Below are 64,726 nucleotides of genomic sequence, written 5' to 3'. Positions count from 1 at the left end.
TGGAGTCCAGCAAGAGGGCCAAATTCCATACAGTGAAGTTCTGCGTGTGTCCATGTTTCACTGAATAGTTTTGATTTCTTCCTGAATAACAAGATCAAAGTAGCGGGGATCTGCTGAGGGGACCATGTGAGATGAAGTGGCGTCCAGAGTAAACAAGTCAAAATGGCTTCCACAGTGAACCTGTTGTTAAATTTAATAACGATCGGAACTGGATACTGAAATAATTTTCTCCCTCAATCAGAACATCTCGAGGTCTTCATGGCCAACGTTCGAAGGTAGTGTTGCATCCCACCCGAGATGTCAGGAACACACAGCACGCTGGGAAGTAAAGGCTCGGGCCTGGTGCTGAACACGCCAGCGCCGTGTAGATTTAAAGGGGCACAAAGTGGCCACGGGACGGAACAATAGATAAATTGTGCCACCACATCTGGTTTTGATCGATACGCCCAGGCCGGGATTAGAGAAAAGAAATCAGAAGGAGGTTCTGAGGAGCTGAAAGCCAATCTGCACGGTGGGGGTTAAAGCCGACAGGAGCGTAACTCAATCACTCCAAATCACAAGGTAAATCCTGCTCTGAGCCTCGCCTCGCTCAAACCCGACACTGCTTCTCAAAAGGAACCCAATTAATCAGCGGCACACAGTCCTAATACGCTTGAAGTGAAGAGGCCAAGGAATACGCAATTATTTTAGGAATTAACCATCATCTCGGGGGGGATTTACGCGTGCTTCTGTTCACATACGCAACACAAAGAAAGAGGAAAATAAAGAGTGGTAAGGGGAGAAAGAAAGAAAGAAAGAAAGAAAGAAAGACACTAAAGCCACAGGAGATTGCTGTGTGAAAGAGAGAGAGAGATTCTAAAGCTAAAGGAGAGTACTGTAAGAGAGAAGAAAAAAGAATGAAAGCCATTCTAAAAAGGTCATGAGAGCCCCGTTTTGGGTGAAAGTGATTCGGTTCGTGTTACAGATCAGATCTTGAGGTCGTTTGCTCCGTGTGTCTGATGGAAAACTTGAAATGAAATCCACTGAAGGGCTTCGACTCGGTCTCGTGCTGTGTGTGAACGCGGTTCCACTCGAGCTCACTCTCACAGCCAACAGCTCCAGGGTTCAAGTCGAGACATTCTTTACCAGTCCTGATGATTAACAAATAATGTCGGTGACCTTTGATTTGCGATTTCATGAACCTTGGTCTTGAGAGTCACTCGGGAACAAGAAAGCAGGACTGTTGTCTCATTGGTTGGTAAAGAAACCCCCTTTTTACCTCAATCTGGGAAAAAAAACACCCGTCTCGTCCTCAGAAATACGCTCGGGTTTTATTTGTGCACCAAATGTTACACGGTCGGAAATAGGGTACAGAAGTCGTCCATTTCTATCCCACAAGGTACAATCTACACTAATGTACCCCCTAGGGCTCATTTTTGGACTTCAAGAGGGCCAAAAAGATAAACATCAGTATATAAAATGGTACAAATAAGCACCTGAGAGGGTCCCGCTCCAGTGACAAGCCCCTGTACTCCTAAAGGTACTGTAGTATACTTTATTTTCTGAGAGTGCTGCCTCAGACTGTATCGCTCACGAAGTTGTCACCTCAGTGGTTCCTGGAATTACAGCCCTGAAGGGTGGCTCAGTTGTTCCCATTCTGTGTGCAGCAAAATATAAAAATGTCAGTAAAACATTACAGGAATGTTTATAACACGTGAACGTGTTCTCATAACGTTCTACACTGATTAGAGCACAAGATTTACAAACACCAAGCTCTTTGGTTTGCCATCCGGAGGAATCGTACAACACAGTGTTCGGAAATGGTTCCAAAATTCGGAAGCTAAGAGCAGCCCACAAAAGCCCCCCAACACAAAAAGTGTGTACGTGTTAAATGTGCATGTGTAAGAGTTTAGCTAAGAATTAAAACATCTGACGGGTTCTCGGTATTGGTCATTTTGCGAAACCTTTAATTATGCAGTTATTTAAAATAAATAAATAAATAAATAAATAAACTGTGTTGGAGTTTGTATTGCACACTTCACTTCTGCAATGAAATTCTTGCTCATCGTTTTCTTCTTAATACCTAGAACCGGAGAAGAATTTAATATTTAGCTCTTGCTACCACAGAAACGGTGGTTAGATACAGAGTTCCTGTCCCCCAACACAGCAGACCTGTTCTGGGAGCAAAGCCAAGCCACTCGTCCTCTTGGTTTTCATAACTCCTGATAAAGCAGAAGAGGTTTTAAGCCACGGCGAGATGCTGCTGATAAATTTTGCATTAAAATTCCTTGACGACAGAAAGGGAACCTCAGAATGCAGGAATAATCCTGTGTGTAAACGGGCCGGAGGCTCTCGGGGGAGACGGATCCGTTTGCTGATGGGATGAACCTCAGAGAGAGACACAGATTTTGCTTTCACACCGATGGGAACGTCGACAATCAGACCCTTGTTCAGGGGGAAGGGAAAGGAGAGGCGATGTTTCAGCTTACGGACAGCTGTCCCGTCGGCAGAGATCACAGAGCTGAGGAACAGCTGAAAAGGGAACATCTTTCAGACAGAGCGAAGGGGGAAGAACAGGAAAAACACTAATCCCAGGGTGAAGTGTTAAAAATGTAAGTGATCCAGAACGACAACAACTTTTCTCGCTCGCCCCGATTATCACACGGGACATGAGCGGATTATCTCGTAAATTTGTTTGCAGGAGCATTGCAAGGAGACCCATGAACATGAACCACGCTTGATCGGCGTCAAATCATGTATCCATCAAAGACTTACTGCGATTTTACACTCTGACTACACCGTGAGGTTTAACGTGCTATAAATTACACGCAGCAGTTTAATGAACACGAAGATTTGGTACACTTTCAACATTTCGTCGTTTTCAGCTCTCTGCAAACTTTGCCTTTTATGGAGTTTTGTGGGTGTGGCTAAGTGTCAATCGATGTGAATAGAATCCATGTTTGGTAGTTTATGGCTAATTGGTATTTATCAGTGTAATTACAAGTGTGAAAAAAATGCAGAAAATTTTAAATGCATGGGTGCAAGTATAAAATATTCAAAACCCTGAAAAGTCTGACAAAATCAGACGTGCATGGCGCAGCCATGCAGGGGGGGTTACAAAGGGGGGTGAGCCCCCCTTACGGCTCGACAAAAAAATTTAAATTACAAGTTAAAATGGTTGTCTCTCATGCAATCTCATGCAAACATTTATAATATTAATAGTTATATGACTTGCATACTTACATCAAATGTTTAATACAAGGGCGGCACGGTGGTGTAGTGGTTAGCGCTGTCGCCTCACAGCAAGAAGGTCCTGGGTTCGAGCCCCGGGGCCGGCGAGGGCCTTTCTGTGCGGAGTTTGCATGTTCTCCCCGTGTCTGCGTGGGTTTCCTCCGGGTGCTCCGGTTTCCCCCACAGTCCAAAGACATGCAGGTTAGGTTAACTGGTGACTCTAAATTGACTGTAGGTGTGAATGGTTGTCTGTGTCTATGTGTCAGCCCTGTGATGACCTGGCGACTTGTCCAGGGTGTACCCCACCTTTCGCCCGTAGTCAGCTGGGATAGGCTCCAGCTTGCCTGCGACCCTGTAGAAGGATAAAGCGGCTACAGATAATGAGATGAGATGTTTAATACATTTCATCAATTCATCTGAAATAATATTTCAAGTACAAGGCTTGATCTTTCCAAAACATTTAGCAACGACTAATTTAAATGTTGAAACAACCATTTTTAATATGCTTTTGCTGTTATACCTTTTTTTTTTTTTTTACAATATATACACAGCTTGAGTTAAAATAAGGGGCCACATGTCTTGATGTCCTCAGAAACTCCTGGATTTTAGCAAATAAGATTCAGCTTTTTCCATATACAAAAATATCTATATTTTATAATCCATTACTGGCTACAAATGAGTTTTCGACCTAACAACCACATTAGAAAAGACCTTACTTTTATTTCATAATTGAAAGGTAATCAAATGTCAAAAAAAAAAAAGCAAAAAAAACCAAGCCACGTTTATAAAAGCAGATACATGCGTGAAACACATCACACATGTATAACACCGTGAAACAACGGGCAAGTCAGGACCGCTCGTCCGTGAGCGGCGTATAAATTGAATGAGGTTTCTGGCGAAGACGAGATGAAAAGATTTATCTCGTGCAGAGACCGTACCGTGGTAACCTGGTAATACGCTGAGAGTGAGACAGTGAGAGGGCCACCCCCGAAAATCTCAACGGATTTACACAATTTGGAAAAATGACTTTTTCAGAACCGAAAAAAACGGAGCTTCCGGCACATGCCGGAAAACTTGCACCCATGTAAATGTTATTGGTGGAGACCTCAGTGCGAAGCCTGAACTCAAAGCAACAATACGACACCTTTCACAGAGTTACGACAATGATTCCACTCAGCTATAAAAACCACGTGATGACGAGCATGATTGTCATATATTGATGGTCATATCTACATGAAATTTGAAGCTTTGGAAGCTGATCTGTTTGAGCACAAATGGAGGAAGTAGTGATAGAGCTGGACAGACTAAAGCGTTGCTGCATCGCTCTCTTTCAAGACGATACAAGGGCTAATGCTGCATTTGACAAAAACTCAGGACTCAGAATTCCAAAACAAAAACACCCACGGATTCCTCGGAATGAAACTGCGGGAAAGTCTTCTGAAGTCCGTGTTCAGCAAGCGACATTCGCAGTAAACACAGCAGCACTTCTTCCCTTTAAACAAGTTACACTGTACAGCACACACACACACACAATCTAGAACACCGATTATACAGTTCACTGTTCCAAGGAGGAAAACGTACACCACTCACAGCCAGCTAGCTTATTGAACAAAAGATGTTCAACATTTTTTCCCTCTACTTTGTAGTTCGAACGCACAGAGAACCAAAACTACGGCACATTTCCCCCAAGATTTTGAGAAAGAACACCTCGATTTTATCATTAAATTAATCCCGGATCACGTATTAACGATAAAGATGAACACGCACCTCATTCAGGATGGACTTTTCCTTTAAATCTGTAAAATCTGATGCCCCTCAAAGCTGTGGAAACCGTTTCAACAGTAAAGCAGATCATCACCTCATTGGCCTTGAAAAGAGAAAAATTCTATTCCTAAATTCATTCGTCATTATGTTTAACCATGAACACGTGTTGAACACGTTGCGCAGAACCAGGACTTGTCCAAGTGTTGTGATTGGAAGAGATGATGAAGACGAAACACGGGTTGAAGATCAGACAAATAAAAGTAATTGATTGCACAAGTGGGGAAAAAATAGACACAGATTCTGCTATCGGATGGAAAACACATTTGCAGATGAGAGAAGGATGAGAATCTGGACCGTCTGCGTTGAAACGGACTCTTTGGGGAGGAAAATAGCAAACGAGGAATTGTTTTTGGGAGAGTTATTTTTATTTATTTAATGCACCTCCAGAGACGACACATTTATCATGGTGACGTGGATCACAATAGAGTCTCAATCAACATCTCAGCAAAGTTTACACCAAATGAACTGATTGGTGTGGAACAGTTTAGTGATTCAGCTGAAGGTCCTGGAAAACTGTAAACCAGCTACCTCGGGAAAAACTCTCACACAGGTTTTTTTTTTCTACGCATTGTTGTGGCACAAAGGCGTTCCTTCACAATTAAGTTAATACACTCCTCTTTGGTTGATTTGTGGCTGCAATTACCACAGCACAGCCTCGTTACTGCTCCTCTACGACTTTGCTCTCTAACCCCACTGCCTTTCTCACAAGCAACAATCCGGAAAAGGTCAGAGGTCATCACTCCTTGAAGCCGATCCAGGGTCCAAGGGTAAAGGAAAATGGGAGACTGATTGCTTCTCACTGACATCTTAAAGATCTAACCCTGAAAACAGTGTTTTGTGATGGATCTGTTCTCTTTCAGAGTCGTGCTGCAAATCATCGACATGCTGCAGCGAGCCGTGGCCACTGTTTGAAAAGCAAAAGAACAAAAAAAAAAAAACCCAACCCTAAACAAGCCTCCAGAGTAAAAGGATTAATGATTAACTTTGCTGAACCCAGCGCATGAATAGGCAGGACTGCGGTAGGAAGTGGTGGACTGAAGTAGGATTTATGCCAATGTTTTTTTAAACAGAAGAACAAATAAAGCATTCAGGATGTAAAAAAGGGGCGAATAAACACCAGGACACGAACAACTGAACAACTAGCAGCGCTCCATATATTACTTTTAAGCAAACAATTTCACTTAACCTCATGAGACCTCGTGTCCTCGTAGGAAAATGCCAGAATATGGTTTGACCCCACTGCACCATCTCAGTCCTGTAATACAGGATGATAGTTGGGATGTAAACCAGGTCCCTGAGCTGCTGCTGCAAAACACCATAACGTACTGCAGCGCGTGATTTGATTCGTCCACAGCTTCAGCTGTTTTTCAGAAATCCTGCGAGATAAAGCTACACAGCCTTTCGATTTCATAAAATCAGTATAATTTAGTTCCCTCTGAAATGTGGTCATTGTGATATTTTGTGAGATATTACAGAAATAAATATCACACCATTCTGTGGCTGGGAAGTTATTTAATTTGAAGGGATTAAACCAAACGTGCATGAAATCGCTCGCTTCGCACAGTCAAGCAGACAGAGGAAGTGCGCATGCGCAGGTTTACCTTCTTTTGGGTTTTACAGCAGCTGGCATCCACGTGATGCATGAATTAGTATCTTGAAGTGGGTCATGGTGAAGCAGGAAAAAACAGAGGAGGAGAATTTAGGGCCACCTGGCTCTAAATTCATAAAAAAATTTAAATAGAACAAAACTAATAAAATTGGAAGTCTGCGATTCGAATTCAGTAGTTTTTGGGCCACTAAACAAAAATAATTGGGGTGTCGGAGAAAATTCTTTTTATGACCTACACTTGAAAAATATGAAGGGCAGTACAGCTTTAATCCGGTGACGTCCACTCGGATTTACAAACTTTACAGACAAAAGGAGTTGATTAATTAATTTATCATTTCCGTGATCAATCTCAGTTTATAGCCCAGTCCGTTACTTTATTGGTCCTTAGGTTTGATATTTAAACACCACCACATGAGTGAGGATACCGTGACAGGAAAATAATCCATGCTGGGGTGGTGGGATGAGACCTGGCGCAAAGCAGAGTTACTATTCCCACCTCAAAGCTGATTATTTTCCAATGACATTTCCCAAAGTGTTTAATCTCATACTACAACAACTGATCATATTTTAACCATTTAAATGTTGGAACATCTGCGAAACAAGTTAGTTCCTGTTCTCACTTTCATTACAGCAGCTGTAAACAGTCGTTCTCTAAATCAACCTCTCTTTCCCCCTCTCCTTTAGTTACTCAAGGTTAAAAAAGGCAAATTTTTCAAGTTACCAATAAACCACAGTGAAGTGTAAAACTGTCATGTTTTCTCCGTGAAGACGTACAAATGAAGTCACAATTTACCTCCGACTGTTACAAAGCACCGACACTCAGGGATGAGAATGAGAAATTGTATTTTCAGCTGAAAATTTAATCGGGGGTCTGGGGGTCATCGGCCCCCAGCCAGGTCCAGGGCGGAGCCTGGTTGGGGGTCCAGGGGGCCGAAGGCCCCCGGAAGCTAATGAGTTTTATACATTTTAGACCACTAGAAATGGTCTCCGATTGCTCAGTTGAATAATATTTTCAGTCCAAAGAAGCTTGAGTTTTGGACACTAATAAACAAAAATAGTCTCAATAATGCTCAGCTAAAAAGAATTTTTAACTTCATGCTAGAATGAAAGGAATGATGAATATAAATTAAACACAAAGACAGAATATTTGACATAATCCTGTAAATGTTTCAGTTACTTTATTAAAGAATGCAGTTACCTCTTTTGCAGTGAACTTGTCTCAACAGAAACACAATTTCCCTGTTGAACAGTTCTCTCAGCTCCCTTTCTTCCCTTTTGAAGCATGTTCAATCAAAGCAATGCACCCACGAGAGCCATAATTAATAATGTCATTGCAGTAGATACATTGGGCTTTGCCGGGAGCGTCACATTTTCCAATGAAATCGGACAATTTCTCAACTACGTCTTCAGTGGTTTTGCCGATTTTTATCTTCAAAGTTACAGTTCTCTCTAACCAGTCCCAACGGAATTTATTCTTCACGTCTTTATCTATCACCTGAATAAGCGATTCGTTTTCTTTTGTGATAATTTTCACCATTTTGAAGCTCTTATTCGCTGTTACATCCTCAATCTCCGGCCTCGTGGAGCGCCATGTTGAATGAGTAAGAAAGCGAAATGCGAAGAACCAATCAGAACGAAGCTTACATGTGACATTTTGGCCTTTCCTATCTATGCTCGTTTACCATCGGTCAAATCGCGATATTTCTCTCTCAACGGCCAATCAAATACAGTGTACGTTCTGAACTGCCGATGTAAACAGAGCCTTGTTCCCGATGGTCGACCGGGTCAACACATACCTAACCCCCCCTAAATATTTTCTCCTCGGATTTAGACGATTCACAAAAATGACCCCTGGGTTGATAAAATCCGCGGAATTCCGCGGATCCGTAGAAAATTCCCCATCCCTGGACACTGGAGACTCCTTCCCTAACCAAACGTCTCTTTCACATCATACTTTAAATTTTTTTAATCCAATAAAATTGCCATTAAAAAAAAAAAAGTCACTATAAATGAGCTGTGACTAACATTAATACAAGAGTGCTCTGAGAGCACAATATCCCCCGCTGGCAACTCGGCCGTAACTCTGGTAAAATGCGACTGAATTGAACAAAATTGCAACATGCATATTACCGACATATAACAAAGAACCCTGCCAAGTTCGGTGAAATTCCTCCAAAAATTGTGAGAGGAGTTGATTTCAGAAGGTGAGCACCCTTCCTGGGACGGACATCACCATGACATAATCCCCCTTTGGGCCTTTCGGCCAGCGGGGGATAAAGACTGTGAGGGAAGTTGATTTCAGAAAGCAAGCACACCTTGATGAAATTGCCAAAAGTTTGTTAATAATCAACAGCATAACACTGGGAAAATTTGCCCAAATTAAACGAAATTCCAACATGCGTACAACTGTCATATAACAAGGCCTTTTGCCAAGTTTGGTGAAATTCCTCCACAAATTGTGAGAGGAGTTGATTGCAGAAGAACATACACCCTCATGAAATTGTCAAAGTACAAGTTATTTAATCAAGGGTTAAAACTCTGGGAAAATTTCAGAAACAAAATTAAAAATCGCAATATGCGTATTACCGTCATACAACAAGGCCTTTTGCCGAGCTTCGAGAAATTCATCCAAAAATTGTGAAAGGAGTTGATATCAGAAGGTGAGCACCCTTCCCGGGACGGACGAACGGAAGGAAACCACCACGCCATTACCCCCCCCTTCAGACCTTTCGGCCAGCGGGGGATAATAAACCTGTAATGTACGTTACGGCCAGAACTGCTGTCAGAGAAAAGAAACCAGCACCACATTGTCTGAAGAGCCAGTTATGTGGAAAATTTTAGGTGTTACACACGGACAAATCGGAATCCTTCACTCCAGTGGATCAAATCAGGGGCCTGAAGGCAGTAAGTTCACACTGAGCTCAAACACCTGAGCATAAAAGGCTCAGATGTTTATTCATAAACACATGAATGATCAAGAAAATTGGCGAATTATTTAAAAATAAACAAATGCAACTTTGTACTTCAGATTATAAAGTCTGCTAATAGCGTACTGTATTTTAGTCCTGTTCAATCTTAAAAGGTCTCCAAGGCATCGAAATAAGTTCAAACGCTTCCTTAACCTGTTTACGTCAGACTGCAGGGCGCGAGATGGTCGATTTTAACTTACGACCAAATAATTTTCATAATGTGTGACAAAAGCAGTACAGTGTAACTTCATTAAGATGGATTGGGTGCCAGTCGCTTCGATGTCTGCATTCACAGCTGAGGTTACAAAAGCCAGCTGACAAACAACTAAGCAAAACCTAAAGACGAGAACAGGACTCAAATTCCACCAGAATAGCCAGAAAAAGTCGCAGTTTGCTAACTTTATCCTCAAAATAAAACACAAACCAACTATTTTACGAGTTACTACGCGTATTCAAAGTAAACTAAGGCAAAAAGAAAGCTTTGCAAGAAGGTGGCTACCCGGCATTTCCTGCACAACACGAAGCCAAGACCGCCCTCTTGTGGACATTTTCCCCCAATCCTGCATCTCCCTTCTTTGAATCAGAATTAAGTGTAGAAAAAGATGCTTCGTTTAAATCATTTTTTTTTATTTATTTTAGTCAAATATATATATTTGAATCCTTTCTGTAAGAAGGATTTTTGGGAGAAAGTGTTTACAGAAACCAATGCATCCAAGTCAAACTGCAAACAAACTAAACTTGTTTTTGACACGTAATGGAACGTAGCATTTCAGCATTTGTGCCATGTGGATGAACGTGATGCGGTTCAGGTGATTTGAAACCCACAGGTTATTTGACTAAATGAGGAAATGGCTTGAACATGTCTGGATCGTTATTTCTTTTTATAGGATTTTACATGATTAAAAAAAAAAAATTGTAAAAGTTCCTGAAGATGCTGGGAAGCTTCCGTAAAGCTTGGCTCGGAAGCGTTCTTGCAGACAAACTTAGTCCTCATGTTCCAAGAGTCAGGGTAAGGTTTTGCATAAAGGCACAAAAGCATTAGAGCCCTGGCGAGGGCATGGTTTGTTTGTTTCCCCCCCTTCTTTTTTCCTTTTTTTTTGGCAAGACATTGGTCCCTGTAGGCAGTCCTCTTTCTTAGTCCACATCACACACACAAGATAAAAATAAGACAACAAAACAAAATAATAAAACAATTAGATACTTAAAGTGTACAGTTCTAATTAGATCTCTAATTAAAAAAAAATAACTACTGAAACCTATGCTCAGATTTCATCAGCTGTAACCAGGGATACAGTGAGTGACACACTGAGGACTTCAGCAGTATATGACACCCTAATTAATGGAAAACTAGTCTTAGGGGTAGTTGAGGATTGACCGGTTGCCCGTTACTGCTCTATAGAGGATACAGCTCCAGTAAAGATCTCTGTTGGTTGAACTCAACGAAACTCTTCTTTCCCTGTCTGATCAAGTCCTCTTTTCTGAAACAGGGCAAGACCATGAGGAGCCTGAGAAGTGTCTCGATGTTGGGGAAGGACTCCACATCTGTGGCATTGAGCGTGTCGAGAAGGCCGGCGGGAAGAGGATGGTGAGCAGCATCAGCGTCCAACCACTTTTCTCGCCACTTTAGAAGCTCCGCCTGCAGAGAGCTCGAGACTGGGAGATCGTCCTGGTACACCTTGAAAGGGTCAGAGTCCTTGGAGCATCCTTCTGTCTTGGATAGAACATAAGGCACAACCTGCAAGCAGCGCACAGCCAACAGAGCGTGGTCTGAGAAAAGCTCGGTGATCTCGCAAATGGAGTGATCTATCGCTCCTTTGCTGATGATGTCTCTACAATAAATGATCAAGCACTCTTGTGACGTGTGGTCGACACCGATCTGTAACTTGGAGGCGAATGCCACTGCTTCTTGGTACCAGCTTTGAAGGTGAGCGTCAATGTTGATTTTCATATCGCTCAGCGAAGAAAGTACATCAGACAGACTGGTCACTGCTTGATACACATCCAGAGGTTGGCCCTGGAGACTCTGGCTTAAACGTTTTGTCGGACCCAGGACATTTTTCATGATCACAAGTGTCAAGATGAACTCAAAGTTCTGCAAAATGATGAGGAAGTCACCAGCCTGTGTTTTTTCAGTCTGGATGTCATGGTTTTCCTTTATATCATTCAGACTGAGCATAATGGCTTCCAGGACTTCTACAGTAAGATCCAGTGTGTCATGGCTCCTCTCCCATTGGCTTCTGCTCAGCCGATCAGTCAAGTCACTGTGCTTTGCCGCATCGTGTTGGAACAGGGATGCGACCATTCTGTGTAACACAGCCCGCTTCACTTCATCTTCCGTCACCCACTGGAGCATCCTCTCTACCCAGGTGAAGCTGTCCGCTATCTCAGAGATGATACACGATTTGGCCAGCCATGTGTTCAGGGACATGGAGGAGCTGAAGGTGCGTACAGCATGCGGGTACCTCTGAGACAACAACGATGCCGCTGCCCTCACTTGCGTACCTGCAGCTCCTACCGTAAGCAGGCTCTGCCCCCGACAGAAGGCCAAGTTCAAACCCCACTTCTCAGATAGAGCTGCTATCATACAATCCACAAAGACTGCAATGTCTTGGTCAAGTGGGATGTAAGCCAATACATCCTCACACGGTGTCTTGCGTTTCTCCAGGTAACAGATCCCTACAGGAATATATGTATGTCCTTCTATCTCTATTTGCTGTTCACATATAATGGAAAAGAACTTTGCATTTTGAATTTCACTGAAAAATGCCTCTTGAGTAGGGGCGCTGTAGAATGACAAGACACCCTTGTGGGGTTCAATGCCATCTTCACCTGCTGCTTGTGCTACTGCTTTGGAAGGGTCCATGCCATCTTGAGCTATTGCATAGGATTGATCGAGATCATCTTGATGCTTGACTTCAGGTGCTGGAGAGTTGTTTGCATCACTTGTGGCATTCTTTGTCGCTGTGGGAGTCTGGACAGCATCGACTTCATTGGCATTTGCGGCCTTACCTACGCCATCTGAAGCAAGTATTTTTGGCTCGCAAGTCCCATTCTCAGCGGGCGCCATGACCTGATCGGAAACACCTTGAACGTCAGCCTTTTGGCCAGCATCTTGAGTTTCTGCTTCAAGCTCTTCAGGGGTATCCTCCTGGACACCCTGGATTTCTGTGACAGGTTCCATGGAGACATCCTGGACTACTACTTTGGATTCATCTTGGCTCTCCATCACAACATCCTGGGCTGTTTCTACAGATTCCGTGGTCATATTTCCTCCATCAAGATCCATAGGGACATGTTCGACTGGTGACTCTGTAGGAACGGTATCTGTGGCTGTTCCTGTGTGTTGTAAGGCAACACCCTGACCTGCTTCGGTGGTGTCCATGCTGACATCGTCCCCTGCTGGCTCGCTCTTTGTGGTGACCTCTTGCTCAGCTGTAACAGGCTCCCCACACTGCACAGTAGCTGTGAGACTTGGGGCATCAGAGGATGTTGTTATTGGTTCTTTGGAAACAGTCTGGTCATCCAAGGTGACATCACGTCCCGTTGTTACAGATTGCATGGGGACATCCTGTATTTCTGCTTTGGAAAGAATCTGGGCTTCTGATGCAGTCACAGAGGTGACACCCAGAGCTGCGTTGTGCTCAGTGCTTGTATCTTGGGGTAACGTGACAGGCTTTGCAGTCATATCCAGGGCTGTTGTGGGTTTGTTACTGGGAGTGACACCTTGAGTTTTTTGGGGCTCCATTGTTGAGTCTCTGGATGTTGTTCCACAATCTGGTGATTCATTTTGGGCTGTTGCTGACAGCTCAGAGGTGGCATACTGTTGTATTGCTGGAGCAAGTTCTTTGGGGAGATCCTCTGCATCTGACTTTATGGTCATGCGTTGGGCTGATGTTATAGGCTCTGTGGTGACACCCTGCGCTGCCGTTGCACTCTGGGCTCTCACACCAGGCTCTGTGGTGACACCCTGCGCTGCCGTTGCACTCTGGACTCCCACACCAGGCTCTGTGGTGACACCCTGCGCTGCCGTTGCACTCTGGACTCCCACACCAGGCTCTGTGGTGACACCCTGCGCTGCCGTTGCACTCTGGACTCCCACACCAGGCTCTGTGGTGACACCCTGCGCTGCCGTTGCACTCTGGACTCCCACACCAGGCTCTGTGGTGACACCCTGCGCTGCCGTTGCACTCTGGACTCCCACACCAGGCTCTGTGGGGACACCCTGCTCTGACGTTGCACTCTGGACTCCCACACCAGGCTCTGTGGGGACACCCTGCGCTGCCGTTGCACTCTGGACTCCCACACCAGGCTCTGTGGTGACACCCTGCTCTGACGTTGCACTCTGGACTCCCACACCAGGCTCTGTGGTGACACCCTGCGCTGCCGTTGCACTCTGGACTCCCACACCAGGCTCTGTGGTGACACCCTGCTCTGACATTGCACTCTGGACTCCCACACCAGGCTCTGTGGTGACACCCTGCGCTGCCGTTGCACTCTGGACTCCCACACCAGGCTCTGTGGGGACACCCTGCGCTGCCGTTGCACTCTGGACTCCCACACCAGGCTCTGTGGTGACACCCTGCGCTGCCGTTGCACTCTGGACTCCCACACCAGGCTCTGTGGTGACACCCTGCGCTGCCGTTGCACTCTGGACTCCCACACCAAGCTCTGTGGTGACACCCTGCACTGCCGTTGCACTCTGGACTCCCACACCAGGCTCTGTGGGGACACCCTGCGCTGCCGTTGCACTCTGGACTCCCACACCAGGCTCTGTGGTGACACCCTGCGCTGCCGTTGCACTCTGGACTCCCACACCAGGCTCTGTGGTGACACCCTGCGCTGCCGTTGCACTCTGGACTCCCACACCAGGCTCTGTGGTGACACCCTGTGCTGCTGTTGAACTGTGGACTCCCACACCAGGCTCTGTGGGGACACCTTGGGCATCATGCTTTTTTGTAGTGGCATCTCGTACAATTGAAACAAGCTCTTTGGTGATCTCATGGGGTACCGCAACTGGGTTTGTACCGATACCATCGATTTCTAGTGATGGCTCCTTGGCAGCGACACCTTGGTTTGCAGCTTCTGTGGCAATACTCTTGGTGACATCCTCTGCGATGCCACTCTCGGTTGTCACTTCTAACAAACTCATGATACTTTGTTCTGCTGCTTCACGTTCCACAATAATGTCCTTGTCTCCTCGAGCAGGCTCTGAAGTGACATCATCTGCCACTTCCATGGACTCTTTTGGGACATCCCTGGACACTGTAACAGGCTCTGTGGTAGCAACCTGCGGTACCACTTGGGTTACGGTTTCCACATTGTCACTTTGTTCAGTAATGTCATTCGTGGCTGCCACACCAGTTACAGGTTCTGTATACTCCATGGAGACATCCACAGCTGCTGTACCAGACTCTGAAATGACATCCTGAGCTGATGTTTTAGGCTCTGGAGTGACTCCCTGGGCTGCCACTTCTGGCTTTGCTGCTGCATCCTGCATGACTGCTGCGACTTCCATTGTTGCATCTTCGGCTGTTGTGACTGGTTCTGCACTGACCGGCTCTACGATAACATCCTCAGCCGGCGCTTTCGTAATCAGTTCTACAAGCTCCATGGGGACATCCTTGGATACCGTAACAGGCTCAGTGGTGATCCTTTCGGCTGCTGCTTCAGTTAGAAGCTCCACATTTCCATTTTGTAGCTCTGCAGTTACACATTGGGCCATTTCATTGTGCTCTTTGGGAACATCCTGTTCTCCTGGTGCATTGTCAGATGCACTCACCGTGGATGAAGTTGTTTCAGTGTCATTTGGATGTGTAGCTGCTGACTGATCATCTGTGCTGATGGGAGAAGATTCCTGCATCCTGGCTAGTCCGTTGGAAGTATTTATTTCCATAGCACTATCCTTTGGAGTTGCAGTGGTACCATGTAGTGCAGAAGAAGTGTTTATCACTGGAAACAGAGGGAAAAAAAAAGTATAAACAGTGACCAGAAAAACAAAGAACATTTTTTTTATGACGATGAAAATTCAGAGAGCATGATTATGTTGCGCACCTTCGCTCTGAGCTGTAGTTGTGGGCTGGTCTTGTGCGATGGTTGGAACTGTGCCATTTATTATATCTGAAACCCCAGAGCTGGTCATATTGAGCTTTTCCTCTGAAAGAACTCCATCTACTTCTGAAGAGGGGAAAAAAAGGCAATAACATTATCCTTACACTTTAAAGTGTCTAAAAGAAAAACTACTTACCGCTATCCATTTTCATAACACGGAGACGCTCCTTCACCTAAAAATATCAAACACCAAGTCCACCTTTAGTACAACAACCACATTACAAGCTCAGTTACATCTCTAAACATGCATTACTATGCATATATACACACCGGAAAAAGAAAGCCATGGCTCTTGGCATCAAGTTCCATACATCTGTCAATGACTTGCTCCAAAGTCCGCATCATGGGACGATGCATAAGAAGCATTACTGTGTTGGTCTTGCTGGCGTTGCTGTAGTCATTCCCGATGAAGCTTCTCAAAGAGTTGAGTGTGGTCTTCATCAGATCACACTCCATACTAATGCTAGGGAGCACAGCAACAAGCCTCAGAAGAGTAGTCACGTTAGGGTGGCCCATCGCTTCAGGGTGGTGTAGCGTCTCCGAGATTGAGGTGGGTAGCGAGCTGTCTTGATACTTCTCTCGCCAAACAGCCGCCCAGGCATTTATCTCTTCCTCGGCCACATCTGGTTCAGGTAGGTCACTTTGGTAGATCGTGTAGAGTTTATCTGGTGCCTCTGGAAGAATGGGCAGAGGATTGCAAGTGGGAAGGAGAGAAAGGACCCTGAGGGCTTTCAGGTGACACTCTGAAAAGTTAAACTTCATTTCCTCAATCAGACCACTCAAAACAGGTATGCTAACCGTCTCTCTGTAGCCCACCTCCGGAGAGTCATAGCCGCCGACCATGTCCGGATACGACAAAGCTCCGGCAACTTTGGCAGCAAGCTGGGTCGCCTCCTCGAACCAGGTACTGTGCACGACAGCGATGTTCTCCAACATCTTAACAAGGGACTCTATAATAACGGGGATCTTTTCAAGCTCGCAGATGATATCGGCTGGATTGCCGCAGCGGAATACCGTGCTACAATTCCGCATGGGAGCGCAAGCATTCTTCAGGATTACAAGGGAAATTACAAAATCTGTTTCCTTTATAGCTGTGGAGAGCATCAGTGCATGTATCGACATGTTATTACCCCATGACCCATCTGCATTGTTGCTAACAGAGTCCAGGCAACTCAGGATTCCCTCCAGCATGTCCACCAAAATGTCAAAGAAATCTTCAGTCTTTTTCCACTTCGACAAACATGTTTCTGGGACCTCAGCGAGGGCTTCCCGAGGAGTATTCAAGAGACCTTCCCTTGTCTGAGAAAGCTCAACGTGCAATCTTGGTGACCGATCAAAGAAGAGTAACAGGTCCTCGACTACACCAAGCACCTTTGCGATGGGGTCGTTATGAAGGCTTACTGCCAGCCAATAAGCAAGTCCACAGGACTCACTGGGTGTGTTCACAGCAAGCGGAAAGTTCTCCAAGAATCCGAGAGACAGCTTTCTGAGACCTTGACTCCCAGCACCCATGCACATAAAGGACTGGCCACGACAGCACCCCATCTGCAGTCCCCACTCGTCTGAGAGGATGCCCGAGAGTGTCTCAGCTTGCATATCGGTATCAGAACTCGAGTCCAAGGGCAGAAACCCTAAAAGCTCCACTTTCGGCGTGAAACTGTCTACATACCGGACAAACACAGGAACATACTTTTTATCATCCACAGATACCACCCTGTCGGTAATAATGGAAAAAAATGGGGATTCCTGAACTTCTGAGAGGATAGTTTCTCTCATCGACTTCACAATGCCCTCGAGAATATCCACATCTGATAAATGCTTCATGTTCTCCTGGTCCCAGTGACACATACCAAGTTCTTGCATGACAAGGTCCTGGTCTTCCTTGGGGAGGTCCAAAAACAGACATTTTTTCCGAGCCAATCTGGCTGCCACCACGAAGACCCTCTGAAGACTGTCTGCAGGCTGGTCAGAGTGACCGTTCTCATCCGAAGGCTTCGTTTGCTGGTCCTCCATAACTACAACAGGTGCAACTTCAGGAACCTGCTGGGTCTCAATTTCGTTGGATGCAGCTGTGAGATTATCTACAAAAAATAAAAAAACATTAATAGTACTGGAAAAACTTTATACAATAGTAATAAAACACATGACAATAATGCAAATTATCCTGAGGGAAAGAAAACATACCCTCTGCCTTTAATTCGTTGAAATCTGGGAGTTTTTTAGTTGCGCTCTCCTGCTGAACCTCCATGTCCTCGTCATTGTGGTTGTCTATTGTAAAGATAGCAGAAAAAAATGCTCAAATATTTAAAAAAAAAAAAAAAGTTCAAACAGGCTAACATGAGACGTAAGGAGTGCTGACCCACCTTCTGCTCTTATCTCAGAATTCCTCAGAGTTTTTGCTTCTTTGTCCTGGGTGGAATAAATGGCCATCAATAGTCTTAAGTATATTAACATTATTTAAATGCAGGATAAATAAAAAATGAAAAAGGAACCTTACCAGGCAAATGCCTTCCAGTGTCTTTGGAGTGACTTTCAAACACTGCGTTACCATCCTGTCCAGATCTCTGTTAAAGTTGGTGCCAACCTGGAGCATGGCCAAACATGGAGTCCTGTCCTTGGCATATGTGCTCATCAGGTAGTCCTGAAACATTTTATGGCGCTTTACCTCCCCACAATGCTCCAGCGTGGTACTCGGTAACACTGACATGATCTTCAGCAATGTATTAATGTTGGCAAAATACTGCATGAGGGGCAGGCGGAGAGTCTGAAAAATAGTGTCCGGTATCGTCGGGGAAACCACTTTGGTTTTCCATTTCACCTTCCAGCAAGAAAGTTCTGTGAAAAAGTTGTCAGGATCCGGAAGGTCACCGACATACAACGGAGGCTTCGACTTCAGGCTTTCAAAAGTGTAGCTCGTGGTTACAGAACACGGGACCAGAGACAGAAAGTTGAGAGCCTCTTTGTGGTCATCAGAGAAATGGTCCTTGACAGAATTGATTATGTGGTCGACTAAAGGGACGCTGACCGCGTCTTTATAGTACCCACCTGGTTTTAGCAGGCTGTCCCTGGGACACGGTATGCTCTCAGGCATTTTAACCTGCACACCTAAGGTTTGAGCAAAGGCACACGCTTCGTCGAACCAGTTTTGGTGGAACACTTTTATGTTGGTCTTGAGTCGGTTGAGGGTGGCTACAATGCCGCTAATCTGGCAGAGCTGCGAGGCGGCGCTGACGTGGTCTTTCTGCAGCGCCGCACTCAGTTCTCTGGTGAAAGACGAGATGTTCTTTAGAGCCACAATCGCTACGATGAAGTCAAAGTCTCGAATCAGTTGTAGGAGTTTCTTTGCTTGGTTTATCACGGCTAAACTCCACATCGGTGGACTGCTGTTTTGGAACCTCTCCAGACAATCGACTAGAGGTTCCAGTATCTGAGAAAACACATCATAGGAGTCATGCTTTTCCTGCCAAGAGGAACAGAAGTTCCCTTGAAACTCGTTGATTTTCTCAAAGCTCTCGCGCAGACCAACAGCTATGACTTGGTCCAGCTGTTTTTCAAGTTCGGGTGAGCTGCTGAAAAACACCACAATCTTCTCGAGTATATCTAGAGCTCTGCCAGTGGAGGGCACCGGAACCGACCTCGACCACCATGTGTTAAAAGAGTAACAGGAACAGTGAGTGCAAATTGCAAGAGGGTACTTCTCCTGAACTTTACACGCAAAGGCCTTGAGCTTGTACGAGACTTCCCCGGAACCCAAGTAAGCCTGGCCTCTGCAGTATTTGAAATCGAGATGCCATTCTTTGGTAACGATGTCAAACAGGCGCTCGCACATTGCCTCGGTATCGAGGTTCGCTTCCACGAAACCCATAAGTTCCAAATGCATGACATCAAAACTGTCCACAAACCTGAGAAACAGCGGGAGGAAGTCCGTTTCACCAAACCTCACCACTCGGTCGATGAACAGGGAGAAGAAAGAATTTCCTGCTTCGGAAAGAATCCCATCTCGCACGACGTCCACGCACACTTTCAAAACTTCGTTCATTTCAGATTTGGTCACGTATTCTACCTCCTCTGGGCCTGCCTGAAACTGTCTGCTTTGGCTGTCGCATGCTGCAGCGAGCGCCGCTTTCAGAGCCGATTTTAACGCCTCTTTATCAGTCCCTGAACACTCCGCTGGTTTTGGTCTCTCCAACTCCATGTCCAAAATGATTTCTCTTGGTTCCTCCATGTCCTCCTTTGAAGCATTGTTTGTGTTATTTTCTGTGGCTGGAGAACACGCAAACAAGAGAGAACTTTGAATCATGTACAATTATCATTCTGAATTAATCATTTTAAAATGATGAACAGTAGCTGGGTATTCAGTGGTTTGTTTTACCTGACGGCTGAACTTCCATTACATCGTCCTGAAAACACACACACACACACATCACAACTAATGTACTGTGCAACGAACTGACAGTTGGTATTGAGTTAATCACTTGTAAAAAAGTCCATAATTACGAAAAAAAAAAAAAAAAATCTAAATTTCAACTCAACTGGAAATGTGTCTTACATTATCTCGAACAAAAAAAAGTGACAAATTTATTGGCACACAAAAAGAGAGTGTAAAATTATCTAAAAAAACATAATTCTTGGAAATTTCTTGAAGTGTTGCTTCTTTCTATTTTCCCCCCCAGGAAATATCTGGCAGCTTTTGGATGTTTCCTGAGATATGCAGTTTCATCCACCACACAAACGAGTCAGATAATGATTTTAAAAACAAACACATTCATAACTGATCTAACACTGCATTAAGCATGACCAGGGTTATAAGAAATCACCTGCAACGCCTTTGCCTGTGGTCTGAATTAATGAGCATGTTACAGGGATGGGAATGAAAAATATTTAAAAAGTCTGAAAAAACCAGGGCGGGGCCCATGACCCAGGGGTTCCAGGGGCTAATGATTTTTGGCTATTTATTTATTTATTTTCTTTATTATTAGACAGGGAGATTATTATTAGACAGGGATATTATTAGACAGGGAGATTATTATTAAACAGGGAGATTATTATTAGACAGGGAGATTATTATTAGACAGGGAGATTATTATTAGACAGGGATAATTATTAAACAGGGAGATTATTATTAGACAGGGATAATTATTAGACAGGGATATTATTATTAGACAGGGATATTATTATTAGACAGGGATATTATTATTAGACAGGGATATTATTATTAGACAGGGAGATTATTATTAGACAGGGAGATTATTATTAGACAGGGAGATTATTATTAGACAGGGAGATTATTATTAGACAGGGAGATTCTTTTGTGTAATCTGAGCTGAAGTGGGTTTTGTACTTTGATTTTTTGGGGCGAACGCGCGCTCTCTCTGCCATGCCGATCCTGTAGGCTGCACTGACTCAGCTGAAAACTCCGGTCCTCGAGAAAAGAGATAAAAGCCCGCCCACACTGAAAGCTGATTGGCTTATTTTGCTGAGTAACCCAATCAGGACGCTCTTTGTCTGACATGTGCTACATGAACAAGCACACAGGCAGTGTTGCCACATTGGGCGGTTTTAAGTGCATTTTGGCGGGTTTGGAACATATTTTGTGATGGAAAATGTTAGCAGTATCTGGCAACACTGCACACAGTCTCCTTCGCGCGCGCACATTCTAAGATGCGTGATACAGACCTTAATGTTGCACGCGCACGCTCAGAAACGATCATTTTGGTCTGAAAAAGTCGGAAATCCGCCGATCGGCGGAAAATTCTCATCCCTGATGTTAACATGCACAAACCTGAAAATTTACAGCAGCTTTAAAACCAAATATTAAACTGGGAATTTATATCCAATAATTCCAAAACCAGTATTTCATATAAAACACAACTTTGGGGTTTAAAAAAAAAATAAGGCTCTAAATATCATTCACTCCTTGTAAGTGATGGTTATTTTCATGACAGGTGCCAATAATTTTGAATATGACTATCTAAAGAACAATGACTTCCAAAAATAACAAGTGGTATAACACCATCAGCGATTTACCTTAGAAAGCAGCTGCAGAATATCCGGATGGCTTTCCACGTAAGACTGCACCATGTCGTCGATGTTGAAGTGCACGTCCTGATTGACGTAAATGAACGCCATGCTGCACAGCCTCTTCTCTGCTGGCGTCACCTTCATGTAGGAGTGATACCTGTCCAGCACCATGTCGTACTGCACGTACACGTCCGCGTCGGCATTGATGCAAGGGATCGAACCCAGGACTCTCAGCAGGCTCTGCACATTGGGATAGAATCCGATATCAGGGATCTTTAAAGTGGCAAAGACGCCTGTGGGCAGGATCCTGCGCTTGCTCGCGTGCCTCCACTTGACCTCCCAGCAGCCGAGCTCGTCGTAGAAAGAGTCTGGGCGGGCCAGGTTGTTCAGGTTTGCGTCGGCGACCTTGTCTTTGCGGATGCTGAAATTGTGGTCAGCCATGTATGACGGCACTAAAGACAGCCATCTCAGGATTCGGACCATCTCGATGCCGAGGACTCTCTTCACCTCGTCGATGAGGTACTGCAGGACCATTTTGCTTAGCGTTTCCCTGTAGTAGTCCTCCGGCGAGGTCGGCGTTTTGGCGTCGGAGTCGCCGTTCGCAGCTGTGTCCGCCGGCAGAGTGACCTGCACGCCCAGCTTTTTGGCCCTGCCCACGGCATCGGAGAACCACTTTCTGTGGAATATCGGGATTTCCTGCAGGTGCTTGTTCAGCAGCTTTAAGGCATTGGAGATAGTGTATTGCAAGGTGCTGCTGATGCTGATGATCCCCCTCAGGCTCGGGTTCAGGATGCTCACGCAGCACAAAGTATTCTTCAGGATCACGAGGGTGATGATGAAGTTGAAGTTCTTGAGCTTCTCCTTGAGCTTGAGCAGCTGTTCCACGACAGTCGCATCGACATCCGATAGCGCGCTGGTGCACATCTCTCCGATGCTGTTCAGCAGAGGCTCCAGGATGTCCAGCATCGTCTGGAAGGCATCCGTGCCGTATTCCCAATTGTTCTGACAAGATTCCTTGACACGGTCCACCTCACCTTTGATGTGACTGTACGCCGCTGTAATCTTAGTGAGGAGTTTTTTCATAAGCATCTCAGACTGCCTCAGGACGGTGGCCACTTCCTCTACAGTGTTGACGACATCCTGGACAGAAAGTACGGGCAAGGAGCGGATCAGCCACATGTTGAAAGCATAAGGGTCACTGGGAGCCAGGACAACCTGCGGGAAATCCCGGAGCATCCGAGAGGAGAACTCTTTCAGCTTCTGACACAAGCTGCCCTTCGTCAGGTAAGTGAACCCTCGACAGTGCTCCATTCGGAGTCCCCACTTGTTGCGGATCTCAGACACAAGCATGAGGTACAGGCTGTCCGAATCCACATCGCAGGGCAGGAACCCCAGCAGGTGCTTCTGGGGGAACCCGTCGCTGCTGACAGAGCGGATGAACACGGGGATCTGATCCTTGCCTTCAATGTTTATCTTGTCCTGGAGAAGAATGGAGAAAAATCGAGCCATGCGCAAAGTGTTGCGGATCTCCTCGCGCATTACATCCTCTCCGAGTCTCAGCACATCTTTCGGGTCGACCTTTTCCGCACAGACAGGGTTGACCGCGAGCGGCCCGACGGCTCCGCCACCCATCGACTTCGTAGCAGAGGCAGCGACATCGTTGACAACGCTGAAGGCTGTAAATGCTAACGTCTCCTTAAAGTGGATCTTCAGGACTTCCTTGGCTTTGGACGTAGCAGGATCCTCCTTCTCTGGTCTGAGTGGGGTAGGTTCCTGTTGTACAGCGTTTTCACTCGAGTCTTCCGTCACGTTTTGAGCCACTGTCATCGGCTGGGACTCATCTTCAAGGAGGGAAAACATTTTGATTTTAGATCTTTTGTAAACATGTCAAAAACGTTTGCTATCAGTAAAACTCGATCACTAACCTTTCGCCTTTTTTGTTTCCACAGGATCAGCTGCAGTCTGAAAAGACAGTTGGAGAAACAAAAGAAAGAAAGAAAGAAAAAGAAAGAAAGAAAGAAAGAAAGAAAGAAAGAAAGAAAGAAAGAAAGAAAGAAAGAAAGAAAGAATCATTGAACGTGTTGCCATCATCATGGGTCTTCTTAAATCCTCATCATCAGAAACATCACTCGTCAGGAGTAATAAATAAACGCTCCTTGAAAAGATGGCCAAGGATGGGTTTTTTTCAGCACATATTCCAAACAATAACTGGTCCAAACAGGCATTAACAGAAACCGAAAAGGAAACAATAACCGGTTCCTTTAAGAACGGCAGCTCTGCGTGTGTGTGTGTGCGCGCATCATGTCCAAAGTTGTAGGCCTAACCAATCAGCATCAAGCACTGTTGTAAGCCATGCCCACACACTACCATCAGTCTGACCCCGCTACCAAAAAAAAAAAAAAGCATACAGAACCTTTGATACTGGACCAGTGTCCAGTGGAACATGCGGACTGGTTAAAAGTTTTGATACCTTGTGCAATAATAAAAATACAACTTAATAACTTTTATAACATCTTAGATGGAGCCCCCCCCAAAGCAACTGTCTATCCATCAATCAAACCGATGGATTTGGAGCAAACAGACACATGGGTGGGAAAGGAGTGAAAGCTCAAGCACTGCCGGAATGGTTCTGATGTTCTCTGTCTATGGTGGAACATGAATACTGTGTACACCTACGTGATTATTTTGTAGCCATCAAAACGTGAGATGGCTGGCGAACGCAACCCCTGTGTAGTGAAACGGTTTAACATGCATAAACATCTGAATAAATGAAAGCAGGTTCTCTTAAAAACTTACAGCTTGTGTCTTTCTTTTCCTGCTGCTGTTCTGCGGATTGCCCTTCTTGGTCGTGAAGTTAAATATGGTCGGGATGGCTCCGTCCTTTAAAACCGTCCGAAGTTCACTCTGAAACACAAACAGAATAAAATACATTTCTATAACAACCAGTAGTGTATTCTTAAGGTTCAGAGTTGCGACAGCTGGAATGTTAAAACCAGGAAGGGGGAAGGAAGGGAAAAAGAAGGAAGAACATGCACACTTACTTCCTTCTGTATCAGAGACACCTCAAAGTGTCTCGAGCACAGTTTAAAGTTTCTGTGTAAGTACTCAGGCGTTTTATTCTGCAGGTCCGGTCTGCGACAGTTCTCCACCCACTGTTTACATCTGAGGACAGAGTAGAAAAGAAAAAAAAACAACATTATTTACTTTAATATTGTTCATTAAAATACATGGATCTGACAGGGTATGGACCTCACACCAATACTGGGGTGGGGGTACATACTTTATACCAATAATTATATGTTTTGCTGCAATTCAGTCAGTCATAACCATAATCTCTGTATCCTGTTGCAGTTATTAACAGTTAAGATTTTAATCCATAAAAAAAAAAGTTACTGGACTTTCCCCTTGGACCCAACCCAAAAAAAAAACCGCAGATGGTTCGGTCTGAGCCTGTCGGACTGCAGTTAGAGAATGAATCCTGTTTGGGTTTTTAACTGCCTTTTAAAACTACAGAAAACATTAGGAAAAAAAAATTTATTCTCAAAATCAAGGCATAACATCTTAAGATTCTACTAAAATAAAATGACCATTACTTAGTCATTTAAGCTAATTTTGTTTCACTGTTTGCGTTAAAAGGGTTATATACTAGTAGCACACAAGAGGAACAAAATTGCAAGAAAAGGTCATTTATAATTTCTACAGCATTCATGACATTTTCATGACAACACAACATTGCCTGAACAGAGCCCTGAGCTTCACAAACACATGACCTCAGTGTAAAAAATTGCTACTATCGTTATATTCATTATTAAATACTACACATATATATTAAATATACATACACTTTCTAATTCAGTGGTTTTTCTTTATTTTTGTTAATTAATAGACACTTCATGTATTGAAGTAATGATCGTGTCGTTTCTCTTTACTTAGCTGAGTGGTTCTTGACATATTTTTAGATTATTACAGCTGTGGTGTGGATTGGAATAGGGCTATTTACTGTATTTATTATTTACTATTTGATCTCAAACCCATTAAGACGACAAGAAACTCGTCCACTAATTACCTTTTGACGAAGCACACCTGTTAACTGAAAAGCATTCCAGGTGACTCCTTCATGAAGCTGTTTAAGATGATGCCAATAGTGTGCAAAGCATCAAAGTAAACAGCGTAAACTGAAGAATCTAAAATATCAAACTTTAAATACTTTGTTTCCCCACATAATCCCAGATGTTATTTCATCGTCTGGATGTCTTCAGTATTGTTCTACAATGTAGAAAATACAGAAAAACCTCTGAATCAGTACAATAGGGGTGTACAAACATTTGACTGGTACTGTATATCGTATCATTAAATCGAGCTATACAAGAGCAAAGCTAAAAGTCCTGATCTTAAAATCCCGATGAAATGCCATGAGACATGGTTTGATCATGTTGATGTATTTCCTTTTGAAATAGGAAATCGGAGTGACAGCATGCTGAAGCGTTTGATTGATTGATTGATTGATTGATTTACAGAACAGCCAATAGTGTTTGAGATATATGCCATGTCACGCCATACTCCCACTGGGAGATGTGTCAGACTTCTTACTCTGAACAGCCTTTGGAAAATTTTTTTTATTTTAAATCCGCACAAACTCTGCCCACTTCCACACAAATAAACTCCAACCATTTATTGTCCACCAAGCGACATTTGGGGATATAGTGTGGGAAACTACACAGTCAAAAACATGCACACAAACCATTACTGTAAACTGATTACTGTAGAGCAAGATACTCCCCTGGGGGCGTGGCATAAACCTTCTAGAAAGCATTTTATTGGACAACACAAGACTAGTACAGGATGAGTCATCAAAAATATTAACGTCATGAATTCTGAAATTAAATACATCCCTAAAGGTTTTTACGTATGCTATGCTATCAGACTGGTGTCCAGAACCCGACTGGTAAAGCAAATATTAAGCTCTAAAACACTAATTATGATTTATTTACACTTTAATAAATGAAAGCTGCTATTCTGAGGCGGGCCTGAAGAGGGCGCGCGAGGACACCGTGCAGACACCATGAAAAAAAAAAGTGGAAAAAAAAAAGCCAAATGTCTCGACTCATACACAAAAGAGAGCGTGTTGATGCAGGAAATGCAAATCGCTCGTATAAACTTGAACAAAACGTGTTGGTTGAATATTTAACACAGAGCTGAGACGGATCGGATTAGCTTACACTCATTGAATCAAAGGGGAGGAATTAGCGAGCTAAGTGGCTAACTTGCTAGCAAAGGATGCTAATGATGGTTCATTCTGGACAGAACAATTAAAGAGCGCTAAGACGGCGGCGGGGTTGATGTGGAGATGGGTAAAGACAGAGTCAGGGAATAAATAAAGAGTGAAAGAGCCGCCTCACCGCTCAGGGTCCAGAGGAAACCTGAAGAAAGAGACGTTGCGCTGCTCGGAGCTCTGCTTACAGTCGGCTGCGGCGCAGCAGTCGGGCATTTTGGACTAAAACTGCGCTCCTGTTCAGTCAGAAGAGTGAAGCGAACATGGCCCAAATAATCTCCAGAACTTTCCGCTGGGTGAACCATCTACCGGTACCGCCGAGGTGCGCGCGCGCTGCTGGATTACAGCGTTTAAAGCCGAAGCATCGTTTCCTTGTTGTGATGTGAGAGCGTCTGTGTGCGCGAGACAGATTTCACGGCGAGATTGTAGCAGGGCTGCTTGATCCGAGCCGGAAGTGAACAGCGCGGCAGAGCGGAAGTGAACAGTGGGCGCGAGGGGCACGCGGGAGCTCTTCATCAAACATGAAAAAAAAAAATCCATTCCATTCGGTCTGTCTGTTTTCAAGCGTACGCTGGAAAATCTAAATAGTTTTTGATCAGCTAGAGCTGCACTACGGTGATTCAGTAGATGATAATTCTCTCAGAAATAATTGTAGAGATGAAACCTGAAACAAAGTATTCAAGACAGTTCCCCCTCCCCGTCCAAAGAAAGACAGAATTGGGGGGGGGGGAAGAAAAGGTAAGGGAGGTGAAGTGTGATAAAGAGACAAAGAAAGAAAACAAAGACAGTAGGAGTGCAAAGAGAAACATGCCCAATCAGACAGGGAATGAAGAAATAAACAAGTGTGAGTCAGAGAGAGAATAAAGAAGAAGAATATTTATTATATTTCAAAATCGTTTATTAGTTCGTGATGCAACACCTTTATAAAAAAAAATTTAGAACAGATGAAAATGACATGAACCTAAACTCTTCAATAACTCTGCAGACGTTCAGGTGATTTTAGTAAAAAAAAAAAATCCTCTCAACAAAAATACAGCAGAATATAAACGAGACATTCAGGTGTTAAGAGAATTCTAATCTAGTGTACAGATTTCTACTTTCTTTGGGGTGACACTGGTTTCATGGCGCGTACATGCACACACACGTGTTATGTCTAAAGTAAAATTTTATTTCCTTTTATCCTGTTAAGAAAAAAAAAGCTGTTGAGAAAAGAAACAACTTCATACGGTAACACAAGAGTCTGATAGCTCCTGATTCACTTTCAGTGCACCTCAGTATCTCTCACACTGTACACACAAAAAGAAACAAAATTTAAAAACATTAAGTGTGCGTCTGTACAGGAGAATTGAGACTGTGAGCGGAGTTTTATTGATATTTGATCAGCCAATCAGAAACACGCCATCAGCTTGAAAAAGTATTATATCAAGCAGAAAACATTTAAAGCCGACGCCCAGTGGTGATGTAATAAAGATCATCGTTGTGATTGGCTGATCAAACATAATTTAACCGCCACCCTCGTTCCTATAGCAACACCTGTCATTCTGCTAAACAAAGCAGACAAATCAACAAAATTACATCGAGCTCTAATTCATCTTTCTAGTGTGTGTGTGTGTGTGTGTGTGTGTGAGAGAGAGACAGAATCACGCAGGTTCCTCTGTCGTCTCTTTGTCTGGATACGCTGTGAGATACGCCTCAACCATCAGGTCCACGTCTACCTTCACTGCGCAGTTAATGCTAAACAGCGCCAGGCTCTTGTGTCTGTGTTTGGGGGGCATGTCCCGCAGGTACGCCGTCAGACGCCTCCTCGCCTCGCTGCACTTCTCCTCCGTGAGCGACAGCACTGGGAGGCAGTGGAGGACCTTGAGGAGCGCACAGACGTTGGGGAAAAACTTGACGTCGGACAGCTGGAGCGTCTCGTAGATGGTGGAGGGCAACGTGACGTTCTTGGTGCCGTGCTTCCACTTGATCTTCCAGCAGTTGAGCTCGGTGGGAAGCGTCTCCGGGTTGGGAAGGTCGTTCTTGTAGACGTCTGCGCTGTTCTCCTCCGTGTTGAACTTGAGCTGCGACATGATCGCCGGGACGAAGGACAGGGACCTGAGCGCGTTGAGGTGATTCTCAGAGAAGAACTCGCTCAGCTCCTTGATGACCTGAGTGACAACTGGGAACGTCAGGTGGACCTTGTAGTAGGTCTCGGGTTGGATCTCGTCCCCGGTGTCGGGGCGCTGCTTCCTAAAGAACAGCCTGGGGATTTTGACGGGAATCTCCAAGGCGGCAGCGAGGTTGACCGCTTCCTCGAACCAGAACTCATGATACACTTCGATGTTCTCGAGGATCTCGTTGAGTGAGTGCAGGACAGCTGTCAAACTGTTGGCGGCAAAGAAGACCTCGCTGGTTTGTCCCTGTAGGTTTTTCCCAAACGCCCTGGAAAATGAGAGCGTGTTCTTCAAGACCACCAGCGTCATCACGAACTCGAAGTCGGCCAGCGCCTCGGAGACGACGAAGGCCTCGTGTGCAATCTCGTCGCTCCATTTCAGCTCCATGTTGTCATGGATGCTGTCCATGCAGAGAAGCAGAGACTCCAGGAGGTCGACGGCCACCTCAAACGCGTCGTGCTGCTGCGTCCAGTCGGTGCGACACACCTGCTTGAGCACGCTCGCCTTCTCCTCGTTCCCCTGGTAATAAATGGACACGGCGCTCTCCAGCTGATCCAGCAGAAGAGGAGACCTGCTGAAGAAAGCGGCGATCTTCTTCAGGGTTGACATGACAAGCTGTACGCTCGTGAAGTCCATGCTGTTAGCCAGGCTGATGTTCAGGGCGTGGCTGGAGCTGGGAGTGAGCACCGCTAACGGATAGCGCTCGCTCAGTTTCATGACGACGGCTTTCACTTTGGACGCGTGGACGCCAGTGCTGAAGTACGCCTGCCCTCTGCAGTCCTCCATGCTCAGCCCGTTCTTCTCTGCCATTTCAGCGCACAGGTTTCCAATGATGCTTTCCACGTCTCCTTCAAAAAGCACAAATCCTAAAAACTCCTCACGCAGACAGTTGTTCTGATCCACGAAGCGGATGAAGGTCGGAATTCTGTTCTCCCCGGCCAGCTCCACGACGTTTTCCATGACCAGAGAGAAAAAGCGTGCCTCTTTGACCTCAGAGAGCAGCTCATCAGAGACGCACCGCTCACCCACCTCCAGGATCTGGTGCAGCTGCGTGGACGAGCAGAACTCCAAACTAGCAGGTGATGTCTCGAACCTCCTCCGGAGCGCCTCGTCGCCGGCGTTGATGCGGAACTCCAGCAGCGCCTGGAAGTTGCTTGGCGTGAACGCTTTGCTCCTCGGCTCTGTATCGGAGTGGCCCTGCAGGGGGATGTTCTGCCGTCCCATCATGACCACGACATCAAACAGGGATCGGAGATACTCGCGCTGATCCCGGTCCTTATCCAAGACCGGAGTTTCTTCGTTCAGGAGACCTTCAACAGCCTCCTGGCCGTTCGTGCTCTCCGTGGCGTTCTCTGCATTCTTGTCCTGATTCTCAACTAATACACAAAAACAGACAAACTATAAACTTATGACCATGAGGTTCAAATGCAGGAGCAATAAATCTAATCATGTTTCAAAAAAAAAAAAAAAAAGTAACTCATATTGAAAATAAAACTGGAGCTTCTGTAGATAATCTCACCTTTCTGTACTTTTGCCTGTGGAGCGTTCTCTTCTTCCTGCTGAGGACAAAAAATATTTTCATTCAATCACCATTTTGTTGCGTTCAATGATAGAACATGCTTAGGTTAGCAATATTTGTGCTCCTGATATTTGGAGTCTATCTCCAAAAGTATGTGTACCCCTGACCATCCCATTCCAGATTCATTCCCTCTTTACTGTTATAATCATCACACAGAGAAACACACCTGTACTCTAAGGCTACGTTCACACTGCAGGCTGAAGTGACTCAAATCCGATCTTTTCGCCCATATGTGACCTGTATCCGATCTTTTATTGACAATATGAACGACACAGATCCGATTTTTTCAAATCCGACCCAGGCCGTTTGGATATGTGGTGCTAATTCCGATTCCTATCCGCTCTTTTCATATGCGACTTCAGTCTGAACCGCCAGGTCGCATTCATCCGACTTGCACGTCATCAACAAGCCACAAACGTCACTATTCTGCGCTGAAGTAGGCGGCGGGTCTCTCAAAAAAGTTACAACAACATGGCGCATAATCACGGGCGCAGATAGAGGGTGGGACGAGTCATATTTAAATTCACCTCGTTCGGTCCCCCCCACTTATAGGGAGGAAAAAACGTCTATGCTGTCTTTCTTTGCATAAGGCAAACCTCACGGAAAAATCAAAAGACTAATTACCATTCGGTTTATTGAGGTGCACAGCAGTGTATACATATAGTTGCAACAACTCACATAAAACAAAACAAAGACTGATATTCGGTTGGTTGAGCTGCGCAGACTGCACAGGTTGCGAGCTTGAGCTTGGTTGCTATGGTTACTAACAACAAGTTTGACAGGCATGTTGGGGTTGGTTTGCTGGCAGCTTTGTCCCCCCCCCCAGTTCAAAAAACGTATCTGCGCCCCTGCGCATGACATCAATGCGAGGGACGCTTCGGGCTGTGAAGGTTCTGAATCTTCTCAATGGAAGGACGCAGAGGTTAGGGAGCTGATTTCCATTTGGGGGGATGCAGCTATTCAAGCTAGATTGGATGGGTCATACCGCAACCGGGCGGTTTTACTTCCGTAAACACTGGCCATGCTCACTGCGTGTGACGTCGTCGTATCCTGCAGTGCGCATGCGGAACACTTTTAGGTCGCTTTTCGTTCATACTGAGGATCACATACAAGTCGCATATATTTGTTAATGTGAACGACCTCACAAAAAAATCGGAATTGAGCATTAAGCCTTGCAGTGTGAACGTAGTGTAAGAGGAGCAACCTGAAAAAATACAATATGTTGATCCATTCATGTTTAAGCCATAATTTAAGCCATTTTCGTCTAGTGATTTCACACCTGTCATCTTATCGATCAATTTCTGGAGCCATTTGTGACTGAAAAAGAAAAAAAACAAACCACCAAGCAAAGACAAAACACACAAAGCTCAGGGTTCTCCCATATTTATCACTCTTCTTGAGCATTATTGAACACGACCACAAACATGGTTTCCTGTTACACTTAGGGTTTGAATTTTAAAATCCTCTCCTGTTGCCTTCAAACAGGTTCATAATACTTGAGTCCAGGACTCATGCCCTAATTTTAAGGACTCATCACTTGACTTGGACTTGAACACTGATGACCTGGATTTGGACTCGTGCATTAACTGCATTTGGACTCTGAAATTTTTTCTTTACTTTTTATAATATGCCATAATTTGGCATAAGATATTTATATCTACATTAATTTTTGTACTAATTTCGTGCAAGAGAATGCACACTCACCTGTTCATACGTCATGTTCAGGAACAAACTAACGTTAACGGCGCTAAAATGCCTGGAGAGACGCCCCTAGGATTGTCCGCTTTGCTTATACAGACTTCTCGTGCAGTGGGAAAAAAATGCACTGCTATGTGTTCCATATGTAGAAGAACTATCGAGGAGACGACGGGGACGACCTCGAACTTCAGTCGGCATTTGGCAAGACTCCACCCAGAGAAGGAAGTGACACGCTACGTTCATTGCCCTGTTGATAGTGGGTGGGGCTCGCTGACCGATGAACAAGCTTTTTATCTGTAGCCTGTTAACTAAAATGGGGCAGTCGAGCAGGAACGTTAGTCCGACACAGTACCAGAGACGCTTTCACATAAAGGCAGCAACAGACACCGTCACGTACAGTTGGGGTCTTGTTCTCGGACTCGACTTGAAATTTTCTTGAATGACTTGGACTTGAACACTGGGGACTTGAAACTGGACTCGGACTTGAGGTTTAGCAACTCGACTACAACACTGCCTTCAAACCGACTGAAAGCTCCATTTTGTGCATCATGATGTCGGTTTTAGATGTAAAGTTTTAACGAGAGAAACAGAGCTCGTCAGTGTGTTTGTCGTGTTAAACATTTTACCTGATGGACAGCGATGTTGCACATGAACCAGGATTATTAAGGGTCCTTAATTTAACAGTGCACTAACTGAGGTTAAAAACTCTAACTGTAGCGCTTAATTATAAATCTGTTTTTCATGTATTGTGCCGACTTTATAAAAGGTCACACACTCAACATGATGGGTAACGTTATCACTAGTTCAGGAATAAACCCTCAAACCTGAATTTAAAATGAAAACTGACTGATCCAAAACACACTCAGGTTCTACAACCCGACCAGGTACACACACGCACAGCAACAACACCACTGAGTGAGTGCTTTCAGGACTGCAGGAAAACACGAACCTGTTCATTTGTCCGTTTACGGATGGGATGGTCAAAGATGGTGGGTATCGCCGTGTCCTTTAGAACCGTCCTGAACGGGCTCTGAGGGGAAACACACACATCAGTGCATTCAAATAATAATAATAATAATAATAATAATATGCTTAAACACGTCAAGAATGAATTTTACACACACACACACACACACACACACACACAATCTGCTTACTGTTTTTAAAATCAGATCAGGCTCAAAGTGTCTGGCACACAGTCTGTGGTACTTGTTCAGATGTTCCGGTGTTTTATCTCTCAGATCTGACCGACTGCAGTTTTCCACCCACTTCTTACACCTACACACACACACACACACGTTATTAACAGAACACAATCATGTCAACTGTGTGACATGCAGCAAGCAATTAAAAAAAAAAACTTTCCTGTTTTGGTTCTATTTTTAAAAGCGGAGGATGCACTAAAACATCACATGTGACGATTTGTGGGCAACCACACAACACATTCCACCGGAGACTAAATTTGTGTGTGAGGAAATTTCAAACAAATTCTTTCTGCTGGAACTGAAAAGGAAGGTCGCACGATAATAATCAGAAACATCTGGGTATTAAATACAAAACCACACAAAGCAGTACCTAATCAAATAAATCTCAACATAATTAAATAAGCATTTAAATAAATAAATAAAACCAACAGCGGTCTCAAAAGTAGCCGGTCACCGGCGGCAAATCGCCGTCTGTGGCTTGTTATGCCGCCGGCTATTGTCAGTCGAGTCACAAAATTTAATATTAAATATTTCTGACGGCAAAAAAAAAAGTTGTGAACTTAAATTACATCCACTATGTCATGTATGTCCGTTGCCGCGTCAACTTTGTTTACATCCTCGACATGAGTGCAGCCATAACTGCCCCTTGTGCCATATGTAAGCCGTACTCTGATTGGCTTAGAGTGTTCCATGGACTGTGAATGGTTCATACCATCATGTGACTCACAAATGGCGACGAAGAGAGTTGCAAGCGGCTCCATGCTGGATGCGTGGCTAAAAAGGTCTAGAGGGAAAGGTAAGTACGTTTTGAACGCAAATTTATTCTGTCATTGTGTTGATATAGAAAAATAAATACGTCTTAGTCCACCGTTTCTCAGCCTTGCTTAAGACATTATAATCGCAGATCGTAAAGTTGACTCTGCGTTTGACAGCTGCTCGAAAAAACAAACTGCATGCGTAACAACGCTAATCAAGCTTAAGCTAGACGACCCGCCTCAAATACCCGTCCCGGGTAAATGTTATCCCAATTTTAGATGACCTGTTCCAAACCATCCCGCCCCATGAAGATTTCACCATATTCTTCAATAGTATTAGAGAATCTGGAGAAACTTGTCACCTTAGCTTAGTCAAAGTGCACATTGTGGAAATTGCGATATTAGAAAAGAAGAGTCAATTTCTCACTTTGACAACGCAACGGCATGTCGTTTATTGAAAGACTCAAAGAAGAAAAAAACAAAGATGGCGCTCCCCATCAGATAAACAAACCGAGTTGCCATCCTTAAAGTGCTGATGACACGAACATGACTCTATGCAATTTCTTAAATAAACTATACAACATGGCAAACATGTTAGATTTCTGTTATAATTACGTGAAAAGAAGCTGTTGTTACGCAAATATCCAACTTTTAATTGCACAGCGCAAGAAAACTGGGTCCGTGGCTCGCGGCCATGTTGTGACATCAGCGGGAGAACACGCTGCGGTTCACTGGCTGTTCTACTCTGGTTCTACTCAACGGAAATGGCGCATGAAAACGCCGGTGAACTCTCTAGTGCTAGCTCTTCCTCTTCTGGGAGTCTAGAATTGTGTTGATCTCTTCCGAATAGAATCTATGATAGCCTACCCTCTTTACCCTTTGCCTCTCGTTGCTAGGCGGCAGTTACGTGAAAGCCGCAAGCTTTCACAAGCAAATACATGACTGATATCACGCCGACTTTACGATTACATTTATGATTATCATGTAGAATCTATAGCTCTACGTAGCTTTATCTTATGTCGTTTCACAACACATGTTCTGACAGGAGGACTGTCTTTGGAGGAGTTGCCAGAATACTGTAGGCAGTGTTGCCAGATACTGTTCAAAACCCACCAAAATGCACTTGAAACCACCCAACTGGGCGGGAAACCTCTCAATCTGGCAACACTGACTGTAGGCACTGCTGATGGTAGTAACACACGTTTGTGCTGAACTGAACACCCACGAGATTCTTTTAAGCTGGGAAGGTGCCAAAACAATCCAAATCGAAGTGTTCAGAGCACAGGACGGATGTTGGCGAGTGCGCCTGACTTGCTTCACCCACTTCGCATGCACCTCGGGATCTCTGGGAAACTTGAATAAACTTGTAGGCTGGTGCGCGGAGCGCTGGGGGCGGGGTTCAGCCGCGCTGGCTGTCACAGGTGCACCTGAAGCCGTTTCATATTAATTGGCGGATGAGGGTGTCTCAGTCCATAAATTGCAGTGTTTTTGTGTGGTCGTAGTATTTTGCTGAGTACTTGTATACTCATCCGATTACCTTCTGCTCACAGACTGATTTATTTAATTAAGCACGTAGCACTTTGCATCTGCTGTCTGGTTTGCCTGTTTATGTATTTTTTTTTATCTGGCTCTAATTATGTTTTTACTGATGACTTTGTAAAAATAAAATATTTTCTTAACTTTTATTCTCCTGGTTTGTTACTAACACCTTCTGCACGGTTCGGCAGCGCATTGATATCTGAGCTCCGTATCAATGCGCTGCCGAAGCGCGCAGAAGGTGTTAGTACGCCTGTCATTATAGTGCGGACTTTCCATAGCATAGAAAATCGCTACGTTTCAATTTGTGTAACTGAACTTGTTTCATGTCACTGGTCATATAAACCTATCTAAACAGGAAAAACGCGGAAAAGTTTGGTCGCATCTAACTACAGCCCCAAAAAATACCATTGGCCATACTGAGCCTAGCTACATTGCTAACAGGAGTGACAGCGCGTCTGACTGACTGGGAGGTCGCGCAAAGCTCGGACAGGGACGGAGCAGCTCATCTCAATTCAGATAAGAGCATATTTCATTATGGAAGTACGGTGGACTGTTCCTTTAAGACCTATTTGCAGGAAGAACGGGACAAGATAACACCTGAACCACTCCATCATGCTGTCTTCAGTCCCTAAACATAAGTGATGTGAGAAGGAATGATATTATAAAGTGGTAAATATGTTCATGTCCCAAGAATCAAAATTGAAATGTTTATTTTGAAAAAACAAAATTCATGAGGGCGGCACGGTGGTGTAGTGGTTAGCGCTGTCGCCTCACAGCAAGAAGGTCCGGGTTCGAGCCCCGTGGCTGGCAAGGGCCTTTCTGTGTGGAGTTTGCATGTTCTCCCCGTGTCCGTGTGGGTTTCCTCCGGGTGCTCCGGTTTCCCCCACAGTCCAAAGACATGCAGGTTAGGTTAACTGGTGACTCTAATTGACCGTAGGTGTGAATGTGAGTGTGAATGGTTGTCTGTGTCTATTGGCCCTTTTCCACTACCCTTTTTCAGCTCGCTTCAGCTCACTTCAGCCCGACACGGCTCGCGTTTCGACTACCAAAGAACAGCACGACTCAGCTCGCTTCAGCCCTGCTTAGCCCCTAAAACTCGCACCGTTTTGGAGTGGGGCTGAAGCGAGCCAAACCGAGCTGAGTGGGGCTGGGGGCGTGAGCAGACACTCCCCTGTGCACTGATTGGTGAGGAGGAGTGTCCTCACATGCCCACACACGCCCCGCGAGCACGCTGGGATCTGTAAACACCGTAAACCCGGAAGAAGAAGAATTACGAATTACGAGAATTTCTGAAGCCTTATGCGCCTCGCCTCATCTATACGCTCTTGCCAGTATCTGTTGGCGTTGTCGGTGACAACAAGCCACAGAACCAAGACCAGCAACACTAACGACTCCATGTCCTCCATGTTTATTGTTTACTATCCGGGTCGTGAGACTACCGCTTAAAAGCTCACTGATGTCACTGTTTGCGCTGCTTAACGACATCACGTGACGTCCACCCACTTTCGCTAACTCCACCCAATGTGTCCACCCACTTCCAGCCAGCACGGTTCAGCGCGGTTGTAGTCGAAATGCAACTCCAACAGCCCCGCTCAGCTCGACTCAGCACGGCACGGCTCAGCCCAACTCAGCCGCGTTTGTAGTGGAAAAGCGGCATATGTGTCAGCCCTGTGATGACCTGGCGACTTGTCCAGGGTGTACCCCACCTTTCGCCCGTAGTCAGCTGGGAAAGGCTCCAGCTTGCCTGCGACCCTGTAGAACAGGATAAAGCGGCTACAGATAATGAGATGAGAAAATTCACGAGGTAATGAATTCACATCGAATAACATCCTGTTGTGTTGTTTTCAATGTTAGTTAAATCTGACACCTTTCTGTTTTAGCCAGCATTAACTTTTTCAGCAGTTTGTGCTACAGGAGCTCTTCTGTGCGATTGGACCTTATGGCCTAGCCTTCGTGCCCCATGCGAATCAATTTTTTTTTCAAGATATTTTTTGGGCTTTTTCACCTTTATTGGATAGGACAGTGTAGAGACAGGACAGAAAATGAGTGGGAAAGAGAGACGGGGAGGGATCGGGAAATGACCTCGGGTTGGAATCGAACCCGGGTCCCCGGATTTATGGTATGGCGCCTTATCCACCTGAGCCACAACACCCCTGAAGCAATGAGATTTCAACACCCATGACCCTGTCGCCAGTTCACCGGTTGTCCTTAGGATCCTTGGACCACTTTTGTTTGGTACTAACCACTGCGTACTGGGAACACCCCACAGGATGTGCCATTTTGGAGATGCTCAGACCCAATCATCTCGCCATCACAACGTGGCCCTTGTCAAAGTCGCTCAGATTCTTACGCTTGCCCATTTTTCCTGCTTCCAACACATCGACTTCAAGAACTGACTGTTCTCTTGCTGTCTATTATATCCCAGCCCTTGGCAGGTGCCACTGTAATGAAATAATCAAATGTTATTTAGTTCACCTGTCAGTGGTCTGAATGTCATGGCTGATCGGTGTAGACTTAACAAAATGTATACCTAATCACCAAATAGGTTTATCTCTCTCTAGCCGCTTTATCCTGTTCTACAGGGTCGCAGGCAAGCTGGAGCCTATCCCAGCTGACTACGGGTGAAAGGCGGGGTTCACCCTGGACAAGTCGCCAGGTCATCACAGGGCTGACACATAGACACAGACAACCATTCACACTCACATTCACACCTACGGTCAATTTAGAGACAGCAGTTAACCTAACCTGCATGTCTTTGGACTGTGGGGGAAACCGGAGCACCCGGAGGAAACCCACACGGACAACATGCAAACTCTGCACAGAAAGGCCCTCGCCGGCCACAGGGATCGAACCCGGACCTTCTTGCTGTGAGGCAACAGCACTAACCACTACGCCACCGTGCCGCCCAAATGGGTTTATTTAATAGATATGGTGGTGTAGTGGTTAGCGCTATCACCTCACAGCAAGAAGGTTCTGGGTTTGAGCCCAGCAGCCGGCGAAGGCCTTTCTGTGTGGAGTTTACATGTTCTCCCCGTGTCCGCGTGGGTTTGCTCCAGGTGCTCCGGTTTCCCCCACAGTCCAAAGACATGCAAGTGAGGTTAACTAATGGCTCTAAACTGACCGTAGCTGCAAATGGTTGTTTGCCTCTGTGCATCAGCGCTGCGATGACCTGGCGACTCGTTCAGGGTGTACCCCGCCTCTCACCCATAGTCAGCTGGGATAGGACCTTGTACAGGATGAGTGGCTACAGATAACAGATAGATAATATATATAATGAGCAAAGAGACGTAGAAAATATGAAATGCTGTAAGTAAAAAGACACCAAGGTGTGAGTTAAAGTCAGTGTGATGCATGTGGAAGGAGGGGGTTGTTTGGTTTTTTTGTAATATCGTTGTGATACCGGTACTGAAAGTCAACAACAATGGTATTGCGACCCCTGTGAAGAGAAGGTGCTCCTCTCTCTCATGTTTGTTATCACAGGCAGGTCGAAACGGTGTCGACTGTTAGACAGGTACAGACAGACAGGTAGACAGACAGCTCAATCACCACAGCAGCAGCTAACACTAAACTTTCTCCTGACACTTAGCATGCAGTTAGCTCATCACCTCAAACAAACATTTAGCACCGAAACAGCGCGCTTTACCGACAGAATAACATGACAGGAATGGAACCGTTATCTCAGCGGTGTGGTGGCGGTCATGAATGTTCAGTTTGACCCGTGATAAGTCGGTGATCTCGGGTTTACTCACCTCTCGGGATCCCGCGGAAACCTGAAGAAAGCCAGCACCGAGTGCGAGCTCATCCGGGAACAGTGCAGAGCCGCGCAGAAATTCGGCATCGCGCGCCTGTTTAAAAAAAAAACTTTCAACCAAAAACTTTTATTTTATTATTTTTTTTACCGGTTCTTGTGATTAATTCAATAGAAATTTGTGATTTTATTCGGCACTCTAGTGCTTTGTGTGGCCTGGAGGAGTCAACACGAAGAATTCACCTCCTTCCCACAATGCTTTGCGGCCTTCCCTCAGCGACCCGGGTCTTTTTTATTAACCAATCACAAGCCGAGTTGTTTTTACAATTTTTTTTTAATATACATATATTTTTTCATTTTCAAATAAATAATTGACAAATGTATTTTAATCTACAATTTCCCATTTACCTTACTCTGTTTCATTTTTTAAATGGTTTCTTATTTGGTCATGATGTAACAACTACACCTCCCAGGAACACCGTTAGCCATCCTGTGTTGTTTTTTTAAACAAATATATCCATATATATATATTAAAAAATTAAACAACAACAAAAAAAAAAACCCTATACTGATTTTGATATTAATCACACACCTACGTTAGCTAACTGACTAGCTGTTAGATGAAGAGTGCCCGGATGAGAAGGCGGTACGTGATTGGTTGAGCTGACTTCCGGGTTGTTCCACCGAAAAAGCAAAAAATAAATTTAAGTCCATGCTAACATTACATACATCCTCCGTAATGTATTAAACTCATACTAAAGTGTATGTACAGTTAATACTTTTAGTATTAATCTAATATTCTCATTAATTATGCCCCTTGGATTGAATAGCTTGTCTTTGTTTATCCATTAGTATTATTTTGTTGTCTGCTGATATGTAAAAGCACTTAGAGCTGCTTTCCCTGGACTAAGTGCTATAAAAATAGTTATTATACTAATCTCATTTAATCATAATTATGACACTATAAAAGAGAACTGAGTTTATTTCAAGAAACACTCATTCAGTACAATATGCTTGAATCTCATCTTTACACATGCAGATCAGTTGTCAAAGATGAACATGAGTTTGCGATGTCTACAATTATACGCTTCGATGTGAATAATATTAATCAGGAACACTGGATAAATATATACACAAGGAAAAGAAACAAACAAACATCAGGATGGACAAAGAAGTAACACGAGCAATTATCAAATTAATGACAATTAATTGATAATCAGGTCTAAGGGAAAGTATTCAGGATTGTACCATTTTTATTAAAAATTTCAGCAAGCCTATGATGCAGGATAAAAGTGCAGATGCAATTTAAAGTGTTAATTTATTTCTTTTAGCAGTTAGAGCACATAGTAGCTTGTGTTGCTAGGTTACCCACCTGTCAATCACAGACACTGTTATAAGGCTTTAAAAGAAAACTTGTAGAAACATCTGAACCTCTTTTTCCTGCATTAGTGTTAGCAGAAGCAAAACCTTTCTCCACTTCAAATATTGATAAACATTTTTTATAAGTATTTTCTGCCTGTGAAAATTTGTGCATAGCCATCATTTCTAACCTCCATTCTGGTTTTAGAGTCTCTTCAGTGTAAACTAAAACTTGCTTGTGTCTTCAAAGCATCTTTTACATTACACACTTCCACTGCTTCTGTCTGTTTATAATTATTCATGTTAGCTTTTTGAGGAAAACAAACCTTCAGTTAGTAAAAACATCCAAAACCCCCTAGTGTAGCATCATTTCGTAATCAGCTCTAAACATCAGCTTTTCTGTTTTCGGTGTAAGTGAGCCAATAGAAATTCACATCTTTACATATTCAAATCAGTCCACTGTCTTTTCTGCCACAAGTTAACATTCACTATTTGCATATTACTGTAGTTAAAATCGGTTTCCTGTCCTGATTATTCAGCATGTTTGTTTGTCGGTGTGATCGGAGCTCTGGGGCTCAGGACGCTGCTCAGGGAGGTGCTGCAGCAGCGCAGGGTTCTTCCTGTAAATGTAGGCGTTGGAGTCAGCTGCATCCAGCAGCTCGAGCTCAGCCAGCGAGGACACGCAGGGGTCATGTTCGTTCAGCACATCTGGCAGACGGGACGAGTTCCTGTGGATCCGAGACGAGCGACGCACCGGCGTCAGAAACTTCAGCTCTTTAATGGAACTTTTACGGCGAGAGCCTGGAGTAGCCGGAGCCAACTCACCCTCCATCCTCTTCTTCACACTGATCAGAACAAACCATAAACACCAATTAATACATGAACACCAGCAAAAACAGGAGCAGTAAATTAATTCGTAAAAGACTTACAAAGAAAAATGAATAGAATTGCTGAAATAAAATCTGGATTAAAACAATTAATAAAAACTAAGTAAAATGACCTAAAATGAAAAAATAAAATCACTATAATTAAAGACAGAGTTGCAATAAGGCATGTTAAAAATAAAACAATGACAAAAATTAAACATGTAAATAATGAAAAAATAGATTAACTAGATAAATTTAATTATGAAAATAATCATACAATAATGAAAAGGCGAGTAATAATTATTTTAACTTCATAATCATCATCAGGAGAAGGGTACAGAATGGTTCTTTTACTTTGGTGCTGAAAAACACTGAAATGTCACCTTTGCAGAAACGGCGTTGTTTTTACGCTGTACTTCACAACAAATGCATCCACAACATCTGCAGGTGTGGAGTCCATCTTCTCCTCATCACCACCTTCAAACAGTTTCTGCTCTTCCTCCTCATTCACCCTGAAAGCTCTCTTTTCTTCCTCTCCATCCTCCTCTTCAGCGATGTCCTTTGGTTTTTCTTCACCCAGTTCTTCCTCCTCCAGAATCTCGTATTCAGCCATTTCTTCTTCTGTCTTCACCTCAGCATTTCTTCCTGCTTTTGTTTCTGTTCAAGAAATCAAAAAATCGTTCATTCAAATATTAACTTATTTACAAGTACAATCAGTACAAGTATTTGTATTTAATATTCATATTTAAATTGAGAAACAAAATGCATTCTGCATGATGTACTGCACAAAATGTACAAAAAAGAGCAAGTTTCATCTGTCGATTGATTAAAACTGATTTAATGTTTTTCCCTTAAATGTGTTTTAAAAAACAAAAAAAACCTCACCACTCTCACATGAGGACGGAGTTTCCATCGCCTCTAACTGTTTACAAAGGTTTACCACCACCTACAGACAAAGAAGGAAATTTCTATAAAATAAATTTAATTTAAAACTAGTATTATGAAGATAAAAATTATCAATTCTAAAATTACAGTTCATGAAACAATAATTTAATTAATATGTTATAAAAATTCAAATAATTTCTGGATTTAAACAAAAAAAAAATCAACATTAACAGTTTTTATGAAAACCTTAAAAGACACCAATTAGAAGTGAATTAAATGTTTTTTTTTAAATACAGAAAAATGTCATATCTGGACGAGGATTTGAGGACAAATCACTCACACACACTTCTACATGTAATGTTTGCTGACTACAGTGTGTGCCAGACAAACTCCGTACACACTCGGACTGTTTACAACGTGTACGTATGCAGTGTAGATGTTGAGCTGTAGTACCGATTCCATCCTGACCTCGGGCTCCGTGGGCAGCTCCGTGTCCGAGTTGTCCAGCAGGTCCAGCGTGGTGTTTAGGATGTGACTTGGGCTGTTGGAGAATGCAGGTTTCCTCTGAGGAACCTCGCTCTGTTCTGCTTCACTGACTGTCACCACTTTGGGCTGAGCTTTATCTGCATCTTCAGCGTTAGTCTGAGGTTTACAGCTCGGAGGCGCAGACTTTTCCGTCATCGCTGGCCTTTTCAGAGTTTTCCCTTTCAGCGCCAACCATTCAGCCAACTTCGCCCTGAGAGAGAGACACACAGTTCCATAAAATTACTGACATTGATTATTTTCCACACAGAATCAAACATTCTGACGAATCACAATCCAGAACTCAGAACTGTGATGTTCCTGACTCACCTTCTCTCCTCGGCAGATTCCACACGGATTCGGTATTGGCTGATGGAGCTCGAGACGGACTTTTGCGGTTTTTGCTCGCGAGCAGCTGTAGCAGGTTTTGATGGTTCCTTCTTCTTGATGAAAGACGTCACCGTTGGTGGTCTCGCGGACATCGTCACTGGTTTCCGAGAGATTGTAGAGGACTTGGCGGAGACAGCGGACGGCTTGGCCGAGACCGTTGCTGTCCGAACTAAAGTTTTTGTCTGTATCTGTCTTTGAGGAACCGTCTTCTGCACCTTCACCCGTGTGTCCAACCCTGACTTTGCTCTGCTCTCCAAACTTGACTGGACTCCTACTCTTGAGGACACCGACAGCACTGTAGCAGGTTTGGACCGAACCACCGTCTCAGCTTTGGGCTTGTTCTCGCTCGGTTTCTTCTCGTGACCACTCGGTGGCTTTCTAAAGCAATCGATTTTGGACTGCACCACTCGGCCCTTATAGGTGCCAGGGAGGAGGGATTTAGGAGGGACAGATGGCGGTGGCTTTTGGGTTTCCAACACCAGCTTCCTGTGTCTCAGGGTTTGTTCGGTGCGGAAGGCCTGACTCAGAGTTTTCCTCTGCGTGGGATCCGAATTGTTGCTCTTGGTTAGTTTTGATGGTTTGATGCGCACTTTAGACTCGGCCTTATTATCTCCTGCGTTTTCTTCCCTCAGGGCATTTTTAAACTGGAGCGGTGCAGATTTCATCATCCGTTTCGATACGACATTTCTGAACTCCGCCTTTTTTTGACCAACGTCCGGCTTGGAGTTTTCCTTGTTACTCTGAAATAGAATAATTAATAAATAAAAAAAACACGATATAATATGTATTCAATATTCCCAAACATCTAGTTCCATGGGCGGCACGGTGGTGTAGTGGTTAGCGCTGTCGCCTCACAGCAAGAAGGTCCTGGGTTCGAGCCCCGGGGCCGGTGAGGGCCTTTCTGTGTGGAGTTTGCATGTTCTCCCCGTGTCCACGTGGGTTTCCTCCGGATGCTCCGGTTTCCCCCACAGTCCAAAGACATGCAGGTTAGGTTAACTGGTGACTCTAAATTGAGCGTAGGTGTGAATGTGAGTGTGAATGGTTGTCTGTGTCTATGTGTCAGCCCTGTGATGATCTGGCGACTTGTCCAGGGTGTACCCCGCCTTTCGCCCATAGTCAGCTGGGATAGGCTCCAGCTTGCCTGCGACCCTGTAGAAGGATAAAGCGGCTAGAGATAATGAGATGAGATGAGATCTAGTTCCATCCTTCATCCAGGTCACTTGCTTCTTACCTTTTTCACCACCGTGTCCATTTTAAAGTCACTCACGCCCTCACTCCTCCTCCAATGGGGTTAAACGACAACCTGCACCCACACAAAAAAATCTGATTAAGAGGTGACAGAACATCATTAATGAGCTGCCTCCAGCCACAGCATGTTGTTATTCCTGAGATTTTGATCTTCCAGACTCCCTCTGCATTCCAACGAGGAGGAGGCGGCGCCTGGGAAAACAGCATTTTTGGGCGGTTTCTGCCCCAGAGGTCAACTCTGCCTTATTAAAACAGCAGCACAAGGGGCAGTTTGGAGAAATTTGAACATCATTATTTTCTTCACTATACAGTTTAATACAGCTAAAAATAATAAAACATTAACAAACAAACAAACACACACTGCTGTCATATCTACTGAGGAATCTATTCACAAATATTACATAAAAACAACTCAATCAAAAAAGTATCATAAACCGTGATAATATTATCGCAATATCGTGAGGTGAAGCTTTAGGCTCGGCGCATGCGCAGTCGACGACTTAACCGAGACCATAAGACAATAGTATGATGCTGGTGTTTTGTTTGCTTATTTCTTGTTTTTGATGAACAATCGTTGATTAAATTCTGGGCAAGTTATGACCTGTTTGCACTTAATATTAATATCCTTAATATATAAAATATAACGTTTGTACAAAGAACCATAAAAATTAACATTAGCTAGACCAGTTAGCATCCGTGACATAACATGAGTTAGTAACATCATTTAGCACGAGACATAGCATTATTAATAATTAATAACACTGTAAAATTTACCATTACACCCAAACTAATTGTTAGCAATCCTTTCAGTTGGTTAAATTCTGTCTGAAAATCAAAATAAACTGAAACAGTGAAATCCATCTGTGGTTCAAGCTTTATTATTATTATCACATTTTAAATCATATTCATGACAGTTTGCAAAAAAAAAAAATCCACATCTTACCTTAACTCCTGAAGGTTCGCAAATATAACTTGTTAATAATCGTCAAAAAAAACCAAAATGTTATGACTTCTATTATTATTATTTTTTACAGCCAGTCTCAGGTCTCCTCTTTCTCCTGTGCTTTCAAACACAAACCGTTCAATCTGGTTTGACTTTGGCGCTGATTGGTTTGGTTCTTTGTCCTGATTGGTCATTGCCTGTTTGCAACTCACTCAATCTATCCAATCAAATCAAAGAAAGCCGGTCACGTGTCACACCAGCCATCATGCTCTCTTTTCCAACCGTCTCTTTTGAACCAAAATAACAAGAAGAATCCGGAAATAATGACTCCTTTGTTTTTTTTTCCTGTAACGAACGTAATTATTAATGATATTATTAATGATTTAAGCGATAATATGTGACAGTGTCGAGTCAATAATTTAGCGTTTGCGTTTAGTTTGATTGACCTCTGAAGTACTACATTACCCACAATTCTAAAGGGGAAACCCACCAATCAGACAAGGCGCCATGTCACCACGGAAGCGAATTTACAACTGAATCAAATAATGAACCGTTTGTGTTTAAACAGCAGCACAAAAACACTCATTCCGTCTGTTGTTAGGCAAAGAAAAATAATCACAGCGTAAAACATGGTACAAGCTTGGTCTGGTTTATAAAGAAAATTCAGAGAGCCGTTTGGGAGTTGAAGGAGTCCTGACTCATGAGCCGAGTCAAATGATCCGACTCAGTGAAAAGAAACGAGTCGATTCGTCGAAAATGAATCAAACGTCCTGGTGTGGTGTGGTTTCAGTTGGGTTGTGAATTATTATGCACGTTTATATGTTATTAGACTGTGTTGTCAAATCACGAGAGAAAATATAATATTTCACGAATCTTTCTTATTTGTAAGTAGTCAAATAGAATTGACGCTAGATGGCAGAAATCTACAGTTCTGTGCAAAAGTCTTGGGCACATGGAAAGAAATGCTGTCGATCAAAAATGGCTTAAAAATCTCTCATCTCATCTCATTATCTGTAGCCGCTTTATCCTTCTACAGGGTCGCAGGCAAGCTGGAGCCTATCCCAGCTGACTACGGGCGAAAGGCGGGGTACACCCTGGACAAGTCGCCAGGTCATCACAGGGCTGACACATAGACACAGACAACCATTCACACTCACATTCACACCTACGCTCAATTTAGAGTCACCAGTTAACCTAACCTGCATGTCTTTGGACTGTGGGGGAAACCGGAGCACCCGGAGGAAACCCACGCGGACACGGGGAGAACATGCAAACTCCACACAGAAAGGCCCTCGCCGGCCCTGGGGCTCGAACCCAGGACCTTCTTGCTGTGAGGCGACAACGCTAACCACTACACCACCGTGCCGCCCGGCTTAAAAATAATGACATTAAAAAATACTATAAACAGTAATCAATGAGCCATAATAAATGAAACAGAGTCAATATTTGGTGTGAGACGACTCTTTGCTTAAAAAAAAAATAGTAGTCTGAGGTCCAGTGAGTGGCGGCACGGTGGTGTAGTGGTTAGCGCTGTCGCCTCACAGCAAGAAGGTCCTGGGTTCGAGCCCCGGGGCCGGCGAGGGCCTTTCTGTGCGGGGTTTGCATGTTCTCCCCGTGTCCGCGTGGGTTTCCTCCGGGTGCTCCGGTTTCCCCCACAGTCCAAAGACATGCAGGTTAGGTTAACTGGTGACTCTAAATTGAGCGTAGGTGTGAGTGTGAATGGTTGTCTGTGTCTATGTGTCAGCCCTGTGATGACCTGGCGACTTGTCCAGGGTGTACCCCGCCTTTCGCCCGTAGTCAGCTGGGATAGGCTCCAGCTTGCCTGCGACCCTGTAGAAGGATAAAGCGGCTAGAGATAATGAGATGAGATGAGGTCCAGTGAGTGCAGTTTGATAAGGAAATGAGCTGCAGGTTTTCCTGAGCATCTGACAGAACCAGCCACAGTTCTTCTGGACACTTTGTCACACTCCTTCATTTTGCACCAAAACCCAGTAGCCTTCATTAAGTTTTCTTTTTTAATCTGAAAAGTGCTCTCTTATGGAATATACTGCTCAGATACCAACTTTTTTTCTGCAACATTTAATTTTGTGCTGAAAAACAATGAACATTTGGACTCTAAAATGTTTTTGGACTGACTCGATATCAAAGTCAAAATAGAAATCTATAACAAAGTTTGTATGAAAAGAAAAAAATTGCATGACTTTTGCACAGTACTGTATATCATCTCATCTCCTTATCTCTAGCCGCTTTATCCTTCTACAGGGTCGCAGGCAAGCTGGAGCCTATCCCAGCTGACTACGGGCGAAAGGCGGGGTACACCCTGGACAAGTTGCCAGGTCATCACAGGGCTGACACATAGACACAGACAACCATTCACACTCACATTCACACCTACGGTCAATTTAGAGTCACCAGTTAACCTAACCTGCATGTCTTTGGACTGTGGGGGAAACCGGAGCACCCGGAGGAAACCCACACGGACACGGGGAGAACATGCAAACTCCACACAGAAAGGCCCTCGCCGGCCCCAGGGCTCGAACCCAGGACCTTCTTGCTGTGAGGCGACAGCGCTAACCCCTACACCACTGTGCCGCCCTACTGTATATCAATTGCTGAAATATAAAAAAAGTAAAACGTTTTTATTTGCAATAGTAGTTTCCAGAACCTCCTCCCATCTTGTCGTGACCCAAATAAATTGAAATAAAAGCCTTTATGATGTATCAGAAATCATGTGGAAAAGTAGAATTTGGAAGAGCTGCTATGTTGGATTGTGTTTAATCTCATCCAATCATCATCAATTCCTGATCAGTGTTATGTGCTTCTCATTTAAATGTTCAGAGAGAAAAGATATCTCAAGGAAGTTTTATTCTTATTAAAGTGTGGAAAAAAAACACATACACCCTCAAGTGTGTTAAAAACTACTGGAAAATGTATGTATTTAGAAGAAACAACCCAGAGAGAAGACAAATATTCTGGATTATGTGCATGTTCATCTTCCTGAAACACGCCAACTAGGTCATTTCTTTTGGAAATGTTCCTCGAGGTTGTGTTTGATATCTCTGAGACCAAAGTGCAGATGTGCAAAATTCCCTGCTTGATCATTATCCAGGCCAACATTCATTTTCTTGGTATAATCACGCAGCATCTGCTGAATTTCCCATTTTAAATGAGGACGGAATTAAACAACGGTATTAAAATTAATAGTGCAGCTCCAGTTTAAAGATTTAATTATTGTGAAATAGTGAAATGATGAGTGAAATATTTTGGCAAAATAAAAATGACACCATTTATTCTGCATCCGAGACAAATGCTCTATGCGAGCTGTTTTTTTATTGCACGTGAGATATTTAAGGCAATAAACAGGTAATATTATTTAAATATAAAGCATTATGACATTAAAATAAAATACAACCCCGATTCCAAAAAAGTTGGGACAAAGTACAAATTGTAAATAAAAACAGAATCCAATGATGTGGAAGTTTCGAAATTCCATATTTTATTCAGAATAGAACATAGATGACGTATCAAATGTTTAAACTGAGAAAATGTATCATTTAAAGAGAAAAATGAGGTGATTTTAAATTCGATGACAACAACACATCTCAAAAAAGTTGGGACAAGGCCATGTTTCCCACTGTGAGACATCCCCTTTTCTCTTTACAACAGTCTGTAAACGTCTGGGGACTGAGGAGACAAGTTGCTCAAGTTTAGGGATAGGAATGTTAACCCATTCTTGTCTCATGTAGAATTCTAGTTGCTCAACTGTCTTAGGTCTTTTTTGTCGTATCTTCCGTTTTATGATGCGCCAAATGTTTTCTATGGGTGAAAGATCTGGACTGCAGGCTGGCCAGTTCAGTACCCGGACCCTTCTTCTACGCAGCCATGATGCTGTAATTGATGCAGTATGTGGTTTGGCATTGTCATGTTGGAAAATGCAAGGTCTTCCCTGAAAGAGACGTCGTCTGGATGGGAGCATATGTTGCTCTAGAACCTGGATATACCTTTCAGCATTGATGGTGTCTTTCCAGATGTGTAAGCTGCCCATGCCACACGCACTAATGCAACCCCATACCATCAGAGATGCAGGCTTCTGAACTGAGCGCTGATAACAACTTGGGTCGTCCTTCTCCTCTTTAGTCCGAATGACACGGCGTCCCTGATTTCCATAAAGAACTTCAAATTTTGATTCGTCTGACCACAGAACAGTTTTCCACTTTGCCACAGTCCATTTTAAATGAGCCTTGGCCCAGAGAAGACGTCTGCGCTTCTGGATCGTGTTTAGATACGGCTTCTTCTTTGAACTATAGAGTTTTAGCTGGCAATGGCGGACGGCACGGTGAATTGTGTTCACAGATAATGTTCTCTGGAAATATTCCTGAGCCCATTTTGTGATTTCCAATACAGAAGCATGCCTGTATGTGATGGAGTGCCGTCTAAGGGCCCGAAGATCACGGGCACCCAGTATGGTTTTCCGGCCTTGACCCTTACGCACAGAGATTCTTCCAGATTCTCTGAATCTTTTGATGATATTATGCACTGTAGATGATGATATGTTCAAACTCTTTGCAATTTTACACTGTCAAACTCCTTTCTGATATTGCTCCACTATTTGTCGGCGCAGAATTAGGGGGATTGGTGATCCTCTTCCCATCTTTACTTCTGAGAGCCGCTGCCACTCCAAGATGCTCTTTTTATACCCAGTCATGTTAATGACCTATTGGCAATTGACCTAATGAGTTGCAATTTGGTCCTCCAGCTGTTCCTTTTTTGTACCTTTAACTTTTCCAGCCTCTTATTGCCCCTGTCCCAACTTTTTTGAGATGTGTTGCTGTCATGAAATTTCAAATGAGCCAATATTTGGCATGAAATTTCAAAATGTCTCACTTTCGACATTTGATATGTTGTCAATGTTCTATTGTGAATACAATATCAGTTTTTGAGATTTGTAAATTATTGCATTCCGTTTTTATTTACAATTTGTACTGTGTCCCAACTTTTTTGGAATTGGGGTTGTAATAAAATAAAATGTGCAGAGTTACCATTTTTTAATCTTATCATCATCATCATCATCATCATCAATAGCTAATAAAAACTGAAAAAAAAAAAATCAGTAACCTGAATAACTTTAGTGACACACTGAGGACAAACAAAACAACTGTTATACTTTAAATAACCAAAAAAATTAAACCTGGTTTTGTAAATAAAGAGCAGATTGTCTTTTCCACTCTGAAAAAAAAGAAAAATTCAAAAGACACACCTTGGAAGGTGGAAGGTCAAAGGTCAGTCATGCAAGAAAGTTGCTCTTTCAGGGATTTTCAAGAGGCATAAAACATGAAGGTTCCACTTTTCATGTTGGAGGTGTGTGTGTGTGTGTGTGTGTGTGTGTGTGTGTGTGAGCGCGCGTGCGTGTGCTGTCTCAGTATGGATAGTGTTTCTGTTTTTTCCCAGCGAAGCAGGACATCCACGTACACAACAGCACAGTGACAGCAGCTCCGACACACGTGCAGTAAAACGCCCAGCCGAGTTCACACGAACCTACACACACACACACACACACACACACACACACACACACACGTCCCTTATGATAATCTGGAATATAATAAACAAATAAACACACTTCTGGATGGCTGTTACAGGAAAATAAATGTTGGAAATGTAATCTTACCGAGGTTAAACTGGTCCGAGGTGTTGCTGCAGGTCTGCTGAACCTCCTCACTGTTCCATCCGAGAGGATACAGAGCGCAACCAGAGCCAATCAGCAAGCCTGCACTCACACACGAGAGAGAGAGAGCTGTATATGTGTAAAGTGCTCAGTCTGAGTCATTTGATCAAAGCACACTAACAACAATGTGCAGTGAGGGTCACTTTACTGAGTCGACTCTTTTGAACAAACCCGGTTCACTGAATCAATCTTTGCAGTTTTCACCCTGTTACTGATTCACCAGTCAGAACAGCATCCAAAAACATTTTGCAGGTCACAGTGAAAGATGTTGGGATTTCAGTCTGAGTGCATAGATGCAAGAAAAACCTCAAAAATAACCTTTATTTGTTTGTGTCTCATCCAAATGAATCAGTTTGAAAGAGGAATCGTTTACAAAATCAGCCGTCTCTACGATAACACACCGAGTCACACAGAGGAAAGATGTTAGTCTGAAACAAAATATGTATATAATTGAAAAGAAAAACATCACGGGAAATATTTTAATCTTTTTTTTTTTCATTGATCACTTAAAAACAAATTTGTACACTCCAACCTTCTTGGCTCTGCTGTTTTTCTACTCTGCACTGAATCACATTCATATGTTCATGATCAGAGGCAAATAAAATGATGAGAAATATCTAGCTTGCTTTCTCTTGGTTTAAAATTCTCCTTCATTTCATTTTTCCACACTAATCAGGAAGCACACTGCAAGACTCAAAGGATCAGATGACCCCAGAGATGGTCAAAAAGTCATCAGTAATTTAGTCTTTATTTTTCTTTGAGGAAGAAGGAGGAAAAAACACAAACATGGATGATCTGGAGGTAAATAAAACCACAGAGAAGCACCTCAAAATGATCTCTGTGTAAACCTAATCTTGTCCAAATAAGGCTGGTTTTGGTTTTGTTGTTATTACATTATGAGTAGACACATTCTCATTTTCACTTCCAAGCTGAATATTAAGGAGCGTTGACCCAAATTTAATCGTGAATTAAGCCGTCAGAGCACCGAAACCCCCTTCAGCACTGCACCATCTGCTGTCTGACATACCGCTAATAAAGAACATGCTCAAAATAATCCTGGCATTGTGTCATCACAGCATGCAGAGGATGCAGGGGGGAAATAAGCAGCTGGTCATAGTGGGAAAACGACAGGAAAAAGTACGGCATTCCCTGCAGCTGAGCTGGTCCGGACTGCTGGCATATTGGAAATGTGTGAAAGCATCTGGTGGATGATGATGATGATGATCCCACACACGTCCATCTGCTTCGTATCAAGACTACAAACATGCTAACGATGAGTGCTTGTATGAGTTTAGTGTTTTATTCGAACCCATATTAGCTGTTAGCGCTTAGCAGGAGCTCCCCCTGCAGGAACATCTCATCCCCACTCAGAGTCACTTAACAGAACATCCATCCATCATCTCTCGCCACATATCCTGTTCTACAGGTCGCAGGCAAGCTGGAGCCTATCCCAGCTGACTATGGGTGAGAGACGGGGTACACCCTGGACAAGTCACCAGATCATTGCAGGACTGACACAGAGACAAACAACCATTCACACTCACACCTACGGTCAATTTAGAGCCACCAATTATCCTAACCTGCATGTCTTTGGACTGTGGGGGAAACCGGAGCACACCCATGCGGACACGAGAACATGCAAACTCCACACAGAAAGGCCCTCGCCAGCCACTGGGCTCAAACCCAGGACCTTCTTGCTGTGAGATGACAGTGCTAACCACTACACCACCGTGCTGCCCTTAATGGAACATCGGGGACTGAAACATCTCCTGCTTTTCCACCGAACCCAGAACTGTTCGGCTTTTAAAATTATTTTCAAACAAAGCAGGTTAGATTTTGGATACAGAGGGCGCCGATACTTTTTCCAATCATCCAAGTTTGAGCACAAACTATGCACACACACCAAGTTGTGCATTTATGGTGGCAGAATCTAAAACATCTCTCTGTAGGGCACTGGGTAGGATGGATAGATCCCTTTGTAGTGCGCAAACAAAGTGAACAGGAAGTCATCTGAAAGTTCAAATTGATAGCAGCTCGCAATATTAGCATGCTTAGCTGAACTGAATCTAGCATTCAGCTGATAATTAAATACTAAAACTACTAATACAAAGTCTGACATTTTAAAGTTTTTGGAAAAAAATGTCAGTCATAAATCTCACATCCTAACAGGTCACAGGTTAAAGATCAGACAGAGGTGAGAGACAGTGTTCACAGCAAAGAGCTGGTGGTTATTTCTGAGATCTGTGAGCGCTGCACCGTGACGTAAAATCATCATGGCTGTGTTCCAATACAGCTTTAAACACACCTTCGTTCGCTACAGCTTCACCATGTCATCACTGAAAGCTCGAATAGCACAGTTTACCCAGAATGCATTGCGATCGGCTTCAAATTCCGTACACAAGGGGACACGTAGCGGATATTAGAAGAACACGGGGATATTTTGAGGCATCATGATACTAAACACCTCTCTCTCATGTGTGCGTATGTGTTTATCTCCTGTCCCTATGATTAACGCAATGTGTCTGAGATCTTGGTGCGCGCGCACACACACCTCACACCTCTCATTAGGAATCTTCACACAGCTTTGAGGATTTTTTTAAAATTTATAGCTCAATTTTCTAAAAGCAGCTTTGAAATGAGAGAAAATGAAGCTTAGTTGTCTCGTAGTGAATTTTAAAAGAGAATAAAATTGCACATGTATTATCTCCAACTGCCTCTTTATCCCCAGATCATGATTGTGAAAATCATTTACATGGAAAAAATTCTCACACAGTGCTGCTTGCTCATATCAAGCTCATTTCAAGTCACTTCTACACTTTACAGAAACATATAACAGCTGGCATGAACAGTTTTTATTTTATACTTCAATCATATTTCTATGCGCGTCCAACACCATCTATATTTCATTCATTCATCTTTATTAAAAGCACTGGATGCTGGGAATACAGACAGTCAGGTGGAAATATTTCTATGTTCTTGCAGTTCAAATTATAACCAGCAGAGAGCGATGAATATAACACTATCAGTGCTAGCTGTGCATGTACCACCACGGCTGCGTTCGAATACACATACTTCTACACTATGCATATGCAAAAAGCAGTCTGTAGGTTGTCTAAATACTCAGTAGGCATTTAATAGTAGTTGAACGGTACCTGGATGATCTCCTCCATCCGTGGTATGCAAACATACCACACTACCAGTGGCGGCTGCTGGTTTTTAAAACAGGGGAAGCCCATTTTACGCATTCATCGTAAAACCTGTAGGCCGGATATCAAAGCATAGAAAGGTGTGCCCCATTAGCATAGTGCACTAGACAACCCCACCTAGTGGCAGAAAGTATTTTTGCTTGTACATTTCATGTTATAGTCTGGCTTGCCAGGCTAGTACCTCATATCCTTAATCAAAAATATCAAACATCCAAAAGTCACTGGCTATTCAACAAAGAGCTTTGAACATCATACCCTGATATGCAACACAGAGTCTTTAACACAACACCCAGCTGTGCAACACATCCTTGTACATCTTCTGCAACACAGTCTGGAAATTCATAACCAGGTAGGCTATGCAACACACAGAACCTTGAATATTATACCCAGGTATAACCTATAACACAGAGCCCACCATTCTCTTAACATTACTGAACAATATACACACTTCAGATTCATGAACATTATATGATGCACACTATTTATACAGGGCGGCACGGTGGTGTAGTGGTTAGCGCTGTCGCCTCACAGCAAGAAGGTCCGGGTTCGAGCCCCGTGGCCGGCGAGGGCCTTTCTGTGTGGAGTTTGCATGTTCTCCCCGTGTCCGCGTGGGTTTCCTCCGGGTGCTCCGGTTTCCCCCACAGTCCAAAGACATGCAGGTTAGGTTAACTGGTGACTCTAAATTGACCGTAGGTGTGAATGTGAGTGTGAATGGTTGTCTGTGTCTATGTGTCAGCCCTGTGATGACCTGGCGACTTGTCCAGGGTGTACCCCGCCTTTCGCCCGTAGTCAGCTGGGATAGGCTCCAGCTTGCCTGCGACCCTGTAGAACAGGATAAAGCGGCTAGAGATAATGAGATGAATGAGACTATTTATATGAGCACCTTCATCGATGGCATGTTCCACCCTGACCCTCCCCAGACAGCTAAGTCTTGCACATGAAATGACATGCTCATTGCTCGTTTCATGCCTTTTGCAAGCCCTTTTGAAATTCACCAGGTCCCCAAACCCATCTTTTGACCAAACTAAATTTCCCTGAGAGGGCTTCATCAAAAGACATGGCCAACAGTACATTTTATTAGTCACAGGAGACCCAGTCAACCAGTTCACATTTTCATACCAAGACACCTGAAAAGACCTGTTATGACCTGCTGATTTTTGAATGAGATTAAGCTTGGGCTTTGGTCTGCCTTGCTCTTTAATTCTCACTTTCTCCTCATATGGCAGAGTGTCAAAACATTTTGACAAAAGCATGTCCACGACGTTTGCCATTATAGCAGATACCGTAGATACCAGCTGTTAGCAGCTAGCACTGCAGATCCCAATAAGGCTCAAGCTAGCCTACAACCACGTTGATTGAACTACAAATGAAATAAACGAGTGAATTCACGAATGATCAAACTGATAGAATGGATGAAAGTTAACGGAGCACAACGAGTAATATTTACATTTATTTACAGAGTAATGTACAGAGACATCAATGAGAAGAAACGTTTATATGAAAAGAAATTTGGACAGCACTTTGGCACACGACTACACTTTCTCGACATCCGCTAGGGACTGACTGATCATGCTTACCGTGTTCCTCGCCGAAGTACAGCGACCGCCCTCCTCATGTCTTTCAAACACTACCTCCAATAATCCTTTATCAGCCGGCTTCTTGGCCCTCCCATGTCCCGTTTACCCCCAGAGATACCCGGCTTCCCTGGAAGTGACGATTTTGTCGATTTTAACCAATAACAACTAGCCGAAATTGGCTGTTCAGAGCCGTCTCGTAGACTGCAATGGATACCCGGCTGCCAGTCCATAGAGCCCATTGAAATAAGAAAGGTTACAGCCTGGCAGCAAAGGTGATTCTCGTAGCGAACTGCAAGTTTGTCAGACATCACTCAAATAAGTTACAGGATGACATAGGGATAGTTATGAACGTAAATACAATCTTGGGCATATATTATGTTATGCAAGCTATTGTTTTAATGAGAATTCAACGTCGTAGATGCCGCAGTTTGGGGAGAGAATTTTAGGGGAAGTTCGGCTTCCCTTGTTGTCTTTGAGAAATTGCCCCTGCACACTACGCTACACTACACAATCCCATAATTCAGCTGGAGCCTCCGAATAACCAAAGAAGAATTCCCCTGGGAAAAACAGAAAGATGGCTGTCCGAAGTGAAGATACAGATGTATCAGGAACTGTTTAAATATTTCTGGTGTTACAGAAATATATTTTAAAAAATGTTTATTTTGTAGTATACGTGGGTATACGTTGTCCATGTCCGAATTGTGTCCTTACTACTCGCTCGCATACTCACTGAACATACAAACAGTTATAGTCGTGTCATAGGGACTTAACCCTCATGAGTACATCCTGAGAATTTGGATGGAGCCCAAGAGTTATTTTTTATTATTGCACAAAGAGATAGTTAGAGAGCCCCCTGTGGGTCAGTGTGGGGATTTTTATTTTGAGCTACCTCTGCATTACTTCACAATAAGGGTTAAGGTTTTGGTTCATGCAAAATTATTGTAAGGGAATGTAAAAGTAGCAAAAAAATCTCCACCGAGACCTAGTGTTGTAGGACTCGAGACTCGTCTTGATCTCAAGACCACGTTTTGAGGGTCTCGGTCTCGTCTCGGAATCAACCGCATTTTTACTTTGTCTTGGACAAAGGGACTCTAGATTTTATTTCAAGACTGGTCAAGACCACAACTGTGGGGATTTCACTAAATTGCCTGTGCATTGCCTGATTTATTTGTTAACATCGTTACGGTCATTGGACGCAAAACGTCCTGCTGAAAGCACGACCAATAATGTGGTCGCACTTTCAGCAAAATTTCATGGCTAATTTGAAATTTCATTACTGTTAATAGCGGTCACCCCTCCTCCACCCCCTTTCACACCCCCTGGTCTGGTCTTGGTCTTGACTTGGTCTCAGCCCCTCAAAGTCGTGGTCTTGACTTGATCTCAACCCCTCAAAGTCTTGGTCTCGGTCTTGATACACTTTGGTCTTGGTCATGACTTGGTCTTGGTTTAGATGGTCTTGACTACAACACTACCGTGACCCTTATGGGGATCCACAGAAAGTCAATTACTAATAAGTCAAAACTAGTAACAATCCAAGATCCTGCATGCAAAGAAATTAAAATCTAGCTACAGTGAAAGAGTTGTAGCTGTTTTAGTCGCTGCACAATGATATCAAATAAAACAAGATTCAAAATACGGTGTTGCTGGAGTTGTAAGTCCCTTGTGTGTGTGACCTCAGTTCTGTTTCTACACCTTTATATTTTTTTACGCAATAATGCATTTAATTTCGTGTAAAAATGTGTTTCAAGCATATTGTTTGGATACGCATGAACACACTCGTGTTTGATGTCGTCTTTGATCAATAATTATTAATCATTGATATACTGGATAACAATCAGAATTACTATCACATGATACAATTTGAGTCACATGACCAACTTCTCAGAAGTTATCACCATTTGTTTGATTCAGTTTGAACATAGAGTGCACTACATCAGGTGCCTAAGTGGTGCACTTCTACAGGAGGGTATGGATAAAAACATTCTCAAGACTGATAAGATGCAATATTTATATCTTACGGTTTCCTGAACGCAGCACGATTTTTCTGCTAATATTTAACAAGACGACATTTACTGCTAGCTACAAGGGATTATTTTTGCTTATTTCAACCATTTATTACTTTCCTCACTCGGAGGCATGGAGCACAATTGATTACAAGTAACACACACACCCCTACTGTACTGTAATCGATGGAGTTGGTGGTGGAGGAAAAACAGCTCACTCTCTCATTAATGATGTTTCAGTTCAGTTGGCTCTTTTTTTGCGAAAAGGAAAATCTATCTCCTCGGGTCGGCTGTGGAATTTTCCAGAACAGCAGAAGGACACAGCGGGTGTCGCAGAAAGCCACGTTTCCTTTTTCCCCCCTCGCTATAACATGACCACAATGACTTTCAGGGGCTTCTGATGAGCTCTTAAGTGAGAATTTTAAATGGAAATAAACTTTATAGAACATGGAAAGGGTTAAAAATAATAAACGTAGATGCGCAAGAAAAGAACACGTTACATTATACAGGTTTTGGGGCGGAACAAAGGTTCTCCAAAGGGATCTTTGGAAGGTTTATTTGCTTGAAAATGGCCAAACAATTATATAATCTTGAGCAGATCAAGATAGCAGTAGAGTAAAAAATGTTTATGTTTGCGTCCCAAATGCTAGGTGGTTGTGAAGGTGCAACTTGTATCACCTTCTACAAGATTCTACGTAGAATCCTTTGAAGAACTCTTTGTAATTACTTATACTGTATACATGACATTTATGCCATGACATTTGAATTAAACTCTTAACAAAGTGACAGATCAGTCAGTTCCCAGTTTGTGTATTTAATTTGAAAATCAATGAGCTTTTTAATCTGGAAAACCACCTGATGGCTCTGCCCCATTGCGCAGGCTGCAAAAACTCATCTCATCTCATTATCTGTAGCCGCTTTATCCTTCTACAGGGTCGCAGGCAAGCTGGAGCCTATCCCAGCTGACTACGGGCGAAAGGCGGGGTACACCCTGGACAAGTCGCCAGGTCATCACAGGGCTGACACATAGACACAGACAACCATTCACACTTACACTCAATTTAGAGTCACCAGTTAACCTAACCTGCATGTCTTTGGACTGTGGAGGAAACCGGAGCACCCGGAGGAAACCCATGCGGACACGGGGAGAACATGCAAACTCCGCACAGAAAGGCCCTCGCCGGCCACGGGGCTCGAACCCGGACCTTCTTGCTGTGAAGCGACAGCGCTAACCACTACACCACCGTGCCACCCCTGGCTGCAAAAACAAAGTGTAAAAATGTCCAACGGTCCACAGTTCCTTTCTTCTCCTTTACTAAATTTCCTTCAGGATCAATAAAGTATTCATCCACCCATCCACCATCTCTGTGGTTCTCATTGGTGTTATTAGTTCACCAAGTCTCCCAAAATGATGTACTAACAGTTAGCCATGCAACAATTCACTCAATTCATGATTCGATTTGATTCACAATATTGCGTTCACAATTCAGTTTTCCCACCATATCTTTTAAAAAAATTAAATGAAGAAATAAACAAAAAAAATGCAACATTTTCCTTATTTTATCAACCGAAATATTCCTTTGCTTTAAAAAAAAAAATCATTTTCTTTATAACCCACAATAATTATTTACCCACATTTGTAAAGGATGGAGTAAAATATAATAAATTATTACCTAAAATAATCCTTTTATTAAAAATAAAAAACATTCATAACAAATAGACCTTTTCTTAACATTTGTGAAGGCTGAAGTCAGAATTAAACAGGAAACAATTACCTCTTTTCCTTTATCATTCAGCAGTCTTGTTAAATCTATTTGTAGAGTCAATCACACAACAGCTCTTTCCCATTTTAGATCTGCTTTTTGTGTTTTCATGGCATCAGTGCTGTGTTACTTCCCCCTCCTGTGAAGTCACATGTATTCCCTATTACGATTGTACATTATTACCGCCCTCTGCTGTTTAAGCAATGTAATCACAGCTAGGAAAAACAGACATTATGCAGCCTGATAATAATCACAATTCATATTTATTTCATCGACTGAAATTGTCATAACTTTGTATCGTGATTAATCATCACATGATACATCATTACATGCCTACTAACAGTGCATCCTGAGACCATTCTGGATTTCATTTCTGTGTTGTTCAAATATACAGACCGCTGTCCCCTGCCGGTGTGGAAAATCATTTCCTCATCTCCGTCGCTGTAAATCAAGACTGATTACGAGCACAATAAAAGGCCTATGGAGTCCAGATGAGTGTTTGTGACGTGGCCTTGTTCATAGACGATGACTAATGCAGAAAGGAAGAGGAATATTTATTGTTTTGAGATCAAATTTTTAACAGTGACTGCATGATACTATTCTAGAGTTACTCAAAAGCATCCATGATGGATCACAGGAATTTAAAATACAGGATTTGAAAACGCATCAGTCGGGGGGTGGGGTGTTTAGAGTTTAAGGGATTGTTGACACCAAGAGTTCAATTAGAAAATGCTGTTTTTATATATTTTGGCTTCAATCCCACTTTCAGTCAGTCAGTTTCCAAAAAGTTTCTCGTCCACAGTGAAACACGGAAACTATACAAAATTGCGTACACACAGGGTTTGTGGCCTTTACATCAATTCTTTATATTATTTTCCTTTGTACTGACGATACAATACAATACACGCTTTCTCACACGCCCAAGTGTCGCTTGTGTATCTCAAACAGAAAACAGGAATACAATGAAGTCTGCTGACTTCGAAGGCAGAAGGAGGTCACGTGATCATATTAAAATGTGATGAGCACGTTAAAATAACAAAAATAGTTGTTTTCAGATTTAGTTGCTTTGGGATAGTGGATTCAGAGAAAGTGTGTGTGTGTGTGTGCCACTTAGCTGCTGTGCATTACACATTATTCAGAACCCAAGCTGTCAACACACACCAATAGAATAAGACACAGAACATAACTCAAGTCTCTCCACCCACTCACACACACAGTATATGTGTGCATCCAAGCACGGACATGAACTCATTTTCATTTCAGCAACAGATGATAAAAGCGTGTTCATGAGCAGAACAATGTGAGATTTATTCTGGAAACACTGCAGCCTTTCTTCTTTTCTTCTTCATCCTCACAATACGTTAAATTCAATCGGATGAGGTTGATTTACTCACACTAGCAATCAGGAAAGCAAAAAAAAAATCCATTGAAATGAATTTTACTTTCCAAAATATTACAGAAAAAAAAAAAAACCCACAAGTGTGACTTAAACCCCATAAAAGAACGTAGTCTCTGAACAAACTTAATCGTCGTCTCCTCAGACGCAGCTCACGTTTCTCAGAGCCTTCATTTTCATCAGATAAATAATGGAGCGTAAATGTTCCAGGGACATCGCAATAAATCTAAAGAGATGTCCTGAGGAACCCAGAGACGGAACCCAACACCATCAAGTGGTGACATGAACGGTGAAGTGAGCTCACTGATTTGTTTTTCCCTCTGAAGGGAACGAGGGAACATTCCAGACTGATTGCTCTAAGGAGAATGCTGCACTGCATACCAGAGAGGACCTGATAGAGACCATGTGCACAGAGCCACAACTGTTTACTTGCTCATGAAAAGTTTAATCAAATGCGTGTCTGAGTATGAAAGAGAGTGTGTGTGCGTGTGCAATGAAATGTTATGTCCATGTCCCATCGATGTCCCAGTTTCACAATATGTTCACACCTGCGAGCTGTGAACCTTCATGCTGTCCAAGTGCTTCCTCCCAGATGTGCGACAGTCAAAGGAAGAGTGTGCTAATGCTAATAACACTCCAAAGACACTGTGATTGGCTCGTGTCACTCTGAGGAGACAGGAAATATGTCCCACCCACCCAGACAGCAAGATGGTTATTTCTCTTCTGTCCCGTTTCTTGTCCACACAAATCCAGATGTTTTTGAAAACATAGTTTTCTCTGTTCCTCTGGTAAACAAAAACATTCTTTGTGGGCACAGCTTCAGAGTCCCGCCTCCACGATCGTGGTCTCCTAGCGATAGAGAACTCAGACTTGTTTTGTGCCACACTGGAGCCGAAATGAATGAATTCTGATTAAGATTGGCCGGATATGATTCTGCCCAGTCTGGGATGAAACTATGCACCACAATCGACTGCGAGGAAACAAATGAACAACCTGAGAAGCTAATCACGACTTGTTACGCACTGTTGCATGTTAGCAACATTAACACACACGCACACACACACACACACACACACACACACACACACACACACACACACCTGAGGCGGGAATTTTCTTCTGATGAAATCAGTCAGGAAAGACTTTCATCTCCATCTCATTCCTAACCGTCTGTCTCCTATCTAACCTTCACCTGAGTCTTTATAAAGATAAGAGACGGGACATTAACTGATAAGGAAAAAAAAAACCACATTGCACCATTTCGTGTGTGTGTGTGTGTGTGTGTGTCTACACATTTCCCTCTCACACACATCCTGTCACCTCACTGTGGGAAACATTCTTTACATTCCTGAGTGAGACATGAGGAAGATCCCTGAGAGAAAACACACACACACACACACACACACACACACACACACACACACACACACACACACACACAAGAACTCATTCACATTGAGAGAGAGAGAGAGAGAGACAGAAGAGAAAAGAAGCGAGTCCTTCACACACATTCGTTATATCCTTATTTGAACAATTCTGTTTCGTTCTCACACACACACACACACACACACACACACACACACACACACACACACACACACACACACACAGCATCGCCAGTTATTATTATGTTATTATTTCTGTTCACAAGTGTGTGATCAAGTATGCAAAGAAAGAAAAGAGAAAAGACAAAGGAGGCACAAAGACGAGAGAGAGAAACATTTCACACCTGAGGGAATGAAAATGATGTGTCTCACTACACCAACTCCACTCTTTGTCACACACACACACACACAAAATCTACCATCACACAAGGAATCAACACAAGCCAAAAAAGATTAAAAAATTGAATAAAACAAAGATAGTGAAGGAAAGTGTATACAGGTGCTCATCCTCTCATCCTTTCATTCATCTATCCATCCACCCACCAATCCTTTCATTCATCTATCCACTCACACACACACCTTTCATTCATCTATCCACCCACCCACCAATCCTTTCATTCATCTATCCCCCACCCACCCTTTCATTCATCTGTCCATCTGTCCACCCACCCACCAATCTTTTCATTCATCTATCCATCCACCCACTCATCCATCCATATATCCTATAATGCATCCATCCCTCAGGCCATTCACCCACCCACTATTCCTTTCATTCATTCATTCATTCATTCATGTTCATCTATCCCTTCATTCACCTCCCATTTATCCATCCATCCACTGATCCAAAGGAATAATGCATCCATCCATCCATCCATCCATCCATCCATCAGCCCATCCACCCACCCACCATTCCTTTCATTCCTTCATCTACATTCATCCATCTTTCATCCATCCATCCATTAACCTAATAATGCATCCATCCATCCCTCAAGTAATCCATCTACCCACCTTTCCTTTTATTCAGTCATGCAGCCATCAATTCAGTGACCCAACTATAGATTCATTACTACAGCCAACTCTCAATCCATCCATTCATCCTTCTACCTAGTCAATTTTGCAAGTCATAACAAAAAATAGGGATTAAACAGATTCACATCCATCCATCCATCCATCCATCCATCCATCCATCCATCCATCCATCATATAGTCCATTTCTATATCCAGACATTGGTTCATTCATTAAACCATCCATCCATAAACACAATAAAGCATCCACCCACCATTCATTTAATTTATCCATCTATCCAAGTTATACATCTATATCAAGTCCATCATGCAAGCATTTATCTGTCTTCAAAATGCTTGCTATCTATCTATCTATCTATCTATCTATCTATCTATCTATCTATCTATCTATCTATCTATCTATCTATCTCCAAATGCATTTATGCCAAAGTCCATCCTTTGAATACATTATACAAAGTTCTATCTCTATCTGATGTCCAGATTTGAAACATTAAACTGCCTCTTATTCATCCATCTACTTTTCTCCCAAACTTACCTCCCATAAACTGGATCCCTCCCGCCACTCGCCCGATGGTGCGTGATATAACGTCTGACACGCAGCAGCCCATGAGTGCCGTGAGGGCCACAAGCAGCAGCAGGCCACACCCGGTTCCTGTCACCACCGTACAGATCCTCCACTCAAGGCTGGGTATGCTCAGGAACGAGGCATAGCGTCCACAATGCTCCATCATCACTGTGCTGC

The 64,726-nt window shown here is 43.5% G+C and overlaps 4 protein-coding genes across 6 annotated transcripts in view; all 4 read right to left on the bottom strand.

The window, feature by feature from the left end:
- Window positions 1–7,806: 7,806 nt before the first annotated feature.
- si:dkey-250d21.1 (uncharacterized) lies at window positions 7,807–27,475 on the bottom strand. The gene is made up of 13 exons (XM_060908551.1): window positions 27,141–27,475; window positions 24,783–24,903; window positions 24,538–24,645; window positions 23,667–23,703; window positions 21,748–23,582; window positions 20,093–20,120; window positions 18,218–19,983; window positions 18,084–18,129; window positions 17,905–17,988; window positions 15,991–17,801; window positions 15,857–15,893; window positions 15,664–15,786; window positions 7,807–15,561 (listed from the first exon to the last, which is right to left on the bottom strand). The coding sequence occupies exons 1-13, from the start codon at window positions 27,227–27,229 to the stop codon at window positions 11,006–11,008; spliced, it is 10,641 nt and encodes a 3,546-aa protein (XP_060764534.1). The 5' UTR covers window positions 27,230–27,475; the 3' UTR covers window positions 7,807–11,005.
- A 414-nt stretch (window positions 27,476–27,889) lies between these two features.
- thap12a (THAP domain containing 12a) lies at window positions 27,890–39,928 on the bottom strand. 2 transcript variants are annotated; one of them, XM_060908552.1, is made up of 5 exons: window positions 39,692–39,928; window positions 33,601–33,721; window positions 33,393–33,473; window positions 30,686–30,725; window positions 27,890–30,542 (listed from the first exon to the last, which is right to left on the bottom strand). In XM_060908552.1, the coding sequence occupies exons 1-5, from the start codon at window positions 39,778–39,780 to the stop codon at window positions 28,654–28,656; spliced, it is 2,220 nt and encodes a 739-aa protein (XP_060764535.1). In that variant the 5' UTR covers window positions 39,781–39,928; the 3' UTR covers window positions 27,890–28,653. The 2 variants fall into 2 exon arrangements, with proteins under 2 accessions (XP_060764535.1, XP_060764537.1); XM_060908554.1 differs by having other exon boundaries at window positions 30,686–30,722.
- A 726-nt stretch (window positions 39,929–40,654) lies between these two features.
- si:ch211-266i6.3 (cytoskeleton-associated protein 2) lies at window positions 40,655–46,061 on the bottom strand. 2 transcript variants are annotated; one of them, XM_060908232.1, is made up of 7 exons: window positions 45,904–46,061; window positions 44,944–45,015; window positions 43,653–44,452; window positions 43,254–43,536; window positions 42,801–42,861; window positions 42,299–42,572; window positions 40,655–41,894 (listed from the first exon to the last, which is right to left on the bottom strand). In XM_060908232.1, exons 2-7 carry the CDS (start codon window positions 44,962–44,964, stop codon window positions 41,585–41,587), a joined length of 1,749 nt encoding a protein of 582 aa, XP_060764215.1. In that variant the 5' UTR covers window positions 44,965–45,015; window positions 45,904–46,061; the 3' UTR covers window positions 40,655–41,584. The 2 variants fall into 2 exon arrangements, with proteins under 2 accessions (XP_060764215.1, XP_060764217.1); XM_060908234.1 differs by having other exon boundaries at window positions 43,269–43,536.
- Window positions 46,062–49,938: 3,877 nt separating this feature from the next.
- Window positions 49,939–64,726, bottom strand: part of lhfpl6 (LHFPL tetraspan subfamily member 6) — a 17,751-nt gene continuing 2,963 nt past the window's right edge. Inside the window, exons 2-4 of the mRNA XM_060909454.1 lie at window positions 64,520–64,726; window positions 51,572–51,670; window positions 49,939–51,438 (exon numbers count right to left, since the gene is read on the bottom strand). The exon at window positions 64,520–64,726 is cut by the window's right edge and continues 312 nt beyond it. Of these exons, the coding sequence (XP_060765437.1) occupies window positions 51,320–51,438; window positions 51,572–51,670; window positions 64,520–64,726 (425 nt within the window). The 3' untranslated portion in view covers window positions 49,939–51,319. The remainder of the gene's footprint in view (window positions 51,439–51,571; window positions 51,671–64,519) is intronic.

The sequence above is a fragment of the Neoarius graeffei genome, chromosome 25 (assembly GCF_027579695.1).
Source record: "Neoarius graeffei isolate fNeoGra1 chromosome 25, fNeoGra1.pri, whole genome shotgun sequence".
Lineage (NCBI taxonomy): Eukaryota > Metazoa > Chordata > Actinopteri > Siluriformes > Ariidae > Neoarius > Neoarius graeffei.
Note: the sequence above shows the minus strand (reverse complement) of the source record. Positions and strands in the feature narration are given on the sequence as shown.

Coding starts and splice junctions, on each gene's coding strand:
- thap12a (XM_060908552.1), bottom strand. CDS start 39,780: ATGCCGAATTTCTGCGCGGCTCTGCACTGTTCCCGGATGAGCTCGCAC. Junction 33,474..33,600: donor CTGATCTGATTTTAAAAACA/GTAAGCAGATTG, acceptor GTTTCCCCTCAG/AGCCCGTTCAGGACGGTTCT. Junction 30,726..33,392: donor GTAAACGGACAAATGAACAG/GTTCGTGTTTTC, acceptor TTTTGTCCTCAG/CAGGAAGAAGAGAACGCTCC.
- si:dkey-250d21.1 (XM_060908551.1), bottom strand. CDS start 27,229: ATGCCCGACTGCTGCGCCGCAGCCGACTGTAAGCAGAGCTCCGAGCAG. Junction 18,130..18,217: donor CACTGGAAGGCATTTGCCTG/GTAAGGTTCCTT, acceptor TATTCCACCCAG/GACAAAGAAGCAAAAACTCT. Junction 15,787..15,856: donor TGTTATGAAAATGGATAGCG/GTAAGTAGTTTT, acceptor TCCCCTCTTCAG/AAGTAGATGGAGTTCTTTCA.
- si:ch211-266i6.3 (XM_060908232.1), bottom strand. CDS start 44,964: ATGGACACGGTGGTGAAAAAG. Junction 42,573..42,800: donor TCCGTCCTCATGTGAGAGTG/GTGAGGTTTTTT, acceptor TTTCTTGAACAG/AAACAAAAGCAGGAAGAAAT. Junction 41,895..42,298: donor ACAACGCCGTTTCTGCAAAG/GTGACATTTCAG, acceptor TGTTCTGATCAG/TGTGAAGAAGAGGATGGAGG.